The 65,270-nt window shown below is 52.0% G+C and overlaps 3 protein-coding genes, 1 long non-coding RNA gene and 1 pseudogene across 14 annotated transcripts in view; all 5 read left to right on the top strand.

The window, feature by feature from the left end:
- Positions 1 to 3,040, top strand: part of Gm36738 (predicted gene, 36738) — a 7,179-nt gene extending 4,139 nt beyond the window's left edge. Inside the window, exon 2 of the long non-coding RNA NR_155437.1 lies at positions 2,779 to 3,040. This is a non-coding gene — a long non-coding RNA (predicted gene, 36738). The remainder of the gene's footprint in view (positions 1 to 2,778) is intronic.
- A 1,627-nt stretch (positions 3,041 to 4,667) lies between these two features.
- Positions 4,668 to 18,282, top strand: Rac2 (Rac family small GTPase 2). Its single transcript, NM_009008.3, has 7 exons — positions 4,668 to 4,840; positions 6,648 to 6,719; positions 11,420 to 11,537; positions 11,948 to 12,010; positions 12,429 to 12,588; positions 15,413 to 15,545; positions 15,966 to 18,282. Exons 1-6 carry the CDS (start codon positions 4,806 to 4,808, stop codon positions 15,541 to 15,543), a joined length of 579 nt encoding a protein of 192 aa, NP_033034.1. The 5' UTR covers positions 4,668 to 4,805; the 3' UTR covers positions 15,544 to 15,545; positions 15,966 to 18,282.
- On the top strand, positions 22,520 to 23,266 carry Gm6723 (predicted pseudogene 6723; annotated as a pseudogene).
- Positions 28,086 to 40,437, top strand: Sstr3 (somatostatin receptor 3). Of its 4 annotated transcripts, XM_011245531.2 has the most exons (4): positions 28,086 to 28,166; positions 32,257 to 33,315; positions 33,502 to 33,648; positions 36,866 to 40,437. In XM_011245531.2, the coding sequence occupies exon 4, from the start codon at positions 36,906 to 36,908 to the stop codon at positions 38,190 to 38,192; it is 1,287 nt and encodes a 428-aa protein (XP_011243833.1). In that variant the 5' UTR covers positions 28,086 to 28,166; positions 32,257 to 33,315; positions 33,502 to 33,648; positions 36,866 to 36,905; the 3' UTR covers positions 38,193 to 40,437. The 4 variants fall into 4 exon arrangements, with proteins under 4 accessions (XP_011243833.1, NP_033244.2, XP_006520733.1 ...); NM_009218.3 differs by lacking the exon at positions 28,086 to 28,166 and having other exon boundaries at positions 33,106 to 33,315; positions 36,866 to 40,436; XM_006520670.4 differs by lacking the exons at positions 28,086 to 28,166; positions 32,257 to 33,315; positions 33,502 to 33,648 and adding an exon at positions 33,683 to 34,454.
- A 4,843-nt stretch (positions 40,438 to 45,280) lies between these two features.
- On the top strand, positions 45,281 to 54,105 carry C1qtnf6 (C1q and tumor necrosis factor related protein 6). 8 transcript variants are annotated; one of them, XM_006521453.3, is made up of 4 exons: positions 47,794 to 47,933; positions 48,048 to 48,183; positions 49,983 to 50,223; positions 52,053 to 54,105. In XM_006521453.3, the coding sequence occupies exons 3-4, from the start codon at positions 49,989 to 49,991 to the stop codon at positions 52,598 to 52,600; spliced, it is 783 nt and encodes a 260-aa protein (XP_006521516.1). In that variant the 5' UTR covers positions 47,794 to 47,933; positions 48,048 to 48,183; positions 49,983 to 49,988; the 3' UTR covers positions 52,601 to 54,105. The 8 variants fall into 8 exon arrangements, with proteins under 8 accessions (XP_006521518.1, XP_006521517.1, XP_006521515.1 ...); NM_001204152.1 differs by lacking the exon at positions 48,048 to 48,183 and having other exon boundaries at positions 47,800 to 47,933; positions 52,053 to 52,097; positions 52,264 to 54,105; XM_006521455.4 differs by lacking the exons at positions 47,794 to 47,933; positions 48,048 to 48,183 and adding an exon at positions 45,281 to 45,404.
- Positions 54,106 to 65,270: the final 11,165 nt, after the last annotated feature.

Here is a 65,270-nt window from a genome sequence, read left to right as displayed (position 1 = left end):
CTGCCTACTGCTTTTCACCAATTCTTTGGGTTAATCTATCAAGGTAGAGGGCACTTTGACCCATATGCTGCCCACCCTGAACTCTATCCCACACCCACTAGGGTTAGGGTAGAGGCAGCTTTCCATTTAAAAAAAAAAGGTCATTTAAAAAAATTATTCCATTTAAAAGTGTTTTTGGAGCTGGAGAGGTGGCTCAGTGGTTAAGAGCATTGGCTGCTCTTCCAGAGGACCCGGGTTCAATTCCTAGCACGTACTAGCAGCTCATAGCTGTTCAGGTCCAGAAGATCTGAGACTCTCACACAGACTTACATGTAGGCAAAAACATCTATGTACATAAAAAATTAAAAAAAAAAACAAAATTACATGCTTGTTATGCGTGTATGTGCCTGTGCATGCCATGTGCAAGTTTAGAAGTCAAAAGACAACTTTTCTTTGGGGGTCAGGGGGAGGTCACCTTTTTTCTTCTGAGTTCTGGGGATTGCATTCAACTCACCAGGCTTGGCAGTAATCACCTTTATCCCCACTGAGCCAGCTTGCCAGCCCCTAAATCAATCTGTGTGTGTGTGTGTGTGTGTGTGTGTGTGTGTGTGTGTGTGTGTGTGTGTGTGTGTGTGTTTGTTGTGGAGGGTGCACTTTTGCCACGGTGCCTGTGTGGAGGTCACAAGGCCAGCTCAGGACTCAATCCTAGTCATCCCTTTGCTTTGAGGCAAAGGCTAGCCGGCAGTGAGCTTCCGGGGTGTTCCTCCTTCCACCTTCTGTCTCACAGTAGGACTGTCTGTATCACAGAATGGTCCCCACTCTGCCTGTCTTTTATGTGGCTTCTGAAGAAGTTCAGGTTCTCCTGCTGTGTGGCAAGCTTTCTACCCACTGAGCCGCCATCTCCTCTGCCCAAAGGGATGTTTTCAAACCTCTTATTTCCACAACAATTTAAAGAGTCAGCTCTGGGGAGGATCTTGAGATAAAGATCAGCTGGCTGTTTAAGGGGAAAGTGTTTAGGGAGGTATAGCAATTCTAAAGGTATGTGTGGCTGATGATATAGCCTCAGGGTTTAGAAAGCAAAGATTGGATGGGGGTTTGGGCAGAGCTACTGTTGTAGTGGAGATAGGACACCTGGCCTTGGAAGGGAGTTCTAGCCAGATAGTGTCTTCTTTGTGACACTAAAAAAGACTGAGCACTCTCAGCAAGCATTTCTGATGGTAAATAGTTTGCAGCTAACTTACACCCATTCACTAAGAATGCCACAAGCCTGGTACTCAAGTCTGTCATGCCCTCAGGGCTCAGCAGGGCACGGTACATGGTGCGTGGTTCACAGTTCTTTGTAAGAAAAGCATCTTTGGGAGGCATAGGCTTCCCCTGGCCTGTGGACATGAGTGATACACCTTCAAAGGACACACTATGAAAAAGGAGATCACAAGTCAAAAACGGCGTAGCGCTAAAACATAAAACAACGCACACAGAAATATCAAGATTGGTAAATTGTGTGTGAGCATGTGTGCACACGTGTGCAGGTCACCACCCGTGAGCCCACGTGGAGGCAGAGTGAGAGTATTGTGGGGAGGGGACAGCCAAACAGATTGTCAGGACTGTTTAAGCAGGGTGACAGACAGCACATCAGAAAATATTGTTCTCTGTAGCATCTCCGTTCATATGGAAAAGTGTTCGGTGAACAGAATGAAAACTGAAGCCACTGTTAGGAGGAGCAGTGGCAAGCAGAGGTAATGGGCAACAGCTCTCTCATGTTTCATGTTAAGACATCAGAAGCGCCTTGTTCAGGCCAGGACTGAGGCTCCACGCCTAGCACTGTGGGCTTATGCAACCTTCCCGTAAAGAGCCCAAACAAGCCAAGGAATGACTATTATAACATTAAGAGGAAGAACACTGTCACTTAAAAAAAACAAAAAACAAGCAAGCAAACAAACAAAAAAACCAACTAGTGATAAAACTTTCCTCTGTCCACTGTCAGGTTTGTTAGCAAATTTCAAGGTATCTGTAGCAAGAGCCAGCAAGGAGGCTCAGAGGGGAAAGAACTTCCTGCCAAGTCTGATGACCTGAGTCTGATCCCCAGGGTCCCACATGGTGGAAGGAGAGAACCGGCGACTTCCATGGGTGTGTGCGTGGGCACGCACACAAATACATTTTCCATTTTAAAAGCAGCCATGGGTCTCTCTTTGTGCCAGGTTTCCACATACACAAATCCAATATGCAAAGGCTGACATTTCCCCTTCATCCAAGGAGTGGCAAGGAAATTCAATTTGAGAATTATTAGCTACAGTAGTGCTGAGAGTAATAAGGAAGCAAGAAGTGAATCTTTTGAGAAAGGTGCCTGACCTTTCTGGGAGGAAATGGTAAAATTTTATTGAAAGATATAAAGGAGAAGGTGAAGATGCTAACAGGCAGACAGAATGACTATCACAAGGATGTCAGGTCCCTACTCGCTGCTGCAGGTTGAACGCAGGACAGCCCAGGACTCTTATGTCATTTGCTTGAGCTTATTCCACAGTGTAGATGGAAGAGCAGAGATTCATCAAACACTAGAACAATCCTGAAGGAATGTAAGAGAGGCACGTTTCTCCTAGGCTTGGAGCTGGGGTAACTGAAGCAGGCTTGTGTCAGCCCCTGGGTGGATGGGAGGACTAGCAGAGAAAGGGGCCAAGGTTTGGTTTGCAGGTGACAGTCTTGGTCCACGAGGCTTCTTGACTGCCCATTCACTGGGAAAAGATAGGTAGAACTTTGTTTAATAGATGGCACTCTGGGATGATGGTCTGTGTCCATTGTCAGCACGACAGAGTCACCTGGGAGAAAGACATCTGGAGCACATCGATTTGAGGTGGGAAGATCAGCCCACTGTGGGTGGCACCATCCTGTAGGCTGGGAAACTGCATTGTGTTAAATGAAGAAAGGATCTGAGCAGCAATGCGCTCATCGTTGTTTCCTGATTGTGGGCAACCAGCTGCTCCAAGCTCCTGCTACTCTGACGACTTCCCCACTGTGATGGATTCTAACCTTGAACCATGAACCAGAATAAACCCTTTCTCCCTTCTGTCGCTGTGGTCGGAGTATTTTTTTTTCATAGTGATAGGAATAGAAACTAAGAAAGCCCTAGAGAAATCAAATCAACATCTCACAAAACCTACTAGCAGCCCCTTTGTCATCTAAAATCCACTCTGTGTATCAAGGTCACTGTCTGTAGACAGAAACTGTACACACTTTGTAGAATATCTTTGTGAAATTGCATAGGAATGCTTAAGAAAGAATCACTCAAAGAGTATCAATCATTAGGGAAGAAAAATTAAAGTTGACCACATACAAATAAACCTTTATAAATATCACAGCTTCAAAAAAAATAATTCCACATACTGGAAATGAACTATGAAACGGTTATAGCAATTCACACTTGAAAAATCAAACACCGAACTTCTCCAAATAAATATGAGGGGAAAAAATACTCCAGTAGAGAAATGGACAAATACACAAATAGTAACTTGTGTAATAGGAAACCCAAAAGTCCAATAAACAACTAAAAACACAAATGCCCAACAAAACACCTGCAAACACAAACACCCAACCAAACACTTATAAACACAAATGCCCAACACAAGGCGAGTGTAGTTGATATCATCAAAACGGCAAGAAGCCTACGACAGTTTGTAGGTAGGATTTTCGGTTTGGAGTGGTTTCCCAGCTAGGATCTTGCTGTATCGCTCGATGGCTCTGGCTGCCTTGGAACTCTCACTCTGAATCCTGGACTCAAGCTCCCAGCAATCCCTTTGTCTCAGCTTCCTGAAAGCTTAGATTGCACCATGCTGTGAGAAGGTTTGGACTTGCCAAACTTCTACCAGCTTGCTCTACTGCATCTGTCCCTGACTCTTCCTCCTCCTCCTCCTCCTCCTCCTCCTCCTCCTCCTCCTCCTCCTCCTCCTCCTCCTCCTCCTCTCACTCCTCCTCCTCCTCCTCCTCCTCTCACTACTCCTCTTCTTCCTTCTCTTCCAACTCCTTCCCTTTTCCCTATCCTCCCTCCTCTCCTTCCTCCTCCTCCCCCTTTTCCTCCACTTCCTCCCCTCCCAATTTCCCCCCTTCCTCCCCTTCCTCCTTTTCTCCCCTCTCCTCTACCTCTTCCCTTCTCTCTTTCCCTCCCCCTCCTTTGCCTTCTCTCTACACACTGGCCCTTGCTTAGGCAGCACCCCCCCCCCCCGGGCCAACTTTGTTTGACATCACACGTCATAGCCACCAGTTTTCCCTGCTGGTGACTCTGAGGTCACTCTGTAGCTCTCCCTTGGCCCATGTCTCCTGCCTTGCTCACAGCACCTGTGGTGTGGTTTGCCTTCTCTACAGAGCAGGAACTCCAGGACAACCTGGCTTCCTGCATTTTAGAGTCACCAGCTCCCAACACAATGCCTGATACACAGTAGGCACTCAAGTGTTTGCCCATGGGAGTCAGGCCAACTGACTTCTTGGAGGATGCAGATTCTTCGAGAGCAACTTTGTCCCTGCCCTGGCTTAGGAAGTGAATCTTCAATTCTCTAGGGTGCCTGGGTTCCCTTTGGAGCCTAAGTCAAGTGCCCTTGGTGGCCTGGGCCCAACCTAGCACCTGTGGGGCCCCAGGTCCTCTTCCAGACCGCATGCTCCACCCCCTCAAGGCTGTGGGGCAGCAGCTTGGGTAAGTTCCTCTTCCGTTTCCTCCCGCCTCTTGAGCTGGGGTGCTGCTCCTCACTGCCGGGTACCTCCTAGCCACTCCATACCACTGGTGTCCACAGCAACGCTCCTGGCCCCCAACTGTCATCCCTGGCTGCTGGGCCTCAGATGCAATGCAGGCCATCAAGTGTGTGGTGGTGGGTGATGGGTAAGTACCTGGCTGAGTTGTCTCCCACCCCTACCAGGATGCCTCTGAGATCCTCCCTGGTACACCCACAGATTCAGGGCTCCCAGGAGGTTCTGGGGAAAGTCGCTTCCTTTCCTTGTAAGGGCTTACAAGGAACATTTGGGGTGGGTCTGGACTGCTCCCTGTCCTTCAGCCTACCCCACTCCGGAAGCTACTTGGGTGGAGGGCCTGGACTGTGGGTGGGGTGCTGCTATTTGCCTGTACCCTGAGAGCTGGGACAGGGCTCCTACCGGGCCAGCATCAGTTCAGGGTACAGGTACGAGGAGGGAAATCAGCAGCTTGCCCTTCGGACCTTTGTTTCCCAGGCTGGCCCAGGCTCTAGTTGCTGTCTTGCTGGGCCTAGGGGACTTCTGGCAATCTCCAAGCTTTCTGACTCTCAGTCCAGCCTCTGCTCTTAAGGACTCCAGAGGGCAGGCTGGCTGCAGCCCTGCTAAAGTCTGATAGTCATTGTCAGATCTTGGGACCACAGGCTCTCATAACCCAAGGCCTGAGTTTCTTCATGTGTCTCCCATATATTCCGACACATTAGGGTGCAGTCCTCAAGTCTATCTTGGGTCCCGCTAGATCCATCCTCACATGTACTAGACAGCCATCTTCAGTTCGAAACGGGGAGGGGCTGAGGCCTGGAGACCTTTCCTGGCTTAGGTCCCAAGGTCACACACACTTTGGCTCTGCTGGTGGCATAGGCTATCTACCTCCTCAGCTGACTAGGTCCGACTTGGTCGCTGCTGCAGCCGCCACCGCGCTAGGGTGTCAGCCGTTATCTGTGGCAGCTGCTCTGCTCACTTCTGCTTTGTGTCTGATCTGGGGGAGGAGGGGGCGGACACGGAGGGCCGGAAGTCAATGATTCTATGCATTCAAAGTTACCTGGGTGGCAGGCTGGGGCTTGAGGGCAGAGGTTTAGGGGGCAGGGACAGCAGAGCAACCTCCTCGAGTGGGAAGTGACTTAACGGAATTGTACTGGGGAAGGCCCGGAGCTGTCCCTCTGGCCTCTCAGCTTCCTGCTGAATGACCTGGGTGACCTCCCAGCTTGGCAGGGAGATAGCTTAAATGGTGGTCATCTCCATTTATCCCATTTCTCTTTTGTATGTGGTCACCGGGCTGTGGCTCTCTGTATGATCTGTCTTCCACCAACCCTACTTACCATCACAGAGTTCGTTTTACAGGTGGGAAAGACCAAAACTCCGAAAAGTTACATAACCTGCCTTGGAGGCAGAGGATTTGAACCCAGGCCCCTCTGACTTCAAAGAGGGGCGATGGGCAGTCCCTAACAGTCATTAGTTGGTGCCACTTCTATGGCACCGGGTTCAGTGTCTTAGAAGTATCAGTTATTTTACTGGGAAGATGGGCTTGTCCTTGTTGTCTACATGGGGAAACTGAGGTACAAGGTGCTTAGGTGACTTGCAAAGTTGTGTAGATGGCAAATGATGGAGGCAGGATCTGAAGCTTAAGAGAGACACGTGACAGTCTTACCCAGCTCTCCAGGGTCCTCTGTTCGGCCCCATGGTCATCTGTGCCTATCACCTGTATCCCACACACTGGTACATGTACAGTACTGGAGTTCTCCTCAGATGTGTGGCTCACACCCATGGCTAAGACTGAAGTCAGGTTCTTTATGGGCACTGCACGGGGTAGAGCACACTGGTATGGGGTGTCTGGGATTGGGAGACTGGAGCCTGAGTACAGTTCCCGCCTCCCCTTCATCTTGACCTTGGTGAAGGGGAGCTATGACCTTGGTCTCTCCTGCATCTTGTCTCTTGTCTTTCAGAGCCGTGGGCAAGACGTGTCTTCTCATCAGCTACACCACCAACGCCTTCCCTGGAGAATACATCCCCACTGTGTGAGTGGCTTCTTGGGGGCTGTCCCCTGTGGGGGCCTGAGACCAAGTAGGCTGGTAAGGCTAGAGAGACTCTCCATTGTGGGGAAGCTGGCTGGTGATCCGACATGCAACGCAGTGACTTATGCTAAGTCTTAGAATGTATGCTAAGGAGGCAGAGGCTCCAGAAGGCAGAGGGACTGTGGGGTGGGAAGGCGTAAAAGGACAGGAAGGAATATGTCCTTCAAGCCAGCCAGGAGGAGAAAGAGGGGTGGAGATGGGCTATGGAGGTGAGGGAGGAAGAGTACCTCAGAAACTTAGCAGCAGTGTCTGGGGACCCGTGTGCTGGGGTGGGCACAGTGCTAGCTGTGGTCTGTGGGAAGCCTATCTTCTGGTGCAGGATGTAGCCATCCGCTCCCACATGATACACAAGGAGTCCGCAGGTGTCAGAAGAGTCTCAGAGCATCCCCATACTCACAGAGCAGCTCCCCAGCTTCCTGCATAGATTTCAAGCTCTTCAAGTATCCCCCAATCTTCCCTTCTAGAGATGTTACCCACTGTTTTGCTTTATTGGATCAACGATCCTTAGGCAAACCTACCGCAGGACCTTTGCACCAGCTCTTCTCCCTGCCAGAAATGCCCTAGGGTGATTTCCTGTCTCATTCTCATACCTACACCCTCCAGGCCTATCCATGGTGCCCTCCTGGAAGCCTTCAAGGCTAAAGGCCTGTCAATCGCCAGAGGAGCTTGCCAGCTCTCTCTCAAGACCAAGGACCCATATGTTGAGAAGGCCTTGGCTTCTCAAGAAAGTGGTTGATACATTGTGTAATATACATATGTCTCATAAGTGATATCTGTGCCTCGAGGTGACGAGATCCAGAGAAGTCTTCACCACTAGCATCTAGTTAGAATGCCTTTGGGTTGGTGGCCCTGTACAGGATACCACACTAGTGATTGCATTGGGTCCTCAAGGGAAATGGGTGTTACAATATCCTGATGGCCAATAGCCAATAGCAGCTATGAGGCTTGTCCCCCTGGGTCACTCAGCCTGTCTGCCTTCAGTATCTCACCGGGGCCTTCATTTTTATCTTCATGGAAGCCCTGCCTGGAGTAGAAAGCAGAGATATACAGAGGGATAGTATCCTGAGCCCAAAGCTTCCCACACTATCAAAGGAGCCACCACCCAACCAGTGCCAAACCAAGGCTCCGCTCCAAGTCCCTAGTCCGGCTCTATAGGGATCCCTTTCTGGAACAGAGGATTCAGCTGCCTCTAATACCTGGCTAAGCTGAAGGACCCAGCAGGGGGCAGCCAGAGGGGCTGGGCAGGCAGCTGGACACCGATTTCTGCCCAACTGCATCCTGATTTGAATGAAGACTAAAAACTTCCCTGGTACACAAAGCATGAATGACTCCTGCCATTAGGCTTATAAGTCAGAGAGGACTGAGGCTAGACCTGAGCAAGAACAGGATCAAAGGGGATTATGGCTGAAGGTCACTGTCACCAGGTGTGCTGATGCTGTTCTTGTCCCTGAGTCAAGGCCCTAGCCTGCCTTTACCTGCTCAGGCAGCCCCGAGAACCCACTTGCTCAAGGATTTCCAAGCACTCACTCTTCCTCTGAGCCCACGAGCTCAGTTTCCTTTTCTACCAGAGGCAAGCCCTGGACTGGGAGATCCAAGCCTTGGGAAGCAGTGTCCCTGTGAGGAGGTGGGAGGTGGAAGTCAGAGGCTTTCCAGTGTCCTAGCGGCCCATGACAGACCGCACTGCTGGCCAGCCGGTCAGGTGCCGAGGGCCCTCAGGTCTGTCCACGATCAATCACCATGTCCTGTTCAGGTGGTAGCTGGGGCCGGGCTGTCACTGGGACTTCCTCCTCTGAGATGAACTTTCTTCCAATGAGGTTGGCACACATATTCTCAGATGGGGACACCTGCCCGAGAATGGTTCTATGTCAAGTGTTAGGGACACAGAGGCATGTCAGCAGCTCCGTGCTTTCGGGCGCTGTGATGTGGGCTCTCATCCTGTCTCCTACCTGACTCTGTCCAACTGAAGCCCACATAAACTTTAAACTTTTGGTTTTGTTTTTCCCTTTTGTGGTAGGATATATACTCAGGCTGGCCTTGAGCTTGTAGCTATCCTCCTGCCTCAGTCTCCCCTACAGCCAGGTTCCAGGTAAATTTTGTAGGGTTTGTTTGGTTGGTTTGTCGTGTGGTTCAGGGTGGTCTGAAACTCATTGTGTGGATGAGATTGACCTTGAACTCCTGATCCTCCTGCCTCCACCTCTGGAGTGCTGGGATTACAGATGTGTACCGTCACACCTGGCTTTATGGGGTACCGAGCACACACAGGTCCAGTCCCTAGATAAATCTTTTTTTATTTAATTAATGAATTTATTTATTTTCCCCTAGATGAACTTTTAAAAGAAGAACTTAGCTAGAGCCTCAACCTGGCCCAAGCCCTTCATCTGGCCCCCCCTTTATGCTTAAAATCCAGTACAAGGGGTTATCAAAGCTCCCCAAGTTCCACCTCACCTGCCCCATCTCTTCCAGCTGTTCAGTCCTGTCCACAATCTCCTGGGCTCTCTTGGCTCCCTGCTCTCCCTCAGAGAGCCCCAGGAGCACGCCCCCCTTTCTGACAGTGTTCCCTGTCTGCTGCAGCCCACCCCTCCCACTTTATGTCTTCCCCACTGAGAACTCTTCAGGGCTGGGGCAGAGCCGTGCGAGGCCAGGAGGCTGGTATATCTAGCTCACTCCTGATTCTAGAGCAAAATACCAGTTTCTAGACCATCACACAGCAGCTGCTGGCAGTGGGCAGAGCACCCTGGCCGGTGGGTGGAGCCTGTCCAGTGCTTTGCCAACCCTCTGCTGTTCATTGGCTGGCACCCCCCAATGGATATCATAAGAAGAGCAGCCACTTTCCATGCTTCTGAGCCGACCTGGGGCCTCAGTTTCCTCTCTGGTCTCCTGGGTCATGTGAGACTTCAAGGCCTAATACGCGTAGGGAATCCCCTTCCACCTGACCAAGGAAGGCACTTGAAGGGCGCTTTGAAAGGTCCTGACCGTTCCCTACCTTCTCTGGGTGTCCTGAAAGCTCAGAGGAGCCAAAAAGACAGATGCCTTTGCCTCAAGGCATCTTGGGACGATAGAGGGTCCTGATGTCTCCAGCTTGCCAGAACCCCACACAGCTAAGGCACTTGCCTTCTGACCTTGACCACCCTTGTCTCCCAGAAGGTTCTTCTGAGACTCACAAGGATGCTTCCCAGAGTAGGCACACAGCAGCCCTATGTGCCGACCACCTATTCTGGACTAGCTTTAGGGCAGAAAGTAACAAGCTGGGTTCCCCTGTCCCCCCCCCCCACCCCCGCAAGGAATGTAATTAGTGGGGCTGACCTGGCTGAGGCAGAAAAGTCTCCCTGGAGTGATGCAAAGAGTCCTGTTGAGGGTGAGAAGCAAGTTAGGATACGTGGGACTGTCCTACGTAGGTAAGCTGGAATAGGAAGGAGTATTTCTCCAGATGTCAGTGTGGGCAACCTCAGGAGGTGGGTGGTGTGAGCCTGCCGGGTGAAGGAAGAGCAGATAGAGAAGCTAGGAGCTCGAGGTCTTAGTGAACCCTGTCATGAGACAAGGAGTGGGTGCATGTGTAAGCTCAGTGAGGTCGGATGATCTCTAGACCCAGGGGCAGGCAATGGAGGTGTCCCTAAATCACAGCTATGGCAGGGCATAGTGAGCCTGTTGGACACAGCTTGTCCCTTAGGTTGGTCACTCACTGGCTGTGTAACCTCGGGTGAGTCACGAAGCCTCTCTGATCTTGGTTTCGCTCCACCTCCCCCCACCGTACCATGAGGAGCCTGTTCTTTTAACCTAGGTATTCGATTTTACTTTCAAAAGTGCTCTCTCCACTTAGCGTAGACCACTGGGCTGGAACACCCCCATGGCTCAGAGTGTTCCCTGTCCCAACACGAGCTTGCTGGGCTCCTGGTCTAGTGTTTGGCCCACACCAATACAAGGCTCAGACATGTCTATGGGTCTGTCTGTCCCTTGAAACTGGCCCTAGCACAGTCACTTGTCATATGAGTGGAGAGTGGGTCATCTGCTGAGTCCTGCCCCTCCAGGAGGCTCAGGACCTCCCTTCACCTTCCCACAGGCCTGCCAGGAGAACAGCTCACTGGTGCTGGCCTGGCTGTGTTCCGTCTCCTTCCTGTTTCCCCTCTGACAGCTTCCCAAGTACACCTTGCACCTCCTCTCTCACCCAGGATTGGCTTCAGGGAGACCCAGCTTAACTCAGGGACAAGTCGTCACTCAATAGACACCGTGCGACCCACGCTAGGTGTCCAGCATAGGGGGAAGATTAAGTTCACTCTGATCAACCTGGGAAAGAATCTCACACAACCCAGCAATCCCCTTTCCCAGGGACGAGAAAGGGAGGCAGAAAGAAAAAAACAAAACAAACAAACAAACAAAAACAAAAAAAACCAAAACCAAAACCAAAAACAAACAAACAAAACAAAAACCCAACTGATCAAGACGGTCATCCTCTTTGTTTACTTGTACTTAAGGCATTTGTAATAGTATCCATTAGTTGTGGAAACAGCCAGTTGCACGGTGCTGTGTGACTTTGGGCTGGTCACAGTCCCTCTCTGAGTCCTGGCCTCGGGAGAACAACACTGGCCTGGGCTGGAAGTCCGGGCATCTGGGTTCAAGGCTGACCCGTTCCTTTCTGCTCCTTACAGATTTGACAACTACTCAGCCAATGTGATGGTGGACAGTAAGCCGGTGAACCTGGGGCTGTGGGATACCGCAGGTCAGGAGGACTATGACCGCCTCCGGCCACTCTCCTACCCACAGACAGTGCGTACCCGCCCCTGTGCCTCCTTGTGGTCCCTGTCTTGATCCTGTTCCATTTACTGCTGATGGCCTTCAGGCCAGCAGTGTCTGCTCAGCCCTGAGTCTCCCTTTGAGGCCTGGGGGGAGGGAGGGGCAGAGCTAGGGTCCTCCCTCAGCCATGCTGCCCCGAGTATCACCATGCCCCGAGATGCTAGCCTTTCTCAGTGTGTGCCAGGCAGGGGCTAGTGTGCCTGGAGCTGGGGTAGGCAGGTGGCCTGCTGCAGGGGACTCTGTGGCTTCTGGGTCCCTAGAGCTGGGCTCTCTACCCACAAGGGCAAAGGGAGTCGGCAGGTAGATGGTTATGGGAGCCGAGGGATGGTTTCCCAGACAGGACCCTGGCCTCCCTATGCTAACCTGCCCTGTTCTGTATTTAGGATGTATTTCTCATCTGCTTCTCGCTAGTCAGCCCAGCCTCCTATGAGAATGTCCGTGCCAAGGTGAGCCACGAGTGGCCTGGGAAGGGTGCTGAGGAAAGGGGAATGGGCTATCCTGGGTTAGGAGAGGCCAGGGGAGAGAGGGTCACTAGTACCACACAGGACCAATGAGAGGAGAGTCTCCTTGGGCTGTGTGTGTGTTGTGGGGGGAGGGGTGGGACAGTGAGGGTTCCTCCTGCCTCTGAGCCCTGTCCCTTTGTCTATCCAACCTCGTGCCTCTTCTTATCAACACACAAACTCGCTTGACTCTTATCTCCAAAAAAAGTCTTGCCATTTTTTTGTTTTTGCATGCCTGCTCAGATCCTGCTCTGCCTTGTGACCCTCCCGCTAGGGGGGCTCTTACCCCCCTTTTCCTGGTGCCTTGGGCGTCTTTGTCCCACTCCCCACTGCTCCCTCTCACTCTCCACTCCCCCACCTCCAGTGGTTCCCTGAGGTACGGCACCACTGCCCCAGCACCCCCATCATCCTGGTGGGTACCAAGCTGGACCTTCGCGATGACAAGGACACCATCGAGAAGCTGAAGGAGAAGAAGCTGGCTCCCATCACCTACCCGCAGGGCCTGGCACTGGCCAAGGATATTGGTATGGGGCTTGAGCTCAGAGAGAGAGGGTATCTGGGGGTTGGAGGTGCCTGAACACAGCCTTGTCTTAGCGCTATGCTGCATGGTCAAACTCTGTTCTCCCAACCATTGTACCAGCTGTGTGACCTAGGCTGGTCCCTTGGCCTCTCTATGCCTGTGTTTCTCTGTCACAAAGGTATAACAGCAGTGATGGCTTCTGCCATGTCAGTGCCTGGGTAAAATGACTTGGTCCACGGTCCCCAGAACATCACAGCATGGGATGGGAGGCATAGCCTATGATTGCTTGGAGCACAGGTAGCCAAGTCAAATTGGGCTGTTGATGGAAGGCTTTCTGGAGAAGGTATCCCTGCTGGGGACTTCAGGGTAACTCAGTCCTTTGTGCCTGGCCCTCACCTCCCTGTCTTTGCTCATCCTGACTTTCCACCAGTCACTCTTTGTCTCCAGGGACCAGGCAGAGGAAACTTGACCCTTCAAAGTCACCCAGCTGGGGGAAGAGTGGTAGCTGGGATCAAAAGGATAGAGGATGGTTGCTGGCTAGGCCAGTGGGGACACCTGCCCTGCCAAGCACTCCATCGCCAGGAGACCTGACTCTGGGTCTAGCCTCTCCTGTGGTGTCCTTCTTAGGCAGATCTACCAGCTTAGATCTGGCCTCTACCCAGCCCTGTACCTCTTCCTCTGCAGGAAGGGAAGGGAGGGGCTCTTCACAGGAAGAGAAACCGCAGCCTTCTTGTGGCTGTCATGGCCACCTCCCCAGGGGCCTCGCTGTTGCTTCTCCCAGGGCCTCAACTTCACACATGTCAGGGACAGTCCCAGCCTTCTCTTCTTCACCATCCTGTCACCAGAGGGAAGTCTGCATCGATTTGGGGGTGTTAGGGAATAAACCTAGGACTTCGCTCATACTAGACTAGTACTCTACCACTGAGCTACCCTTCCCCTTCCCCTTAGAGTTCTCTCACCTCTCAAGGCACAGCCCATCATGTGGGAATGACACAGCAGCAGGGACGTGAGGCAGCTTGTCACAATTCATGGTCTGGGCGCAGACATAGAGTTAAGATATTTTAATTTACTCTTGGACAATTTCATACATGGTGAACAACCTGTCTTGATTATATCCACCCTGAACCCTCCCCCACTCTCCTCTGGCACCTGACACATGCCCATCTTTCCTTCATGTCCTGGGTATGTGTGTGCTTGTGTGCATGTGTGTGCATGTATGGCATGGTCTAGTATGTGTATGTGAGAGTGTGATGGGTGTGTGTGTATGTGTGTGTGTGTGTGTGTGTGTGGTGACCGTGTGTGCGGGTGGTGTGTGTGTGTGAGTGATGTGCGGTGTGTATGTGGTATGTGTGTGTGATGTGTGGTATGTATGTGATGTATGTGTGTGTATGTGGTGTGTGTGTGTGATGTGTGGTATGTGTGTGATGTATGTGTGTGTATGTGGTATGTGTGTGTGATGTGTGGCATGTGTGTGATGTATGTGTGTGTATGTGTGGTGGTATATGTGGTGTGTATAATGTGTGGTGTATATATGTGGTGTGTGTGTGTGTGTGTATGTGTATGTGTATGTGTATGTGTATGTGTATGTGTATGTGTATGTGTATGTGTGTGTGTGTTCTTCAGCCTGTAGCATTTCTCCCTGAGGCTGTTTCATCCTTTGTGGGGAGCTGAAAGCCCCTCCCTTGCAGCTGCTGTGAGGATGGGCAGGTGAATGGCCAGCTGAATGCCTAGGGACCCAGCTTCAGAGTGCCTCACTGCTGGTCACCACAAGAATGGGGAACCCATGAGCCCCCACCCAGAGTCATCTCTGGAACAAACGGCTGGATGCCAGGGCAGGACCCTGGCTTCATCTTCTCAGTGGGAATATGGAGCCTTGAGAACTTTCCAGGAACAAGAAGCACCTGGTGTGATGCACAGGGTCTGGCTTCCTGAAGCTCCATTTCCTCCTGGCTGCCATGACCCGTTTCCCAAGCCCTGGCTTCAGTGGCTTCCTCTCCAGGGGTGACCGCTCTTTGCAGTTCTGTGGGCCTGTGGCTGCTCTGCGCTGGGCCCACTGAGGCGGGGAGAGCCACCAGTTCCTCACAGCTGTCAGAAGTGCCTGCCCCAGAAAGGAAAGCAGAAGGAGCCAGGGAAGTCACCGGCCTCCCTTTCTTTCCCTTTCCTTCCTCGGACCCTGCATCTCCCAGCCTCTGTGTCAGGGCTCTGGGCTCAGGTTGCAGGGGTGGGTAGCCATGCAGATGCCACCAGGGGCCTGTCCTCTGGAGGGCACAGAAGAGCTCACTATTTTCATCTCCTTACTGAGTTGCCCTGGGGCAGGCAGGTCCCACAGCTGCTGTTATGGTTTGCCCATAAATTGGGGTGTGACTAAATGATAGATATATTGGGGTTTCCTCATACCTGCTCAGAGGTGTCAGCTCTATGAGGAAGGCTGTGGGGAACTTGGTCACTGAAGCAGGTCATCTCCACCTTCCAAACAAAGGGTCTTGTGTCCTGGGGTCTTTCACCATCCCTACTGAGTCTACAAGAAGAAGATGAAGTACAGAGAGGCATATTCCCATTCGGGTGATACTCCCCACTTGAGTGATACTCCCTGTTTGAGTGATACTCCCCACTCAGGTGATACTCCCCACTCAAGTGATACTCCTAGTTGACTGATACTCCCTACTTGGGTGATACTCCCCACTCAAATGATACTCCTAGTTGAGTGATACTCCCTACTTGGGTGATACTCCCACTCAAGTGATACTCCCTACTTGGGCGATACTCCCCTCTCGGGTTGACACAGCTTCTCCATGACTCAGGCCCCTGCTCTCCCTGTCTCTCCTCAGATTCAGTCAAGTACTTGGAATGTTCTGCACTCACCCAGCGAGGCCTGAAGACCGTCTTCGATGAGGCAATCCGCGCAGTCCTCTGCCCACAGCCCACACGACAGCAGAAGCGCCCCTGCAGCCTGCTCTAGGGGTATTACACCTCTCCTCTGCTGCTGGAAGGGCACCCTGCCCCTGGGCCCAGCCCTTAGGTCACTGAGAGTAAAGTTAGACCAGGACAGAGGGCCATGGGTACCTAGGTAGCCTCAGTTTCCCCTCTCTGTCACTACCTGTGAAGAGTCTTCCTTGACGAATACAACCCAAGCAAGCTAGAACCTGCCAATGCCCTAAGCCAAGACACAAGAGCTGCCTGGCTCTCATTAAGCCTGTCCTTGTCACAAAAACCAGAGAACCCCAACCATACCCTGGGCAGGATACATGGGGGGTATGTGGGGAGGAGTGGAAGAGAGTTCTGGGGCAGGCAGAAATTGAAAGCAGCCATGGTCCCGGATGGCCCTGAGCTGGGACCTTCTTGTCTGTCCTCGGCACTGACCCTCTGCTGTCTCCCTTCCAGGTGTCACCCCAGTCCTCCCATCCCAATGGTCCTGACCCTCCAGGGTCCCCACCAAAGCTCAGTGACGTGCTGGTGGAATTGCTGTTTCTCCGTGTGGCGTTCTTTCCCAGTTAGCTGCAGAACTTGCCTCTCTCCTCCACGGAGGTCCCTGGGGATGGGCGGATGTTCATAGGCCACATCCTATTTGGGAGGCTCCTATGTTCCCAGGGGCCATCAGGGACCCCCAAGATGCAGCCATCCATCCTCATACAGAGTCATATGCCCACCTGCTCCAGGCCTTCCTGACACCTCTCTCGAAGCTTCCGGTCTCCATGGCCTGCCACTAGTGTGTTCGCCATGTTGGGATACCTTCTTCCCTGAACCAAAGGGAGAGATGTGGAAATCTGCTCCTCTGTTCTCCTTTTTCAGAAAAGCACAGAACAAATCTACTTCAGTAAATCTCTCATCTGCCCAGCCAAGTGAGGGTCTGAGCTCAGCCAACCCCTACTGTCTCTCGAGACCTCCTACTCTACTTGAAGGGTAGAGCTGTTCCTTCTTGGGACTGTCCACTCCACCTGCCAGTCAGGACCCGATCCATAGCAAATGGAAAATACAGCTCTCTTGCTTACACAGAAAATAAATGTGTTGATTCTTTTGGTGGAAGTGCAGTGAGTTCAGGCACAGCTTGATCAAGGTGGGGCGAAGGGATCAGATGACACCACGGAGCCTGGCTTCCTGCCTGTTTTGGGTCTGCCTGCTGCTGCCAGGCTCATTTTTCTGGCCATTGATTCTTGGGACTTGATCCTCCGAGGTCAAGTTCAGGTGATGTCTGCCCCAGGCAAGCTCTAAGGAAAGGTCACTCTGGTTGAACCAGCTTGTCTTAGGCCCACCTTCAATCACACAAGTGTGTCAGAGAGAGGCTGCACTGTGGCTGGCTGTGAGTTGTGTTAGAGCCAGGAGCAGAGGTGATGCCAGGGAGCTGGGGTATAGAATGGGTGTGTGTGGCGTTGGGGGAATAAATTCTTTAGGGAACAACCTTCTTAAAACTGGGTGGGTATCCAGTAGCTAGGGTTCTATAACCCCCGACTGTCAGAGGTCACGGTAAGTGTCCTTTCTACCATTATCAGGGACAGTTTCTGCCCCAGCTGGCACTAAGAAAAACAGATTTTTTAAATTTGTTTTTTTTTGTTTGTTTGTTTTGTTTTGTTTTGTTTTGTTTTGTTTGAGACAGGGTTTCTCTGTGTAGCTCTGGCTGTCCTGGAACTCACTTTGTAGACCAGGCTGTCCTCGAACTCAGAAATCTGCCTGCCTCTGCCTCCTAAGTGCTGGGATTAAAGGCGTGCACCACCATTGCCCGGCTCATTTGTTTTTGAGATAAGATTTTATTATATAGCCTGGGCTGACCTCAGACCTGCCATCCTCCTGCCTCAGCTTCCTAAATTCTGGGTTTACAGATGTATACTTCCGTGCCTGGATAAGGTTGAAATTCTTACTAGAGAGTTCTATGGAAGTTGATGTGGTGTCCATATCAGGCACCCAGGGCCTGGGCCTGAGACAGTCCTACCTACATCTTCCCTGAATTATCAATCTATGGTCAAGACCGTGGCACTGTCTGAGCTTCCACGTCCTTCTCCCAACACACTTTTGATGGCCTGTCTGTGTCAGGTGCTACCATAGTCTCAGAGATTCAGTGACATATGTGTTGTTCTCCACCCCTCCCCCACCCCCCAGCCCTGAGTCTCCGAGGCTGAGAGAAAATGGCTCCCCCGACATTGGAAAGCTAGCCCTAAGGAGCTCAGCATTTTCTGTCTCCAAGAGTTCCAGAGCTGCCCCCCAACTCCTCCCCCCCAAACTTAAGGGACTCCACCTCTGGAGGGGCTTGGCCCAGTGAGGGAAGCTTCTGTTCTTAGCTTGGCTCACAGGAGGGCAAGATTTCTCTGACACAGAAAGAAAGGTTTTAAGCCCACAGGTGCTGTGTTCTCCAACACGGTTGAGAGGACCTGCACCCCCATCGCTTTGGGGAGTTAAAGACCTGGGGTGCACCCAGAGTCCCTCTTTTAGCTCTCTGCTCCTTTTCTAGTGCATGATACTAAGCAAAACCTTACATGATTCAAAACCGTAGATCTAAGCCCAGAACCTCTCAAACTAAGCCTCTAAGTAGCTAAACCTCCCCCTCCTCCTCCCCCGCCCCCTTCTGTAGGAGGCAAACCCCGGCCTGTTACCTTGAGCCTCTGTGTGAGTTGTGGAGCACACAGCCAGCCCACTGTCACCCTGACAGCTTATTTCACCCAGATCTCAGCTTTCACTTTAATCTGAATAAAGTCCCCGATACTTTTGCAATTTGTGTGGAATTTTATTTCGGTTCCTTGACTAAGAGGCCAAGAACCGAGAAAACCCTGACCGGACTCCCCACCACCACTAGTGACCTTTCTTCTCCTTCTGTTGCCCACCCACCCAGGCCCTGTCCCTGTGTGCCTTAAACTCCCCTGTGTGCTGGGTGGGCTCCTGCTGTGGGTGTTCAGCTCCCCGCCCCAGCTGCCCTGGGGTCTTTGCCTTACCCCAAGAGTAATGACATGAAATACCTGTTCCACCCCCTCACCGCACATGTAACCTCAGTCCTGCATTTGGTCACTTGGGGTGCTGCTAGCCATTGCAGAGGAGGAAACAGGGCCTGGAAAGCCTAGGGGTCAGTGCTCTGATGGACAAAGCAGCCTGACCCCTCCTGCCCCTCCCCGCCCTGCCCCTTCTGCTTGTCTCACCCCTCCTTCTCTCTTCCAACCTCCCTACCTTCTCTTACGGTTGCTACCCCTCCCACTCCTCTCTCCCTCTCCCACCCCTTCCATCCCTCCCACTCCCTCCTATCCTCTCCCATCCCTCCCACCCATCCCTATCCTCTCCCACCCCTCCTGCCCCTCCCCCATTCCTCTCTCCTTGCCTACAGAATCCCAGTTTAGGGCAGGACAGCAGTGTGCTCAGCATTGATGAAATACTTGTTTTCAGTGAGAGGAAAGGCTGTTTAAGTGTGTGTGCTTGTTGCTGTTAGAGCAACCAAGTTTTGTTCCTAATTCCACCTCCCTGGAGGAGGATCTGACACCCTCTTTTGGCTTCTGTGGGCACACACACACACCCCATTAAAAACAAAACTAAACCTTTAAAGTAAATATACGTGTTTTCTCAGCCTTTGGGGCTCCGAGGTCACACTGTTTTCACCAACCACATCCACACAAGGAAAGTCAGTCAGAGATGCTGTTTCTTGGAAGAAAGATAACAAAAGTGGTCTCTTGCTCTGAAAACTGATGGGATGTCCAGAGCAGCCACTGTCACCTGGTGAGCTTGCAGCCTACAGCATCAACAGCAGAAGCCAACGGCTTCAGACAGAGACAGAAAGATAAACCGGGCCGGTGCTGTTAGCCTGCATCAGCCTTGCTTCCAGAATGAATGCTGGAGGACCCAGTTACTCGTTTTTAGCACACTTGGCCAGACTTCCCACCGATGTTCCCTGTTAGTACCTGAGGCCCTAGACCCTGAGCGGCTGAGGATCAGAGGCCTCCTGAGCAGCGAATGACAAGCTGTGAGATGGTTTTGAAACAGGAGGAAGTGCTTGCTGGGTAGGCTCAGAAGTGAGGCTTGCTCCACAGCATTCACCTGGTACCAGAGCACACAGTGTGTGGCCTGGGAGGGGCCGGGGCTCTCTACTCTATGCTCAGCCCTCTTGTCCATGGCATCATGGCCCAGGAGTGAGGTAAGCACCTGCTGGACCAGACCTCCATCTCTTCCAAAGCTCTCAGCCTCCAGCTAGCTGCTTCCTGCTCCTTCTTCCGAAGCAGGGACCTCTTAGCCCCACCATCTCACGTCCACACTCACAAGTCAAGCCTGGATGACTGTCATCCTAGGGTCCCCTAATTCAAGCCCCCAACTGCACTGCCCCTCCTGAGCTGAGCCTTGGCCCTTTCCTCTGGTCAGCAGTGACGTCTTTCCCAGGATGCCTCCTGCTTTCCCTCTCTCAGTCCCCGCTCCAAATGCACCGGGAAGTCTCAGTAGGATCGTGTGTCACAGACTGTGCCACCCCAAGTGTCATCCTAAGATCTGCTGTTCGCTGGAGCCGGGACTCATCTGACAGACTGTCATGGAGTCTGGGGGCTGCACCGTGCCCTCAGGAGCTCACAGGCTATATAGGAGGTCCCCATGTCAGCAGAGAACAGGGAAGTGGTCCCTCTGTGTAGCTGTCCCCTGTGCTTTCAGTCCCATGTGCTCTGTCAACATAGCCACTCAGTCCCTGATTCAGGTTCTCATCCAGAGCTATAATGTCATTTGTTTTGTTTTGTTTTGCTTTCAAGATCAAGGTTTCTTTTTTATAGGCCTGGCTCTTCTGGAACTTGCTCTGTAGATCAGGGTGGCCTTGAACTTGCAGAGATCTGCTTACCTCTGCCTCCTGAGTGATTGACACAAATGAGGGAATGGATAAAAGAATATATAAGAGAGAGAGAGAGAGAGAGAGAGAGAGAGAGAGAGAGAGAGAGAGAGAGAACCAGCCATGCCCATAATCTGCCATCCTGCTGAAGCAGGTTTCTACTGCCCACCAAGGTGTAGCCATGCCCGTGATCCATCTTGTGTGTGCCACATCAGCTGAGTCCCCTCTGACTGCCCCATCTACTACTAATGTGAGTGAGGAGAGCGGCCTGGATGAGCCCAGCCATCCCGGATCATGAGGGGGAGCAGCACAGCTCCTCTGCAGGCTCTGAGTCTGGAGAACCTTGATGTCTGCGGCTTTGCTCTGTCTCCCCACCCCCACCTGCCTCTACACAGGCTTCATGGGATGTCAGTAAAGGACACAATAAAGGGTCCTGCAGATGGCGAGGCAGAGCTAGATGCCATGAGAGGACCCCCAGGAAGGCAAAAGGCCACAAGGCATAGAAGAACACTGGCTTCTATTCACTTCCTGTGTCCCCACTCCTCTGTGCTAAGACTGCACACACAGAGAAGGATGAGGCCCAGTCTTTTCTCACCAGGGGCTCGGAGGTCAGGAGAGACAGACACGTGGATACCTTTGCCCTTGTGATTTGTTCCACACATCAGAATCTTCTGTACAGAAAGGAAGAGCTCTGGTCTGAGGGTCAGTGCATCCAGGGTTGGTATACCATGGGATGGTACATATACCCTAAGTCCTTATACCCTGGCCCTGTGGAAAGGTGGCCACGAACCGAGGACAGAAGAAACAGAAAAAAATCTGTGTGCAGAGAAACTGTGAGACAGCTATGACCTCAAATCCTGGTAGTTGAACTATAGAGCAGAGGGCGGTGAAGGCTAGACCTCAGGGCATGATGGGAAGAGGGAAGGATCGGGGAGGGGTGCAGATCAAAACGACACAGAGAAAGCCCATCTCCTGGAACTGGGGGGTGGGTGTCTGGATCTGGACACTGTAGGCTGTCGATGACAGTGATGGCTTAGGACACTGAAGAGCCTGCTTGAGGAGCAGTTAACCTTCTGAGCCTGCTTCAAGAAAGCCAGGGTGAAGAGCCACACTGGGTTTGGAAGATGTGAATTCGATCTTACTTGGTAATCCCTCCACAGGGACAAGTTAGCCAAGATATAGCATTTAAGGGAAGAAAGATTTGCTTTGGCTTGTTTCCAAGGCTTTGGTTGGTGGTTGGTCAATTCTTCCCTTTTAGGCCAGTAGCGAGGCTGGAACACCATGTAGGAAGGACATGGTGGAGCAGAGCTTGCTCATCTCTGTAATCTGCCAGCAAACGGATAAAGAACAAAGAGCCAGGACCAAGGTTTACCCTTCCGAACCACGGTCTGAGTGACCTGCGCCGTACGTTCCGCAGTTCCACTTCCCAACAGTCTGTCTGAAATTAGACTCTCGGGGGGTTAAATCAGTGGTTAACTCAGAGGCTCCATTATCTAGTCGTTTCTGGAAATGATCACACTCAGGCTGTTCTTTATGAATTTCCTAGGTGTCTCTCAATTCAATCAACTTGATAATTGAGATTCACCTTTGCAGTCCCAGCCCATGTCAGTTTGACACCTAATGCATTTCCTTAGATCACACTTAATCTCCAAATAAAGACGGTTGCAGAAGACGACCAGTCTACTCAACACGGCTGCCCTGTTCATACCCCGGACTGCACTGAGGTTTTCTCCAAACGTCTCAACAATTTTAATATTGATCAAAAGTTCAAACTGAAACTGAGAGTCCAGGCAAATTGACAAACTCAAAAGTATATAACACCACACAGTAAACACTCTTATTCTTTTGGGTTGAACAGGGTGTAGAGAGACTCTTTCGTGCACTGGGTGGGAGCATCACCTGTCAATAAAAAGCTACTGGCCTATTAGCTTAGACAGGAAGTAGGAGGTGGGAGTCTTGGCAGGAAGAGAGGATTCTGGGATAGAGTCTGCTGTGGGAGGATATTTGCCTGAACTCGGAGGAGACAGATTTATGAAACTGAGAAGAGGTAGCCAGCCGTGTGGCACTCATGAAATAGAATAAACAGTTAATTGAGTTACGAGTTAGTCGGGGAACAAGCCCAAGCTTGTGGCTTAGCCATTTATTAATTCAAGAAGTAATTCCGAAGGTGGGTTCTGGGCCGCAGCAATGGCGGAGGCGGCGGGCTGGTAACGTGAAGGTGGGTTGGAAGGAGGAACAGCAGCAGAAATGCAGACAGCACACACAGGTTTAAGCCACACTGCAGATGGCGCCTACGGTCCGACTAGCCGCTGCTGTCCTGGTAATGCAGGCACAAAGGCAGTTATTCCCAGTGGAGCGCACCCTGTTGGAAGAGCACTGGAAGCCTCCCGAAATCCCAGCAAAAGCATCGTGCCTTTAACCCAAAGGCCTGGAAGCCGATATCGTAGATTTGCCCTCTTCGTGCCTTTCCCGACCTCTTTGGAGGCAGAAATCGCCTGTGGGTCCCTAGTTCCAGATGTCGAACCACACCGAGGACTGGTAGGGAAGGAGCTTAAAGTGAGCGGCTGCCTGCTGGAGGTACGCTGGATCGCGGAAGATTCTCGACTCCTCCGAATTTCCATCATCAACTTTCTTGACCAGCTTTCCCTAGTGGTAAACACCATACAGCTTTTTGGGCCCCCGGTTTCCCATTAAGTCTGGCTGGGGACCCATGTCTGACCTTATTTCCATCTCCTCCTAAGCAATATATTTTTCCCTAGGGAAAAGATTCTAGAAATAGTAACTACTGCATAAATGTGGGGGCCTAATATTTTTTTCCTGACTTGATCCTCAGGCACTTAGGGGCCATTTAGTCTGGTGCTTCAATGTTTGTTGCTGAAGAAAATAAAGCTATGCTGCTAATCTGCATTTGGAAAAAAAGAAGAAGAAGAAGTAATTCAGTCTCAGAGTCTATTTCTGGAATTTAGGCACTGGTAGAAAAGCTCATGGTTAAGCAGGAGAACAGAAAGATGTGAGGCCAAAGACCCAACAGGTCAAATGTCAAATCCTGTATATCATGTTTTGCATCTGGGGCACACGGTGTCATGATGTGAACGTCCTGGCACATATCTCACTGCTCTGGCCTTGCTGGCTCTAATGCACACTGCCTCTTTCCTGGGTTGGCTCTGCTCACTGCTCATGGTTTCCCTTGGCAGCTCTTCCAAGTCTCTGGCATCTCCAGCTTGGCCTGGTCTCCACAGCATCTTCACCTTTCTCCCCAGTTTCACACAAGAGGGGACTCTTGGGGCTGACCCAGACACAACCCCGTCCCCAGCCTCCCAGGATTTTCTTTGGAATCTGCGTGGTTGCCTCCGTGATCTTACAACCCTTCCACTCTTTGTGGCTGCAAAACCAGCGTCGTATGAACGACAGAAGGTCTGCCACTGTCTCTGTGGACCATGACTGTGGCTGATGAGCATGGTGAAAGGAATTCTGGGAAAGTCTTTTAGAAGATTACATTAACAGTATAGACACTGCCAATGGCTGAGGTCTGACCAATTCTTGAGATGGCCTTGAAGTACTTTTTCCTACTGGTCAGATACAAGGTCTTGGCTTCTTTTGTTGTTTTTGTTATTGTTGTTGTTGTTTTTTGTTTTCTGAGGCAGGTTCTCACTGCACGGACACAACTGGCCTGGGACTTCCTTTGTAGACCAGGTTGGCCTTGAACTCACAGAGATTCTCTCCTGCCTGTGCCTCTCAGGGTTGGGAATAAAGACGTGTGCCATTACACCAGCTATCCTTTTAATGGTGTGAGTCTCTTTAGCAATCTACTTCTCCTCTTCGAGTTAACTTTAACCATTCCTTTTCTGAGCAATCTGCAAGGTTTTCAAATCCTTCTCTGTTCTCACCATCAACATGGCTAAAAGCAGCTAGCAATAACCACGCTGTAACCTAAATGCTGAAATTCCTTAAAACTTTCTCTGCCAGATTAGTCAGTCAGCCACCTTGAAGCTGAGTCTCACAAAGTCTCATGGTATGGGGAAAACAGAGTTAGGTTCTTGGACAAACATAAGCAAACATAAATGGTGTGTGGTCTAGTTCCTAGAGCATTCATGTTCCCGTCAGAAGCTTCACAGGCACTGACTCTGTCCACATCTGTCTTAGTCAGGGTTTCTATTGCTATGACGAGGCACCGTGACCAAAAATAACTTGGGGAGAAAGGGTTTATGCACTCACAGTTCCATGGAACAGTTCATCATCAAAAACAATAAGAGATAGAACTCAAGCAGGGCAGGAACCAGAGGCAGGAGCTGATTCAGAGGCCATGGGGGCAAGCTGCTTACTGGCTTGCTCAGCCTGATTTGTTATAGAACACAGAGCCCACAATGTGCTGGGCCCTCTCCCAACAACTTCTGAAATCCCCTACAGCCAGATCTTATGGAGGGATTTTTTTGTCCTTTCAAATATCTCTACCTTGTATCAAGTTGACATAAAACTAGCAAGCACAATTGACCTCTTGTTAACTTGACACACAAACCCATCACCATTAAACCATAACCTTTCCTTGATTGTACTTCCCTACAACCACACATTAATATTGACATTACAATATAAACATTCCAAATTTTAGAAGTTCCAGAGTCTTTAAATTTTTTAAACACTTAAAAGTCCAGTCTCTTTAAAATAGCCAGTCTCTTTTAAAATCTGGTCTTTTAAAATTCAAAGTCTCTCGTCTGTGGGCTCCTGTCAAATAAAAAATTAATCAAATGCTTTTCTACTTCAAAAGGGAGGAACCAGGGCATGGTCATAATCTGAACAAAGAAACACCAAACTCCAAAAGTGTGAATAACCTAAACTGTCCAATTACCTGGGATCACTCACAATCTTCTGGGTTCTTCTAAGGGGCTTGGGTCACTGCTTTTCCTCTGCCTTCTGTAGCATGCACAGCTTGTCTTCTAGGCTCCGTCTGGCTACACCCCAGTGCTCTTGCTGCTCTTGGTGATCACCCCATGGTACGTGTGTCTTCAAAAATGCTCGAGTTCTGTCTTAGGGCTTCTATTGCAGTGAAGCGCCATCATGACCATGGTAACCCTTGTTGAGGGAATTATTTAATCGAGGTTGCCTTCCAGTTTCAGAGGTTTAGTTCATTACCTTGACAAGAAGCAAAGTGCATGAAGGTAAGCATGGTGCTGGAAAAGGAGCTGAGATGTCTACATCTTGATCCAAAGGCAGCAGAAGACAGTGTGCCATACTGGGTATAGCTTGAGCATATGAGACCTCAAAACCCACTCCCATAGTGACACAGTTCCTCCGACAAGGCCACACCCACTCCAACAAGGCTACATCTCCTAATAGTGCCACTCCCTATGGGCCAAGATTTCAAACACATGAATCTATGGGGCCATTCCTATCCAGACCACCACAGGTTTCTTGCTGCAACTGAGCTGCAGTTTTACCAATAGCCTCTCCTGGCCTCTCTTCAGGGACTCCAGTCAGGCTACACAGTGCCAAATCTCAGCTGCTCTTCATGACCCATTTGTGTCTTCAAAATCAGGACCACCTGGGGGTACTCTTGCACTATCAAGTTTGGTTGCCAGCATAAGGTACAATCTTGGCTCCTTCTGGAACACAGATTCTGTGTGCTGACTCCCAGAAGACACTTTCCAGAAGATTTCACCTCAATAATGCTGTCTCTTAATCACAGCTAATTCTTTAGCCGAACCTGAGCAGAACCAAAGATTATTCACATAAATAGCCCAGCAATCTGCTTCCCTCTGAACTTCATAAGTTGGGCATCCATTCTCTGCATTGCTTTCAACAGGTTTATCTTCCAAGCTCCTACAGAACGGCTCACTGAGCTCTCAACACTCAACGCCTTTTGCAGCCCAAAGTTCTGAAGCTTTTCCATAATCCTATTCAAAACAACATGGTCAGTTCTGTCACGGCAATTACCCCACTCCTGGTACCAATTTAACTTAGCTAAGTTTTCTATTGCTGAGATAAAACACGGTGATAAAAACCACACAGGGAGGGAAGGCTTTAAGGCTTCATTTACTCATGGTTCCATATAATATCTCCATTGCATTCCAGTTTCCTGAGGTTCAACCAGAATGCCCTAACCAGCTCTGCTTACAACATTCCAGGGATCTACCAGCTCATGTCAAATTTTCAGATTCCTCCCACTAACACGTTCTAAAGCCTTCTGGACCACATAGTCAAGAATTATCATTAGACATCATTTCACTTCTCAGAACCAACCTTCCTGTGTGATTTTTCCCCCCTCTTTTGGTGTGGTAGCAACAAAATATCTGAAGTGCATAATCTAGGGTCAGAACGGTGTTATCTTGGCTTGTGGTTCCAGAAGCTTCCATCCATAATCAGCTGGCTTCACTGCTTTTATATCCATGGCTATGGAGAGAAGGGTGTGGTGGAGGAAAGCTGCTTGCCTCAGAACAGCCAGAGACAAGAAAGAGGAAAACGGAGGGAGGTCTCTTGTAATATGCGTGGACTGTGGACTGGGGATGGGCACAGTGAAGGGAGTCTAAGATCAAAAAGAAAGATGGCGTCCATGAGCTAAGCCAAAGTGACTCAGGGACAGAATGCAACACCCACCCTGCCCGTCCATGACAGCGAGGCATTAACTGTCTCCAGGCACACACACTTTCTGGAGGCTACACGCCTCCTAAGCAAGAGAGCACTGTAGGGTCATGTGGAAATTCTTAGCCCCAGAAAATGAATATGTTTATTTTTTTAAGTAAGCAAGTGAAAGAATGAAGAATGATAGGAGGGAGTAAGAAATCAAGATCTCTGCTGTAGAGGGGGCCGGAGAGATGCCTTGGCTGGTAAGAGCAATGAATGCTCTTTCAGAAGAAAGAAGTCGTTTTGGTTCCCAACACTCTACCCCCCAACACACACACACACACACACACACACACACACACACACACACACACACACACAGCTCATAACAACCATCTGGTCACCTCTTCTGGCCTCCTTTGGCACCAGCTATACATGTGGTACACAGACATATATGCAGGCAAAAACTCAGCCACATAAAGTAAACGGTTTACACTCAGGAGAGTAGGACATACTTCTCCCCAGCGAGGCACACTGAAGCTGGCCCTCGTGACAGGGATGAGGGTGAGCTGGCCCTGAGGGCAGGGGTGTGGGAGAGAGCTGACCCCTCCACTCATCTGCTGGAAGGTAGCCTGGGTGCAGAGGTGGTGCCCTCTCCTGAACTCTCCTCACCACCTCCTGCAGTCAGGAAAGCTGGCCTCAGGACAGGGAGCAGGAGAGTTGGCCCAGCCCCTCTCAGGCTGCAGCATTTGGAAGAGTGCTACCCTCCTCATCCCCAGCTCCACTGTATCACAGTGTATCCCTGTGTATCACAGTGGAGCTCCCTCTGTAGGCATGGCAGAGGGTTTGAGAGCAGGAGAGCTACTTGCATCCTACTGATGGCCTCATTGGGTGGCCTAGCCAGAGCAGTGCTGGAGAGCTCCCCATGATGGTATGGATAAGGGAGAGCAGGTGGGCGGACCAGCTTAGCTCTCACCCAGGCCTAGACCTAGAACTTTGATTTGGTCCACTCCAACATCTACATCATCTGTGAACTGTTGGTGTGTGTGTGAAAGGGCCAGTCCTGCCGATCCAGATCTCCACAACACATGGCAACAACAGGAAAACTGGGAGGAGCCAATATTGATGTCACAGAAGCCAGGGACCTTGAACCAGACCAGTGACTCACTGCAGTGAACATTCCCAAGTGAAGATTCGTGGGTAGGCGGAGGGATAGACTGTGGGACACAGTGTGACACACTGCAGCTTCCATAGTGAGATTTTTTTATGCTTTGTTTTGTGTGTGTGTGTGTGTGTGTGTTTTATTTGGTGTGGGGAGAGGGAAGTTGCTAGGGCAAAGGGTGAATATGAGAGGGTGGGGAGATGAGCCAGACTGGGGTCCATGATGGGAAACTCGCAAAGGATCAAAAAAAAAGGTTGTTGGGTATTTTTAAGGAAAAATTTAAAATGCCTTTTGTATGGGGTGGCCAACACTTAGGAGCTCAGACCTCGGAAGGTTGAGGCAGAAGGATCAACTGTGCAAAATCACTCTAGGCTCCATAATGAGAGCCTTTCTCAAACACACCACGTTTGTGCGTGGGGGTAGGGGTGTAGAGAAGGCAGAAGGATGCTTCGGAAGATGTGTGCACATAAACACAACTAAAGGTCAGAGCTGCCTCTGAGACAAACTAGGGAAGGGCCGTTGGAGGATGGCTGTGCCTTCTTCGTTTAAAACCTTTTTAGCACAAGACGATTCAGAAACATGTTTGCGAATAATGCTTGAAGAACACAAGAGCAAATCAGAAATGAAAAATAATTGCATTGCAGACAGAAAAGGGAGGCCCAGGGGAGGAAGCCTGCCTCAGAGCAGGTGATGTCTAAGCTTGTGGGAAGGGAAGGGGAGATGTGTGTGGGGGCAAAGGGGTAAAGTGCAATGATAGGTCAGTGGGGGAGGGGAAGGGCGACACTAAGAACTGTGGCAGTGTCAGGAGTGACAGGTGGCCATGGGAGAGCCTCAAGCAGTCAGTCTGTGACTCAGCATTTTAATAGAGTCCCTGTGCCTCCTGAGTAGGCTGGTCTCACTGTGCTGTCTAAGGGTCTGGGCTGGGCTAAGAATAAAATTGACACAGAGCAGATTAAAGGGAGAAGGGCGTGTGACTCAATCAACAGCAGGGACAGTACAGGAGAGTTCCCTGATCACTTTCCCCATGGGGGGCGGGGGAGGGGGATGCTCACGTCCTCATGGGCTCTGGCAGCAGCTGTCCTGTGGGAAGAAGAGGGTTAAACAGAAAGCAGGTTCTACAGGCCCAACCTTCCCCAGCCCTGTCTGGTAAGCAGGTGGGTTATGATCCTCCGGGTTCTGGGAGACTCCTCTCATGGCCTTCAGCCCCTGCTTTCAAATTGAGAAGGGAAGGTCACAGTGTCCTTCTTGATTTTCAAGTATCTTTTGTTCAAAAGAGAAAATCAGTGTGATAAAGCAGGGGGTGGGGTTGGCATTCTTAGAATCCTGTGAAGACTGCTGAGGCCTCTGGAGAGTCAGCCAGGTGAGAGAGGGGAGGGGTGTGTGGGCATCCCATGAGCCTCTTCTCTGTCTCCTGCCAACCGAGGTCAGGTGCCTGGCAGCCAAGTGGTTCTGCTGAAGGAGAACACTGAAGTTCCAAGAAGTGGGTTTTACAGTCATGTGGCTGGGGACAGAGCCAGGACAGAGTTCCACTGTCCAACGTTATGGTCCTCGGTTCCCTCACAAGCAGGAGCTCAGAAGTTAGAAGTCACTGGGTCACAAGAGCTGCTGCAGTGTGTGTGGGGTGAGAGTGGGGGTAGGATGGCTCATTCTGTTATCTGCATAACCCTATGAAGTAGGAGCTGGCAATGAGGTTCAGAGAGGCTCAGACACATATTTGAGGTCACACAGTCAGTACAAAGCACAAAGCAGACCTGAGACTCAGCTCCAGAAGGAGCCAGCAGAGGGTGACAAACCCCAAGATATCCTTAATGGGGACATTAGTGAGAAAGTTTGAGAGTTGGTCAGAAAGTCATCTCATGTTTTAGAAGACAGACTTGTTTCAGTAGCTAGGTCCTTCCCTGGCCCCATGGTGATACTCCTGGCTTCCAGTTGTGTCTGGGCTCCTGAAAAACTATTTGTCTCATGGCACCATTGCTGGCCATGGGAGCCCTCTATTGTGAGGGTGGAGACACCATCATGGTTTTGCCAAGGCCAAGATCACATGGGAAAGCCAGCCAAGTAGCCTTTGCAGGACCCCAGCAGATCTGACAGCCCTGGGGGCCAGGCCCAGCCGGAAGTCAGGGATTTGGGATTTTGAGCCACAGGCTTCTAGACCCTCAGATTTCCAGGGCAGGGCCATCTCGATGGGGTCCCTCTGGATCTGCATTGTCCCTTGCTCCCAGAACTCTAGGTGTGGACCTATACCTTCCCCTCTCTGTTCTGGATTACCAGAGAAAGGGCTCAACAGGAGCTTTGGGTCACTTTTGCTGGCAGAATTGGTCCAATACAATAATACACCTTCCACTCACTCGCTAACTTCTAGCATGCCCTCAGGAACCAGGTGTCCCTTCTTGTCCCTCTGCTACTCCTGATTCATCAGGCCATCACCCACGAACTCCATGAGTTCAGTCATCTCTCATCCATCCATCCATTTGCCCATTTATCCATCATCCATCCATCATCCATCCATCCATCCATCCATCCATCCATCCATTTGCCCATTTATCCATCATCCATCCATCCATCCATCCACCCATCCATCCATCCATCCTTCCATCCATCCATCCATCCATCCATCCATCCATCCATCCATCCATCCATCCATTCACCCATCCATCCATCCATCCATCCATCCATCTGTCCATCCATCCATCCATCTACCTATCCATCAATCCATCTGCCTATCTGTCCATCCATCCATCCATCCATCCATCCATCCATCCATCCATCCATCCATCTGGCCGTCCATGCATCTATCCATTTATCCATCTACCCATCCATCCATTCATCTATCTATCGATTCATCTGTCTATCCATTTGTCTGACCATCCATCCATCCAACCATCCATGTGTCCACCCTTTTATGCACCCATTTATCCATATTCCATCCTTTTTCATTTGTAATGGGGTCGAATGCCTACTATGTGCTAGGCTGGTGCCAACCCAGGGCCTCCTTGGGAACCATGTCTAGAGCTTGACCTTGGGGGACTGACAGTCTAATACAGAAAATCCATGCCCAGCTTCAGATGAGTCACCAGGAAGTAAATCACAGCTGCGAGGACAGACTCTGGACATCTGAGGGTGAGACTCCCTGTCCTGGGGTCAACCAGATAATCGTTTGCCCCCCACATGGGGATGGTGTAAAATCAGTATTCTAGCTGCAGGTAAAGCCTGTGCGAAGACCCTGAGGCTCCTGCCTGGCCTCCTGCTCCTGTCCTTGCCCTGGGTGTGACTCCTGCAGCAGTGAAAGAACCTTGAAAACCTAAATTAAGGTCCAGACCCCTGCCCCATTCTCAGGAGCTCCCTGCTCACCCAGATTGAGAGGACCAGATCCCAAGATGACCATAAGTACCCCGAGGCTTAGTTGTGATTGCCCTACCTAGATCCTTGCTTGATGAGAAGCCAGCTCCTCACCCAGCCTCATGGTTACCAGCTCCATCCCTGTACCCAATTCCTTTTTGTCCCAGCTAAGGTTGGACTCTCTTTAGTGATATGGTGTGGATTGTCTGCCCGGGGTAAACTCCATTCCTTTTATCCCTAGAACCTGGACCCAGGCTGGAGGCAATGGTGTCAGAGAATGAATGGACAAATGAATGAATGAATGAGTGAGTGAGTGAATGAATGAATGAAATTGATAAGCTCAGAGCTTAGAGAGCCAAAGGGAATCTGTGGGTAGGGGGCAACAGGGATAGTGGACAGCAGGTGACTGGGAAGCATCACGCAGGGCTGAGAGCAGAGAAACACAGCACCAAGAAGTCCCCCCCCCACCACCACCTTGGACCCTTAGGGCTGCTCAGAGCTCATGTCTGTTTTAGACCAACAGCAGCCACAGATGGCCACAGTTTACTACTTAGTCTGTGCAGTTTACAAGCCAAGAAAGAATGGCTTATATAGGTAGGCACCTGTGAGGAATCTGATGCTGGGGACCACCACCTTCATGCACCAATGAAGCAACATATTCCCCCTCCCAGGGAGCGCATCAGCTGATGTGTTATGAACAATTGTCTTCAAGGGCAGTTGTTATTATTCAAAGTGTATCAGTTAAGAGTGAGAATTTGTTTCCTCGGTGTATACCTTTGACTTTCGGCTCTCAAAGCCTAAAATACTTACTTTCTAAACCATCTCTCTGCTCCTCTGTCCAGATCCAACTGACCCCAGCATCACAGTCTCCTGGACCCGTCCTGCTGCTCCTAGAATCCTCCACAAGGGATATGTGGGCTCGGAGCCCACATCTCGGAGCCCACCCTGCCCTCTCCTCCTCATTCCGCTGAGCAGCCCCCTCCCTTATGGGTAACTACGTCCCAGGGATCTGGTGCTGTCCTGCCTCTGGCAGGCAGCTCCCTCTCTCTGCTGCTCCCCTCTTTTTTTCCAAGTCCCCGCAGGAGCCAAGGCCAGCGTGGGTGGCTGAAATCTCCCCGGTAACGAGATCTGCCTCTCCCTCTCCCGGCCTGGCCTCCGCCCCTAACCTGCGGCCCCTCAGTCTGGCACCTGCTGTCCGGTGCTCAGTTCCTCTTCCCGGCCCCTCCCGCACCCTCCTGCTCCCCCCACCCCCCGCGTCTGCTGGCTCTCTATGTCACCATCTGTGGCACAATCCTTCTCTGTCACTGTCCCCACCACCCCCTCTTTCTCCTTCCTCCTGCCTCCCTCTGTCCCTGCCTTTTTCTGCATCTCTCCCTGCTCCTCAGTCCATCTATTCTCGCCTCTCCTCTTCGCTCCTCTGTCCCTGCTCCTTGCTAGGCATCTCTCCTTACTCCCCCTCATTCTGCCTTTCCACCCACACACTGTCTCCTCTCCCTCTCCTTTCTCTCTCTCCACCTCCGACCCTCCCCCTCCTTTCCTTATTTTCCTCTGGCTTCTTATGTCCCCTGCTATCTCACATTTCTGTCATCTTGAGAAGTGTCTCTTGCCACCCCCAACTGGGTGCCATCCGAAGACCCCCCATCCCGTGTCCGGCACCCTCCACGTGTCCTGGAGATGGGGGGTGACGTACCAGGTGCGGGTGACAAGTCAGGGCCGAGGACCAGATGGGAGAGGCGACGTGGGCTGACGTGGCCCCCAAGGACCTAGGAAGGGTCCACGCCCACGAACGCTGGACGAGTGTGCACCGTGTGGCACCCCAGCTGGCTGTGCTCTGGTGGTACCTGGCTGCAGAATGCTAACCAGCCTGGCAACTACAAAGGGAGTTCTTGCCCAGTGGGCAGGTAAGAGAGCTGAGGTCATGGGAACTTGGAGGGTGGGATACCTGGGAATCTCTAACCAGATTGAATTTGGGGCTAAGTCTGGGGCTGGCAAAGGGTAGGGAGTTCCAGAAAGCAATGAGGCTTCTGGTGTGTGGGCTGGAAGGCAGGAAGGACTATTAATCTCAGCATCTTGTGCCATCATTCCAGAGTCTTGGAGCCTCTGTGCAGCAGCATGTCAGAACTGGACCAAACCAGACGCAAGCTACCATCTGGCCTCCCGGGCCTCGAGCATCCCTTGAAGCTGGCAGTGGTGCCTCTGAAGAGCCCCCTCCACCTCTGCAGCAACCCTGTAAGGTAGGAATGAACGTCTCCATTAAAGTAGGAGGAGTCTAGTCTGGAACCAGAGAGAAGTGACTTGTCCAAGGTCACACAGCATAGCATCAGCAGAGGCTAAGTTCTCAGCTCAGGGCTTGAGGGGGTGGCTCTGAGGGTCAGGCTCCGGGCCTATGGCTCATGTCAGTCACTGCTGGCTAATAAAATCCCAGCCCCTTGCCGGGAGGGGGCGGGGAAGGTCCAGGGGTGCAGAGCACAGGTGCGTTGCAGAGCCAGCCAGGGGTCCTCAGTTTACATTGTCCCTGGATGTCCTGACTCTTGACAACTCCAACCAGAGGCCTTTAAGGAAGCCAGCATGGTCCAGGAGACAGACAGGATTTCTCACTCACCGGGTGGGTGACCCTGTAGAAGTCACTTAACTTCTCTGAGCTTCAACTTTCCTTCCTCATCACCTGCCCCAGCCTTGCTCCTTTGACTTCTCCCTGCTTAGCTTGCTTGTTTCCATTAGTACTTACTAAGTTCATGGTGCTAGGCTAGGTGCTGAAGGAAAGCACTTCGGAAAGGGTAGGTGCTGAGTGAGAGGAGTACCTGGCATGACCGAGGGGCCATCCTTAATTGCTGTGGTGCTTGGGAGTACTCACTCACCCTCTCTGTGTGTCTCTCCCCTCCTGAACAGTTCTGAGGAGATTCCACCCCCAGTTTTCAGGCAAGCTCATGCCAAAGATAAACCAGACAGGGAGGCAAAGTCCCTCCCTCCCTCCCAAGGAGGAATTAGATCAGGCATAGGATCGCAGAACCTTAAAGAAAAGACGGCATCGAAATTGCAGGTCTGTTTCCCCCCTCAGTGACAAGCTGTGATTTCTCTGTTCTGGCACCTGCCTGGCCCATCAACTTTGACTGCAAGGAGGGTGTCTTGGAGGGGAGCCAGGGTACCAGGAGGGATGTTCCACCTCCGAGTCTGAGGAGGGTCTGGCTGGGTAGCTGTGTTCCTGTGAGTGTGTGTGCATGCATGTGTGTGTACGTGTGTGTGTGTGTGTGTGTGTGTGTGTGTGTGTTTGTGTGTGTGTGTACATGCTTTTGCAGGCTATGAATGTGCTTATGTGAGCCTGGAGGGGCCATCCTTGGAGCACACTCTGGGCTTCCCTGAGGGCATCTGTGTCTCAAGCCAGGAAATGAGGTTTGCCTGGCTCTCCACTCTCCCTTCTCCTGCCATCCTGGGCACCTGTGATTGGCCACCCCATGGGAAAGCTATAAAGAGGCACTGTGTAAAGCAAGTGGGTTGAGTGGCCAGGTGACGTAGGGGTGCCCCACCCCCACCCCGGGAGCAGAACCGTAAGGTCCTAGATCCCAAAGTTCCTCACCTAGGATGGTTTGACTCCAGCTGTCTGGAGTTGGAGTATTCCCTGATTCAAGTTATGGGGCTTGAAAACCCTGAGACTCTGAGATTCATGGCTTTGTTCCAGGAATTTAAATGCTCATCTCTAGGCTCCTGTGGGGCTGAGGCTTTGGGCCCATGGTCCAGAGTTCAAGAGCACAAGCAGCCAGACAAATTCTGCTTAAGCCAGCAGGGTAGTGAAACCATCACAATACTGAGTCAGGGACCTGCACTAGCCTGGCCTCAGTTTGGCAGTCTGTAAACTAGGATGATTGGTCACAGGTCCTCCTATAAGTGCTTCTTCCTGTCTATGTCCCAGATTGTGATACTCCTCTTAGTTCCTGGACAGTTGGTGAGGACAACAGGAAAGCCACACACTGTAGGCACAGGGGTTGTGTCAGTTCTGAGACACCAGCTTTTCCTGAAGTCTTCTGGGGTCAGGGTTCAACAAGAAGCTGCCAGCTCTGTGAGGACACTACAGAATCCCACAGCCCACTGGCCAGATTCGCTAGACCCAGCTCAAGAGAGCTGAGGGGGCAGTGGGCTGAGGAACACATTCTGGAGCTCACAGAGCCAGGAGCTTGGAGGCTGCCAGAAACCTGGGCAACCTGGAGTGTATCAGGGAGACACCTTGGCACTCAGCCAAGGGTCTGTTGCCACTCTTGGCATCGCCAGCCTGTCGCCAGCCTGGTGCTCAGAACTGTCACATATGCTCCTCCTCAGGAGCATGCTGGGAGCTAGGTGCTTCCCCTTCCCAGGAGCCTCCTACATCCAGAGGCTCTGTAGGAAACCTAAAGCACTCTCAGCTTCTAGTGGAGGGGTCCAGACCCAGAGTGAGTTAAATACAGGAGTGAGAAGGGCAGTTTCTTAGCCTGGAGACTTCCCCTTCAGCCCACTCTGCAGCGGATCCAGGATCCAAGGGCACCAACCAGTGGGGTGGGAAGAGGGGTTTATTGGCTGGGGAAGAGATGGGGCAGAGGGTCAGGCCCATGGGAGGGACTGCTCTTAGCCTTGTACCTGGATGTTCTAGGAGCAGTAACCTGCTGAGGAGGAGGCCAGAGGGCTTCCATTTCCCAGGTCCCCAGGGTGCAGCCTACATCTTCACAAGTCTGCCCACTCTGGGTCCTTCTGACTCATTTGATGCCTCACTCATTGGTGAACGATGTGATTGAGTGAGAGAGAGAGGTGGGAGTAGTGGCAACGGTCCAGTGTTGGCAGATCTGCGGTGATTCAGGAGATTTTGAGTCCAGCAGGGGAGCCCAGAAGGGTCCCCTAGGCCCAGGCACACAGGACCTCACCAAGTGCCAGAAAATGGCTGCTCCTGCTGCATCCTCCTGCTGCATCCAGTGTTCAGCTGCAGGGCCCTGCATGCAGCCCTGCACCTGGGAGATGTGGCTTCAGATGCAGATTTCTCATCACCAGTCTGTCCCGGAGGAGGAGGAGTGGTCCAGGCACCCACTCACATTCACACTCACCCCTTCAGGTAGGGCTGTAGGTAGGGGACCCCATGGGATGGCCAGAGTTTGGGAGATGTCAAGGGCTCTGACTCCCAGGAGAGGAGATGCCAACAACTCACTGCCATTCTGTTTGGAATTGGAAGTCTGAGGGAAGTTCTGGGCTCTGCTAGAAAAGACACAACTATATCAACTTTTCCCTGGAGTTTGGGTGTGTGTGTGTTGAGGGTCTCACCCGAGAACTAAGAATAGCACCCCTCACCTTCCTGGGCTGTGCAGAGAACACAAGATGCTCATCGGGCTCTGAGTTGGCACATAGTAGGTCTCTAAGTTCAAAGTGGCAGTGGTGTCCAGTGTAGCACAGAGAAAGCATCTCTGTCACAACTAAACTCTGTTCTTCCTTCTGTAGGTTAGGGCTGGTTGGCTGCTGACTGATCCTCATCTCAGCCATGGCCACTGTTACCTATCCTTCATCTGAGCCTACGACCTTGGACCCTGGGAACGCATCCTCGACCTGGCCCCTGGATACCACCCTGGGGAACACATCCGCTGGCGCTAGCCTGACAGGCCTGGCTGTCAGTGGCATCTTGATCTCTCTGGTGTACCTGGTGGTGTGCGTGGTGGGTTTGCTGGGCAACTCGCTGGTGATCTACGTGGTCCTGCGGCACACGTCCAGCCCATCAGTGACCAGTGTCTATATCCTCAACCTGGCTCTGGCTGATGAGCTCTTCATGCTAGGGCTACCCTTCCTGGCTGCTCAGAACGCCCTGTCCTACTGGCCCTTCGGATCTCTCATGTGCCGTCTGGTCATGGCCGTGGATGGCATCAACCAGTTCACCAGCATCTTCTGCCTCACCGTCATGAGTGTGGACCGCTATCTGGCTGTGGTGCACCCCACACGCTCAGCCCGCTGGCGCACGGCACCAGTGGCTCGCACGGTCAGTGCAGCTGTCTGGGTGGCCTCGGCTGTGGTGGTGCTGCCTGTGGTTGTGTTCTCAGGAGTGCCCCGGGGCATGAGCACGTGCCACATGCAGTGGCCAGAGCCAGCGGCTGCCTGGCGAACAGCCTTCATCATCTACACGGCCGCACTGGGCTTCTTTGGGCCCCTGCTGGTCATCTGCTTGTGCTACTTGCTCATTGTGGTAAAGGTGCGGTCGACCACCCGGCGGGTGCGGGCGCCCTCGTGTCAGTGGGTACAGGCACCCGCATGCCAGCGGCGACGCCGCTCTGAGCGCAGGGTCACACGCATGGTGGTGGCCGTGGTGGCACTCTTCGTCCTCTGCTGGATGCCTTTCTATCTGCTCAACATCGTCAATGTGGTGTGCCCGCTGCCGGAGGAGCCCGCCTTCTTCGGCCTCTACTTCCTGGTGGTGGCGCTGCCCTACGCCAACAGCTGCGCAAACCCCATCCTCTACGGCTTCCTCTCCTACCGCTTCAAGCAGGGCTTTCGCAGGATCCTGCTAAGACCATCACGTCGCATTCGGAGCCAGGAGCCAGGGTCGGGACCTCCAGAGAAGACTGAAGAGGAGGAGGATGAAGAAGAAGAAGAGAGAAGGGAAGAGGAGGAGCGGAGGATGCAGAGAGGGCAGGAGATGAACGGGAGGCTCAGTCAGATCGCACAGGCTGGCACTAGTGGACAACAGCCACGGCCCTGCACAGGGACTGCTAAGGAGCAGCAGCTTCTGCCCCAGGAGGCCACAGCTGGGGACAAGGCCAGCACACTGAGCCATCTGTAAGGACCTTCAAAGAACCAGCGTGGTTCAGAAAAGAGCAGAAGCTGGGCTTGACCTCGGGGCTCGAACACCCACATGCAGTGATCTGAGCAGCAGCGAGAATGACCTTATGTACATGGCTGTCCTGGTCCTCTCTGGACCGCTGTGGTACCAGGGTCCAGTGATGGAATGTTTATAGGCTTGAACTCTGTGCCACTGTGCCAGGACTTGCTGTGTGTCCTTTGGCCGGTCATTTACCCTTTCTGGGCCTTGTTTTCTTCTTTTGACTCAGGGATGGGTAAACTGAGCCTGGATGGGCCCTGTCAGAAGAGGGGTCTGGAATCCTTACCAGGATCACTCTCCTTTCAGATCAGGGCCCAAGTTAAGAGAATTTGGGCCATCTGGCCAAGAAACAAGATATCTTGGTGATCAGTCTGTGTCTTGGCCCTCAAGGAGATATACCAGGACTTGGGAAATCAGAGATGCGGGTGAGCCAGGGGCTTACTTGGCTGAAACCTAAAGGAAGTGTTAGTTGGCGCTGTGGGATGCCACAGCTTAGGACCCAGGTGAGCCCTCCCCATGCTGCTGTGTGGTCTCGGCCAATCTGTTCATGCCCAGGCCTCCTACCTCTTCTGCAGGACAGTCCAGTGTCCTACAGACCCTCACCCCAGCCTCTGAGCACTGGGCCTTCTATGCTCCTGGACATGAGGGGAAGAATTTTCCAGAAGGCAAATGAAACCAAGTTTCAGGGGTTCTTACTGCTTGGGCCCCTCTGGGGCCTACAGCTGACTCGTCTTCTAATTTTGTATTCCTTCTCTGGTGGTGGTGATGGGGTTGAGGGGACTGCACACCACACAGGCTCAGGCCACCGGAGATCTGACTCACCCTATTAAGGCTATTCAGGTCAGCTACCTGGTCCCCAGGGCAGACACCATGCAGCAGCCTGAGGCAAGAAGAGGGAGAAAGAAGGAGAGGGAGATGAGGTAGTAGGAAGAGGGTGGGGGATGGGAGAGGAGGGAGGAGAGAACAGAACTTGGTGGTGATCCTGAGCCAACCTCCTGCTCCCCTTAGGCTAAGCTCAGTTGCAGTGTTGATGGCTTCAGGCAGAATCTGAAGAAGACACGTGGCCAGGATCCCCTGGAGGGTGCATGGGGCTGGTGAGAGGGGCACAGGCCATGATAGAGTCCTGGGAATGGGCTTGGCTCCTCAAGACACTTGGGAGGGATGATAAGCCCTTTGGGTGGGTCAGACCTCCCATCCTCTGTATTCCCAAGGCTCCAGCTGATGTGAAGACTAAAGGGCTGTTGTCAGGGAGTAGCCACTGTTCCAGCTGGTTCAGGACTTCATCCTCCCCTTCCCAGAGATGGTCCTTCTGGGTCCAGCAAGGCTGGCCCTGGAGAGGTTGGAGCTTCTGCCCAAACCCCCGCCCTACCCTGCAGAGAGGCAGGGCTCTCAGGGAACCCACAAATCCAGACATTGAGAAAGCTGGATCTTCTAGTCACCTCAAGCCACTTGGCCACACCCTCTGTCTCTGCACCTCAGTATCCTCATCATAACGAGAATGGGGTTCCTCAGTTCGCCAGTCTGCTGGAATTTGGGAGGGAATTGAGTCTTGCTGGGGAAGCTACTGCTGGCCACAACAGGGCTGCCTCGGGATACAAAGTGGCAAGGATACATAGTGGCAAGGATACAAAGTGGCAAGGTTACAAAGTGGCTAGGACACAACATAGCAAGAGTACAAAGTAGCAAGGTTGCAAATGTGGCAAGGATACAAAGTAGCAAGGTTACAAAGTAGCAAGGATGCAAAGTAGCAAGGATGCAAAGTGGCAAGGATGCATCATGTCAAGGATACAAAGTGGCAAGGGTAGCAAGGATAGAAAGTAGCAAGGATGCAAGGTGGCAAGGATGCAAAGTGGCAAGGATACAAAGAGGAGGTGACCCTACCTCAGGTTCAGCCCATACCCTGCCCCTTCAGTGGGTGGTTTCTGTGTCAGCTACTGGAGGTGAAGGTATTCATGAAAAATGGGGGCCAAGAGGTCCGAAGCCAAGGGCCAGGGAGAATGCAAAGCACCCCAGAAGGAGGAAGTTTGCAAACGTAGGCATGTGTGGGGCCTGAGGCCAGTCCAGGGCTTCCTCTGAGAAGGAATGGGATCAGGAAGTGAGCAGGCCAGCCTTCCTGGATGGGGCAGGTAAGGGAGGAGGATGGTCAGTTGAGAAATTCTTCGCTGCTTCTGACCTGAGCGCCTATCAATAAAGACAGTGACTAAGACCTTTTTCTCTGTGTTTCCAATGGCTGAGCGTGCAGCTGGGTGGCTTCTTTCTCTATAAGGCTTCCCAGTCCTTCAAGGGTTACACAGATGTGCTTGAAAGTCTGAGCCCACACCCTTGAAGATTTGCAACCCCCCCAAAAGATACCTCTTCTTACTATCATGTAAACAGCAAGTCTCAAAGCAGGAAGATAAGTGAGTACAGCTAAGCCACCAAAGACAAGGCCATGGAGGTGATGACTGGTGAACCTCTGCCTTTCTAGACAGCATGAGGTGTGGCAGTGTGACGGACAATAGAGTCTGGTCAATGGTGTGTGGTGGGAGGGGCAGGGTCATGGATGGACAATATAATCTGGCCAATGGTGTAGTGGGAGGGGCAAAGTGGTGGGGGAAGGGCCAGAGAGTAGCAGTAGGATGAGTGTGCCTATGTGGCCTGTGGCTACTGTATCTAGGTACAGTCGTACAGGTGTGTGTATGTGTGTGTGTGTGTATACGTGTAACTTTGTTCAGTGCATGTTGTGTAGAAGTTGCTCATGCCATAAACATGTGTCCAATGTGTTCTATGAGGCAGGTGCCTGCAGCCACTGCCTGTGCTACCTGGCAGTGTCCAACATGGGCCGGGTTTCTCTTCTGCTCCCATGGTTCTGAACTTACCAACACTGGGAGCCACTGCTGGGCCACTCTGCAGTGTGTGTGTGTGTGTGTGTGTGTGTGTGTGTGTGTGCCCACATGTATCTGAAAACCTTGACCTTTGCAGGGCAGGGATGATACAGCTGTGTCTCCAGGGCCCCGGCAGCGCAGCTCTGGACCTTCCTGTGAGTCTCTGGGATGAATACGTGAAAGAGTTAGGCCCTTGGGGTCAGACTCATGCTGTGATGAGCCGGCAGTAGAGCAGGGATTGGAAATAAGTCAGGGTGTGCTGGGCAGGAAGGGGAAACTGGAGGAGCTGGTTTTGGGTTTGGCAATTAGAATCTGTGATTTAGTCCTGAGCAGAGACAGAAAGGCAGTGACAGCCAAGCCTGCCTCAGTCCTCTTCAGCTATGGAAGCTGCTGACTTACCTTGATCTTGTCGCTCAGGGGCGGTTGCCAGGCAACGGCCCATGGCCACAAGCTTGTGGCTCAGGACTTTGTGCATTGGTAACAGTATGATGGGAGAAGAGCTCGGAGCCTTCAGGGTCTGAGGCTGGGGAGGACAAGGCTAAGGGTCGTTGGGATCCTCTTTATCTGAAGATGATGTGGGCCACTGTTCCAGAGGGAGCTGACAGCTGGGCTCCATGGAACCCCATGTAGAAAAGTTGTAGATCCCATCTTGAGTAGTAGACCCCAGGCTGTCCTGGAGATGAGCAAGGGGTGGTCTCAACAGAGTCAGGGGACTGCCTGTCACTGACAACCCTCAGGCCCTTGGGGAGTTCACTGTAAAGCTGTGGGAGGACACATCTCTGAAAGTCATGAGAGGGGTTGGAGAGATGGCTCAGAGGCTAGAAGCGTACTTGCTTCTTTTGCAGAGGATTGGAGCATGTGACTGGCAATTTACATCACCTGTGAGCAGTCCCAGGGATGGATCCCCTCTTCTGGCCTCCAAGGGTCCTGGGAGGGAACTGACTGCGAGTTGCCCTAAGACCTCCACATGTCAGCCATAGTGTACACACACGCACACACACACACACACACACACACACACACACACACACACACAGAGAGAGAGAGAGAGAGAGAGAGAGAGAGAGAGAGAGAGAGAGAGAGAGAGAGAGAAATAAAAATAAATCTTAAATATATATACATAAAATGAGACCCAAAGTTAGGTGTCTCAGGCCTTAGACTCCATTTTACTGTGAATCTGCTGTGTGACATTTTTTACTTCTCTGGGCATAGTTCACTTAGCTAGCAGAGACTTTTCTGAGGCCTAGCTGTGTGATAGCACCCTCCCTCATACTGGGTTGTCCTAGAGACAAAGTGATTGGGTAGGTCAGGGCATGGCTCCTGCATCTGGACGTTCCCAGGTCAGCCCCTTGTGCATTGCTCCTTTTTGGACACAGTGCGAAAGGTGAGTATATACCTGTACTGGGAGAACGTAGTGGGTGTGCACAGAGGCAGGTGCTGGTGCCTGAGTGTGCCAGGGTTGGTGTGTGCTGACACTCTACAGTTAAGACACTGCAGCCAGGAAGGTCATGGGAGGCTAAAGTCCCATGCTGAGGCACAGGCTGTAAAGTCACGGTGCCCTGGAGAGTTAGCGCCTGTGAGGGGCTGGATTGCGTTCCCCCCAGTTCCTGTATTGAAATCTTAACCTGTTTCTCTTTCTTTTGGAAACAAGGTCATTGCAGATATAAGTAGGGAAGGAAGTCCACATTCATATAGGGTAGACTCACTACAGTGTGTGTCCCCAGGAAAAGAGATTTGGACAGATACAAACAAGAGCAACATAGAGGTAAGGACAAGGTGGTGGGGTGGCACACACCTGTGATTCCAGGACTACCTGTACTCAAGGCCAGTTTGTACTATGTAGTGAGACCCTGCCTTAAAAACCCAGTATTCCCCTCCCCCCAACAAAGACCAAGCTGATGATTCTTCCTCCAAGCCCAGGGATGCTGAGGGTGCTGGTAACCTTCCAAATGACAGAGGGAGCCTTAAAACAGACCCATGGTGCTCAGAAAAGCTACAAGGGAGATGCCTTGCTCCTGGAGTTTGGACTCCAGCATGGTCACAATAAATTCACGTGCGTGCTTGGGTGTGTGTCTGTGTGTAGTGGGTATTTGTGTATCAGTGTGTGTGTCAGTGTGTGTGGTATGTGTGTGTCAATGTGTGTATGTCTATGTCTCTCTGTGTGGTATGTGTGTCTGTATGTGTGGCTTGTGTCCATCCATGTGTGTATCAGTGTGTGTGTGTCAGTGTGTGTGGTGTGTGTGTGCATGTGTGTGTGTATGTGTGTGCTAAGGCATGCATATATGCAGGCCTGTGTTGGGTGTCTTCCCCAATCTCTCTCAGTTTATCTTTCAGACAGGATCTCTCACTAAGCCCAATGCCAGACTAGAGATACAGGTGACCATGAGCTGCTTTTTAATGTAGGCTACTGGGCATCCGAACTCAGGGCCTCACTCTTGCAAGGCAAGCAGGCACTTTCCCAACTAAGTCATCTCTCCAGCCCTTGTTTTCTCTTTCATGGCAGAGTCTTACTCTGTAGACTGGCCTCCCAAGTGCCACTCCCCCACCCCCAACCCCCCACCCCCGGCATGAACCACTGCTCCTGGCGACACAATAATCTTTGTTTCTGAAGCTCTGGCTGTGTCTCTCACTAAGACCACTGCCTACATGCCATAGGGTGTTAGTGGCTCCTCCGGCTCGGTTCCCGAGATCTGACCGACCAACCTGCTCATCCGTCATGCAACACATGGTGAATGGGTGCCATTAGCTGCCAAAGGCTGAACCCAGAGGCCAGATGGCTTCTCTAGGAGCCAAGGAAGGGACGGCAGAATGTCACTCTGTAGACACTATAGACTCAGACTCCTTATGGTTTAGTCCCAACCCATCCGTTTACTAACCTCCTGACTTTGAGTCCATAGATCAACCTCTCCCTGCCTTGGCTTCTTCCTCACTGGGTCAAGGAAGTGCTCAGGTTGTAAGTGAGCCAACGTTTGCTGCCCACAGGTGCTGCTTAAGCATTTTTAGAAGTGTCTACAGGACAGACGTGTAAGACCTCCTGGGGTAATCTGGGCTGTTACAGTCGTTGCCCAATATCAGGACCAGAAAGACAACTAAGAACAAGAAAGATGACTAAGAACATTATTTTCCCAGCTCTGGTTTAGGGCCATCCTCCTGCCTCAGCCTCCTCCTAGGTGGATAGGGTGATGCTGGGGGGTTGGGTGCTCTGAGATTACCAGTGTCAGCTCCTTCAATGCCCCTGGAAGTATATACAGTCAGACCACATGGCCTCAGTTGCTTCCTGGAGGCCTAAGGTCCCAAGCCCTGCAGCCCTGGACAGGCACTTCAGGGCACTGTACAGTGTGGGTGAATCTGGAGTATGTACACACATACAGACAGCTTCCCATTCTCACTCATTCCAAGGAGTGCCCAGCCACACCTCATGCCCCATAGGGACCCAGAGACCTGGGATCCCGGCCACATCCTTTGTTACCATCCTGTTTCAGGTGAGGAGACTAAGACCTGGGGTGGAAGCAGGAGGCTTCAAAGCTTTACAGAGAAGGGACAGAATGTCCTCTTTCAGTCGGACTTTCTGCTTTAATGATCAGGAAATGTGTCAATATTTGCTCATGGGAACTGCCGCTCCGCCGCCCTCGGTCAACACTTGCAGAGCCTGCTTGGTTTCTCCATCTGTGAGGCTATGGTTATGTCTGAGTTCTGTCTACTCTCTAAAAGGGAGTTCTCTGTAGGCTCTGGCTGTAACAAATGGACAAACACGACCTGACTTATGTGTGGGCAGTGGCACGGGTGTTCTTGGCCACACGCAATCAGGGGAACCCCAGATCATTCACTTCCTAGCTCAGAGTGCCCATGAGCCAACCTCAGGTCCTGGTGGAGCCTCGGTTTTCTCATTCCTGAAGTGCACTTCACAACTCCATCAGACAGCAAGGTGATACAATGACTCCCATTCAGGTCAACCCAGTTCTTTCTGTGTCCGCCAGGGGGCGCCGCTGGACCTCAGAGCACCAGCTCCTCCTCTTTGCTCAGATTCGGCTTTATTCGGCCACAATCGGAACTACCCGGCTGGACCCGACTGTTCTTTAAGGCTCGGAAAAAATCGTCTCCATTCGGTTCTTCTCGGCCGTACTCGGCTGGATTCAATTCTGTTCGGTTTGCTCGGCTGGAATAGATTCTAGCGCTTTTCGGATATGCTCGGCTCCTCCCCTTACTAGGCTTCCACGGTTTGGGCCCTGGAACTCTGCCTACTTTCTGGGGTGCTGAGGATTGGAGGAATACACTCTGCTCCCCAGCCAGGCTTGGACTGCCTGCTGAGGTACTGGTGCTGGGTGCTGGGGCGCGCGCTGACTCCCTCCAGGAGATGGCGACCTCCTACCTATCTGTTTAGACCTTAACTCGGTAATGACCTTGAACTCCAACTGTGATTTACCATTCACAGTTTACACAGGGCTGCCTTCTGGCGTCAGTAAGTCATTGTCCTGCCTCCTGGGAGAAAGGGCAGGAATGAGCAGAGAAACAAACACTTATATTGTAGGACTCTGGCCTTAGACCTGGTTCTGGCTTTTTGTGTCCGGGTATACATTTACTGGCAAAGGCTGTGAAAGAGTATAAGAAGGTATCCACTGGTGGGTGTGCGGAGAAAAGTGGGTGCACACCTCTGCATACTGGGCTTAACCAAAGTAGCAAGATACCCTTTGGTTGGCTGTTCCCAGACACTCATACAATCCTGGACTCTTCAAGATCGTTCGGCCCAGGGTTATTAAGACCCAGAGAAATGTCAAGCACACCTTTAATCCCACCACTGGGGAAGCCGAGGTGGTCAGAACTCTATGAGTTCATGGCCAGCCTGGTCTAGAGAGTGAGTTCCAGGACAGCCAGGACTACACAGAGAAACCTTCATATCAGCCCCGCCCCTGCTTCCCCTCCAAAGACTCGGGGAATTAGGGACTTACCCAATGTCATGAAGTTAGAAAGAAGACATGGGACAGAGCCATAGTCTGTCTGTTACTCCAGAGCTGGACTTCATGTCTCAAGTCTACCTGATGTGCCTGGACGCCCTCGTGTCTGAGGTCAGTAGCCGGCAGCCTCTGGTTTGCTAGGGCCGGATGAGCAGCCTTGTCCCTGTATAGTTCGGTGCGGAGTGTAGTGGGGTGCACAGTGCTAGGCACACAGCCTTCTGCACTACTGTGCCCTTCGCCTGCTTCTCCCTGACCGTCCATCTTTTCTTTCATCCATCTTCCCGGCCTTCTTCCCAGAGATCTGAGACTGCCTGGTGCTGTTCCCACCCCCGGGGCCGCTGACTCAGCCCTTTGCTCTGGTGGCTGCAGCTTGAAGCGGGTAGCCTCTCTGCAGGTCTGGCTCTGTGCCTCAAGAATGCTGCTCCGGCAGGGCCACACAGAGCCATGCCAGTGTGAGCTTTGTGGTGGCCCTTATAGGGCTATCATCCCCCTCTCTGCTTTCTTCTGCCAATGTATTCCTGACTGGACCTGAGAACTCCAAGTCATTTTGGGAGGCAGCACCAGACTAGAAGAATCTGGCGTCCTCTCAACTTGGATTTCGCTCTGCTATGTGACCTTGTACCAAAGGCTTGATCTCCCTGGGCCACAATGTCCCTGATTAAGGGATGGGATTAGATCATCTCTGAGGCTCGTTCCAGGCCTAGTCTTGCTGTTGGATTGTCTGCCTAAATGCCCAGGAAGCCTGAACCCAGAGACAGCCCTGTCAAGGACCCTAAGAAATAGGGCTGGTATACTTTTTTATTTTTTATTGAAGTCCCAGACCTAAATCTATCCCCTAAGCAGTGGGCTAGAGAGTAATACCACTGCCAAGACCCTCTAGCTGCTAACCTGGAGAGAGGCTGGAGGTGGGGCTAGGAATAATAAATCTAAATACTTTTGAGGACCAAGGTTCCCCAGAGAGGTGAAACCTAGCTCAGGCAAGGAGGTATCCAGCAAAACTGAAATAACAGGTCGCCAAGGGTGAGGGACATTTTACAGGAATTGCACAGGGTTTCCGACCTCCAGGAAACCAGGGCTAGGAGCCAGGGCGGTGGTCTTTGCTAAACATTCCCCAGTTTGCCCAGGAGGAAACTGAGGCAGGGTTTTGCCTAGTCCCAGGGCACACAGGCTGCCTCCCCCAGCTCCACCTTGAACATGTTGGGGGTTATACTTCTGTAAGGGAGCTGGCTTTAGGAGAGTCAGTGAAGGCAGGATTCCAGGTGGGGAAGAAGGAATAAGCCATCTTTGGTCCAGCATGAATGGTAGGGGCAGAATCCCTGAACACCTCCGGCAGGAGAGGCAATGCTCGACCATGTTGCTGGGTGTTAGGACCAGGATTTATACCTATGGAGGATGGGTACCAGTGGCTCATGCCACTCAGTCTCTGTAGCTCTTGGCAGATGGCTCTTGGGCTCAGACTAGATCCGGGCTGCCTCCCTTTTCCTGAGTAATGCAGAGCCCCGCCCCCTCTCGTGCAGCCTCCAATTTCCAGGCGGAGTCTTTCTAGGCTCTTGATGCTCGTCCTGTCTAACTCCCAGGGCATTTGACTCAAACAGGTCCCCAGCGCTGGGCCAGGGCCACAGATGCCCAAGGATGTTAAAGATCCAAGTCTCCCAGTACCTCCGAGGCAGAGCCCCAGGCTGGAGGGGCGGGAGCAGGAGGAGGGGACTGGGAAGCCAGCTCAGCGTGCTCCCTCCTCCCTCCCTCCCTCCCTCCATCCCTCCGCCCTCCTAGCTCAGTCGTAGGCCTAGGGGTCGGGCCTGCAACAAGTTATCATCACAGACATGGGCCAAGGAGCCAGAGGCCGTCCGGGGTCTGTGAGTTGAGCTTGAGGCCGCAGGATGAGGGTGAGTGGCTGGTGGCCTCTCTTCTTCTGACTGGGATGGGGGTTGGGGTCACAGTCTGAGATTCCTCTGTTCCCCTCTTTCTGGCAAGCACATAGCTCTTTCCCTCTCGCCTAGCCAGCTCATTTGGAAGATCTGCCACCCTGCACTGCTGGCCACCCTGCACTGCTTCTGGTGTTTACCTGCCCCTGCAGGGACTTCCTCACCACCCACCCACCCCCAGCCACTAAGCCCCGCCCATCTGGATGATAAGGTCGGTAGCCCAGCCTCCCACCAAGAGGCTCTGGCATTTTAGGTGAGGTGGTGGGGACCGGCAAGACCCCTCTATGGTTGGTGTGACCCCCACACTTGGTACTGCCTGGCCCCTCTCCTAGCACCCAGCCAGGGATCCCAGCTGCAGTTAGTCCTGTTTCTAGGGAGAGGGCCCTGCTTCCTGCTTCCTGCCCCAAAGCTCCAGTTCTGTGTCTCTGAGCATCTGACTCCCAAGGGACCAGACCGGTAGGAAACAAAAATGTCTCCAAACCATGCTGACTCTCCGGAAGTTCTTTGCCTTTCAAGCCATAGACTCTAGAGTGAGGTCTATACAGGAAGAGGAAGGAATGGGCACTTTGAAGTCTTTGACAAACTGGGCAGTTTCCCCCGAGTGTAAGTCGCCCATATTGCCTGGCAAGGAAGACATGTTGGCGGCTTGTGTGAATGAAAGAGGGGCTAAGCTGCAATCACTAGGTCACATGACCACCAGGTCACGTGTTTGTGAGTTATTCGGATTTCCTTCACAGGGTGGGCACATCTATGGTCAGAATAAAGTATGTGTGTGTGTGTGTGGGGGGGGGGTGTTGCTGCGACCTGTAGTTGAGAATAGGCGTGGAGTTGGTCTCTGAGGGAATTCCCTGCCTGTGGAGCAGAACTAGCAGGCCCCAGCAGTATGATCATTCCAGAAAGGGGGTGTCTATGAAGACACCTCCTGTTGTCACCCCAATCCCTAGAGAGAAGGCTCTGAGCTTCTGTCCCTTTAAAACATAGTCCCTCTTCATAGCCTTTCAAGAAGTAATCATTTTACCTTCTCAGCCTGTATTAACCACAGAAAAATATTTTTGAATTTGTACTAAATGTTAAGAGGAACAAAAAGGAAATAAACAAAGAGACGCCAAGAGGTGTAAAAACCAGTCTGGTTTCAATAGCAGTTTCTGATCTGTGATCATCGGGTAGTGCCAGCCCCCGAGCCTGTCACCACCTCAAAGGGCCCACTGCAGGCTTCCGGCCCACCGAGCCAGCTCCTCTGGTGTCCGGCCTACTTCCTGCCCTAGTCTGGAAACTGGAGACCTCATCATATTCAAGGCCCGAGATGGAACATTCCCATTTCTGATTCCTTTCAATGTCCAGGTGCTTTCTGTTCACCCCCCTTAATTTCAATTTACCACCTCAGTGGCTGATTGGTAGGCCTGTCATGATTGACACAACCACCTTCGAATCACTTGGCCCCTGGGCAAGAGTGGGTTGTTAACAACACAGAGATGCCAGAAGGATGAGCCCTGCTAATAAGCCTTATGCTGTACTAAAGGGGACACCTTGTTCTTCAAGAGGGAGACCTCTTGCTTCTGTGCAGAAGTGGCCTGCAGGATCTACAATGCTCTCAGGGACCCTAGCTCCTGACATCTCCTATGGTGCTTGCCAGAGGTGGTGGGAGCCGAGGTCAGCAAACAGCCTTTAGAGATGAGAGGGTCAAAGAGTCATTCTCCATTTCCCTGGCTAGCCATGTGGATATCTGACATCTTCCTTGGTGCCCCAATGAAGGCCTGGGAACCTGGTTTGTGCCATCTGAGGGTCTCCACGGGGCCTTCATCCTTCCCAGGCCATGTGGCAGTGGCCACAGTAGACAGATACCAGGAGGCTCGATGGCCAGTCTAATGCCCTCCCCCAGGCTTGCTTCCCAGATGGCCCCAGACTCTGTTACCAGAGGTCCTTCCCTACTCCCCTAGAAACACTGGGTCTGCCATGGCAGTGTTATCTGGGGGTGCTGAGACAAATGTATCTATCTGTCTCTCCTTCCAGGTCATCATGGGGATAGCCAGCCTGGGGTTCCTCTGGGCAGTATTCCTGCTTCCTCTTGTGTTTGGGGTCCCCACAGAGGAGACTACCTTTGGAGAATCTGTGGCCTCCCATCTCCCCAAAGGCTGTCGACGATGCTGTGACCCCGAGGACCTGATGTCCTCTGATGATACGGTCCAGGCCCCTGTTTCCCCTTATGTCCTGCCTGAAGTCAGGCCGTACATCAACATTACTATCCTAAAGGGTGAGTTACCACACTGGGCAGGGTGTGGGCCAAATTGGGAGGGAAGAAAGGACGAAGGGAGGGAGGGAGCAAGGGAGGGAGAGGGGGGAGGGAGGGACAGAAGAAAACAGGGCAGGTCTTGCCTAGGCCCTGTCTGCCTTCCATCTGCATGTACACAGGACCTAGGGTGTATAAGGAGCTAAGGAATAGATGATGTGCAGCCAACCGATTCCCCAGGTTAATGGGGTGGGTAGTGGGAAAGGCCCTGGAATCCAAAATGTGGGCAGAGGGTATTGGGGTGAAGTGTGGGGCACAGTCGACAGACTGAGCATGGCAGGTACACAGGGCTCCTGGAAGGTGAAGTGCAAACTTATGTTCACAGCGTAAGGGGCTCCCCAGCAGGAGTGTGAAGAGAGATGTCATGGGAGAAAGACGTGGGCTCACAGGGTCACCAGCCACCACCAGGATAGAGGTTTCTCTCAGCGGCATCAGAGAGAGGACCTGGCCCCAGCTCCTGGGAGAGCTCAATGACCGGTGGTTCCTTGATATATAGCATCGGATGTGACAGAATTAGTGCCACCTCTGCGAGGGGACCCATAAATGCCAGGGCCACACCACTGACATCCTGGCTCCATCTTTGCTCACTGTGTCCCCACCCAATGTGAGGACACGAGTTAGTGTCCAATAGAAGAGAGGGACTTTCCTGGAGTCACTTCGATGTCAGAGACAGAGCAGGGCATTCCCCTCTGATAGCCAGCTGGCCCCTGAGACTCCTGCACACTCTACTTGCCTGGGTGAGGATACTTCATGGCTTCACTCCATGCAACTTCAGGCAGCTTAGCTTCTGGAGGTGGGAGGGCCTGGGCCTGGATGTCCTTCCTGTGACTGTCCATCCCAAGCTCTGTGTTGCCTTGGATCAGGCTGTCAAAAGTGGATGGTTCCCTGTAGCACAAGGCCATACCTTGCAGGTCAAGATGGCCTCTTTCTAAACCTCCTGCTAGCTTGAATGTAGAAGGAAAGCACTCTCCTCCCCACTGCCACGGTGGCCGGAGGCTGGGCAGAGAGGGTGCTCAAGTGCTCTGTACCCAGTGAGGTACCTCTCCCAGGACATGGCACCCCACCCCACTTTCGTTTGGCCTGTCTTCAAAGACCTGGGCCCCCCATTTTCTCTCTACCATCCGCTGACCTCACCATTATGGTCAAGGAGACCTGAGGAGGTGTACCTCATCAGGGAAATACGTGCAGTCAGGTCTCTTTAGTACACACTAGGTGTGTTTGTTGGGGGTTGGGGTGGTGGGGGGCGTCGTCGGTGTCATATCTATGCTCACATCTGGCCTGCAGCCAGGGCTGGGAAAGTGACTAGGAGATCACCAGTTCCAGGGAGGGTAGAGATGGGCTGGGCCATGCTGAGTGGATATCTTGTCCTCTCCTTGCCAAGGAAGGACTCACGTGTAACCTTGAAGTAGGCATTGCCCTTTTAGGTACACCCTAAACACCCAAGACCCAAAGGCAATTTTCTTCTCTAACCAAAAGTACAAAGTATGTCTTACCTTACCCCACCCCCTGGCTGGCCTAGGCGGGTCAACCTCCCGGAAGCTTGCCACCCTTTTCTTGCTAGGAAGGGGTCCCAGGCTGAGCTGGATAGGACACACTTTAGGTCTTGGAAATGGCCTCAGTTTCACTTCTGCAGAATGGGATGTTTGGGGTGGTGATGCCCAGCATGCAGTTAGGTGCTCAATAAACACCAACTCCTTTGTCTGGACCCAGGTAAGGGCAGACACTTCCAAAATTGAGTGCTTAGCACACGGGTGGGTCCCTGTCCTGATTTCTTCCCCTTCATGTCCTCACAGGTGACAAAGGGGACAGAGGTCCTACAGGAACACCAGGGAAGCCAGGCAAGAATGGTACCCGAGGGGACCGTGGCTCTCAGGGTGTCAAAGGTGACAAGGGGCAGGCAGGTAGCCCTGGCAGCTCGTGCCAGACACATTACTCAGCCTTCTCTGTGGGCCGCAAGACTGGCTTGCACAGCAGCGAGAACTTCCTCTCACTGCTGTTCGACAGGGTCTTTGTGAACACGGATGGCCACTTTGACATGGCCACTGGCAGCTTTGTGGCTCCCCTGCGCGGCCTCTACTTCTTCAGCCTCAACGTACACAGCTGGAACTACAAGGAGACCTACGTGCACATCGTGCACAATGAGCAGGCAGTGGTGATCCTGTACGCGCAGCCCAGCGAACGCAGCATCATGCAGAGCCAGAGTGTGATGCTGCCACTGGTGCCGGGTGACCGTGTGTGGGTGCGGCTCTTCAAGCGGGAGCGGGAAAACGGCATCTACAGTGATGACGTGGACACGTACATCACCTTCAGTGGCCACCTGATCAAGGCAGAGGACAACTGAGCTCCGCCCCTCTCCCCCCTCCCCCCTTCTCCCCTCCCTCCCCGCCACTTTCACAGCTGGGCAGCTGGTGGCTAGGGCAGGTCCTAGGGCTGGGTCTGCTGCTCTCCATTCCTTGTCTCCACAGTTACTGCAGTCTGTCTCCATCCCTCTCCTCTTAGCTTCGTTTTTCTGATACTTTGGGGCTTACATATTTCAGACTTTGCCAGCCTCTAGAGTGGCTATCCTGACACTCCACCACTCTATTCATCCCTGGGGTCTTTATTATCTGGTAGATGCTGGCTTTGCATTTGGGGTAGACCCAGGATTCTTCATTTCTAGTGATTTCCTCCATGACATTGACGCTACAGGTCTGTGGATCACACTTGAGGAGTTGTGCTCTCTCTAAAGTGTTCCCAGCATTCTAGGGACTTCAGGAACACTCTGGAATTGCTCCCCTACCCCCAAACTCTAGCATTCTTTCCACATCCTCTAGCTTCCTCCTCCTCCTCCTGGCCCTCCCTCATGCCTGACCTTTCCCCTCCTCCCCTTTTCCAGCCATTGTTCATTTGTGCACTTGTCTAATGCTGAGCGCTCACATGGTCTCAGGCCTTAGGAAAGCCCAGAAGTGGGTACTAAGACTTGAGCACATACTGGGTGCTCCTCTAGACTGGGTCCGCGGGCACCGTGGTTCCTTCTCCACTGCTTCCATGGTCTGACAGGTCCCGGAGATGGGATGATAACCTTTCCCATGCTCCACGTTCTTGCCCTGTGCCCAGCAATAAAGCAAATATAGGTATAATCTTAGCTGGGAGGAGACCCAGGAGTTTAGATGTATCTGGGATGAAGGGGCATCTGGGAACTGGAGCCTGTTCTCTTCCCTGATGTTAGAAGACTCCTCCTGCCCCCTTCTTTCCCCCAGACATTAGCCATGGTCAGACCATGCACTAGTGCTCTCTGGCCCTCCTGGCTCCTCCAAGGCCCAGGCTCACCCTGGGTTTATGAAGGTGCTTAAGCCCCTGTCCCCCTGGAGGTGGCTCCCATTTCAGAGCTTCTCCTGCCTGTATTGCCCTTGCAGACATCGTGGGCAAGTCAGGCAGGACAGAGGTGGCAGGTTTCAGCCCAAAGCAGGTCTAGGGACTGAAGCCAGTGACATTCAGGTTACCTGGGGGCCTTCTCTGAGCCATGCTGCCAAGACAGGCCCTGGGGGAGGTTGTGAAAAAAGCAAGACCTCCACGTCTTTCCCAGGGTGTGTAGCCTGGTGGCCCTCCAACCTTCCCCTCTCCCACTGTAGCCTGCCCAAGCTTCTCAGGGGAAGGTGGCCTCCGTCCATTGGTGCTTCTGCAGATCCAAGGCAGGGCTGGCCCTGAGAGGGCATCTCTGGTGCTTACAACCAAGCGAGCCATGGCAGGGTAACAGAGGCAAGGCCCGCCATGTGCTGTGAGGGCTGGCTCTACGAAACCACCCTCAGCCCGACTGTCCTTGCCTGCTTGGCCAGTGTGAATAAAGATATTGGATTCTCTTGGCAATTCAGCCTGGTACTTTTTGCCCTACAGCCATCTCCTGCCTCGGGAGATAGACACTCTGTCCCGCCAGTCATTCACAGCCAGACTCCTGGAGTCTCACTGAGAGTCAGCTAAGATCTATCTGGGCAAGTCCCCATGTCTCTGAGCCTCAATTTCACTGCCTGCAAAGTGGAGCTGACAATGGTTTGCTTCACGGTGGCGGGGGCATGGAGGCTTCAGGATTAGATGGCGTGTCACCCGCCAGGCAAGTGTACCTCCGTGCAGCAGAAGCACGGTGGTGATTTTCCTCAGAGAACATTCCAGAGTCTCACGATCCAGCCGGGTACTCCAAAGCGCCTCACCAACTCTATTTATTAGCTACTGTCTTGTTACTGAGACAAAAGCAACTCAGGGCAGAAAGGGTTCTTTTTGGATTGAGGGTACGTCTACCTAACGTGGTGTGGATGGCATAGCAGCCGGGTTGTCAGGCGCTGGTCCCACTGCATCTGCAGTCAGGAGGCAGAGAGATGAGTGTGGGTGATCAGCTTGCTGTCTCTCTCCCTTTTATTCTGACCTGGACCCTGACTACGGAATGGCACCTCCCACCTTTACTGACCTAGCCTGGAAACAACTTCATAGGCATGCCCAGACACTTGTCTTAGGTGGCTCTGGATCCTGCCAAGCTGACAATATTCACTTGTGTGAGGGACCACAGAGTCCCGTACCTCTGTCTCATGAAATACCCATCGTGCCTCCCAGAGAATTGTCTATTGGGGGTGGCCATATTGACCAAGCACAGTCCCTTGCCTGTACTGTTAAACAGACCCCTGTCTCCACTCTCTGCCTGCTGCTGTGGGAGGGACAGCAGGAGTTTGTGCCCTGCTCTGTGTAGCCATCAATATTTGGTGGCTCTCTGTGTTCCAAGTGGAAGACGAATACTTGAAAGAACATACCTTTTGTACCTGCTTGGAAATCCAAGCCTGTTCAGTAGCAGAGTCAGTAGCTCTATGTCCTTGGGGTCCGTTGAGGGCTTGAGAGAGATGCGGCCCATTTGTGCCTGTCCAATGGCCTGACAAGTGTGCTCTTGCTTGTTAAATACGCTCTAACATGAAGAAGGCCCAGATCTGTCTAGCATGTCAGTGGAATGAGTGATCAGCTGGTTGGCTGCCCTGGAAACTTCATGCCAGGCACTCGTAGAATTTGCACACTGATGTGCACACCAAAGCCACAGGCATTTCCAGGCGGTGCTGGTTCAGGCTATTCAGACCAGCACCCACCTCCCCTTCCTGTCTCACTACCGTCCACGCTTCCTCCCAGCCTCAGTTCAGCAGTGGCCATGAAATAGCCTCCGACAGTTCACACTCAGTGTTCTGACTCAGTGGCATAGCCCCAGTGGGTATAGGAACCCTAGATCTTGGTGACAGGAACTTTGCAATACAGGCAAAGCATGGAAGAGCTTGGGCAGGGGCTTCCTAAAATTGGAGGCCACCAAGGCAGGGTTGCAGAGAGAAGATCTGAGTAAAGTGGAGAGAGCTGGACATGGTGGCTTATGCCTTTAACTCCAGTGCTTGGCAAAGGCAGGGGAATCTCTGTGGTTAAAGGGCTAGCCTGGTCTCTATATAGCATTCAAGGCTAGTCAGAGTTATATAGATACGGTCTCAATGAGATAAACTAAAAGCAGAGAGAGGCAGAGAAGCAGTAAACAGAATGGAATTGGACACAGTAGAGGTTCCGTGTGTGAAGCTTGCCCTGGGGTTGACCTCGGGCCGAGGCCTTTTAGAGGCGGCTCACTGGGGCCAGGTGGTGCAGACAGATCCAGACAGAGGGAGGAGGCCTGCACTGTGGTCCAGGGTGGACATGAGCCTCGGGAACTGGGAGGATGCCACGCACCATGAGGACAGCAAGTTCCCACTGGACTTTTGAAGGAGGTGGGAGATTTGGATGCAGAGAGTGAAAAGTAGGCTGGTGCTGGACTAGCCAAGTCAAAGACCCTGCCCATCAGGCTCCTCCATCCCTAAAGACGTGTCTAAGAGACCTGGTGGCTTTCTGTTCTGCCTTTGTACAAGGCAGGCTTTTGTTTAGCTGGAGGGATGGAGGATGCTGGGTAAGTTAACCTCTTTGGACCCTATGCAGTCTTTGTAACATATGACCCCAAATCTTTCTTACCCTACTGAGGACTTTGACTCAAAGTACACGTGGGAATGGCAGCAGAACCCCACTTTAGACCTAACGAGGGCTCACAGTAGTGTAGAATCCTGACAAGAGGGATAATTGTTCCAAGAAATGCAAAGTAGGCACGAGTAGTTTGAGAGATGAGCTTGGGTCCCAACTCCCATAGGCTCTGCAGCCAGGCTGGGGGCCTCTGAGAGGGACTACTTTCCCTTCAGATCCACTTGGTCAGGGCCCATCACCTCACTGTCCCCTGTCATGGGCCCTAGGCACTGGGCCGTTTCTTCTGACTGTGTGAACCTTGGCTTCACTCCCTTTGTGCCCATACAATAGTGTGTGTGTGTGTGTGTGTGTGTGTGTGCGTGCATGCATCTCTGTGTGTCTCTGTGTATCTCTCTTGTGTCTCTCTGTGTGTGTCTGTATGTGTGTCTATATGTGTGTTTGTGTCTGTGAGAATGGGGAAGGGGCAACACTGCTTTGGCTGAAAAGCATATGCCTATTGGATGACCAACTTCTCCGAATCTCCTCGGCACTGCAGGGGCAGCGCTGCCACGTGTACAGCTACAGGGCAGGGAGAGCCGGAGACACTCACCAGGAACAGAAGCAGATGGCGAAGACATTATGGGTGGGGCAACACAGAGGGAGCCAGAGAGGAAAGAGGGATTTCCAGGACACGAGTCAAGAGTTCACAGGACTGGGCAGGGAGGCAGGAAGGCCTTAGGTGAAGGCCACAGTCACACTGAGGAAGGTCAGAGGCAGGATGAGGTGGGGACAGATGACCAGGCCAAGGGAGAGAACTAACAGAACCGATTCTCACGTAGACAGAACAAGGCTGGTTTCCTCTGACTGACCTTCATTTTACAGACAGCTTTTATCGCTGAAATTGAGGAACTTGGCGGTGTCGTCTATGTTGCTGAACTGTCTTCCCCACTGCCTCTCTCTGGTCCCCCAAGCAGCAGCTTAGTGCCTCAGTGTCCCAATGTCACCAGCCAGGACTGTCCTTACATTGTTCAGTGTCCTACAAACATCTGCTCTAGGCTGCAGTCACTCCCCCACCTCCCATACAGCTGCGCATGGCTTCTGGTCCACCTTGGTCTTCCCTGTACACACACCAATTCTTGAAAGGCGGTCTGGACCTGGCCTCACCAGCCTGGGACACTGCTGCTATTACTTTCCTATGTTCTAGCTGCCTCCTCCCTGGGGTGTTGATTGGGAAGAGGAATACTGCCTCTGTGGCTCAGAAGCAAGGCATATGCATGCATGCATGCAGGCATGCATCTGTACATGTGTGTGTGTGTGTGTGTGTGTGTGTGTGTGTGTGTGTATGTGTGTGTGTTCTCTGTGAACCCCCACTGGGCTCAACCTAGTTGAGCACAGAGGACAGGATCGCTTTGGCAGGAGCCCCCATTGATATGCCCTCCTTCTCCTCTGCCCCACCTCAGGGCTTTTAGAGCTCACTGAACTAACTCTCTCTCTCTCTCTCTCTCTCTCTCTCTCTCTCTCTCTCTCTCTCTCTCATCCCGAGTGGAGGGGTACCCATTGCATCTTTCCTTCTAAGCCTTGGGCCCAGCTTGAATTAAAATCTGAGCATAAGCGAAGCCCTCCCTTTCCTCTGCTCTTTGTGTTTGTTGGGTTACCGCAAGCCCAGAACAAAGCAGAGAAAACATAAATAACCTTGATTTGAGGGATAGGCCAGTTCCATGGCCACACCAAGGGTCAGGCATCACCCACTGTGTGCCTCTCCTTAACTTTGGTGCCAGGGAGACAAGAGGTGAAAGTCAGCCAGCAGCAGCTCTTCAATTCTCAGTGGCCAGAGTTGGCCACGTGACTTAACCCACCGCAGTGATAGAGACTAGGATTATAGACAGGGTTTAAGTCTGAGCTCCAAGGGGCTAGGGTGCCCATCCCAACCAAATCAGCCTCGCCAAAGGGTGGGGACCTGAGAGACGTTATCCCGAGTTTAGCTTCAAATAGCAGCAATGCCCCAGCTTCAGAGTAGTCCCTGATCTTTTCCAGCAGTGCAGTTAATGCCCCCCACAACACACACTCACTCACACACACACATATTCACACACACACTCTCACACACTCATACACATACACATTCACACATACACACTCTCTCACAATACACACACACTCACACATACACACACATACTCACATTATACACACACACATACTCTCTCTCTCTCTCTCTCTCTCTCTCTCTCTCACACACACACACATACTCACATCATACACACACACACATACACACTCACACACACATACTCTCTCTCTCACACACACACACACACACACACTCATACATACACACACATACTCACATCATACACACACACACATACACACTCACACACACATACTCTCTCTCTCTCTCTCACACACACACACACACACACACACACACACACACACACACCTCTGGTTAAGATGGTGTTATTGAGGCTTTGCCTCTGTTTAAGTCTGAGTACTTGAGAGCAGCTCCTGAACTCTCTGTGCCTCAGTTTCTCCATCTGTACAACAGGATGCATACAGGAACTATTGCAGGTGTTAAAGTCAAGCAAAAACCTGGGACACCCTCTGTGGCACTTTATTCTGAGGCACATGTGTCTTTATAGCCGTCTCCCAGAGGAAGCCACCATGAAGCCACAGACTGCTCTCTTCCCTCCCCTCTGCCCACTGGGTTTGCAGCCACAGTCTACACCTGTGACGTCACAGGGCCCATCTGTGTGCAAAACACAAGGTATTTTCTCTGGTGGCCTCTGGTCTGCAGTGGGGAGATGCTATGTAGGTCCCTGCAGCAGCCTTCCTGGGCGAACAAGGGCTAAAGATAGAAGCTCGTGTGGAGGGGCTGGCATACAGGCAGGGGAAATGGCAGATTACTTCCAGGGCATTTGGGGTCAAGACAGGGAGCAGAGAATCGGAAGGACCCGGAAGTGGGGGCGAATGTGGTTGGCAGCTGTTAAGGTTTGAATCCAAGTCAGCCCTCATGGCTCAAGTTTTATAAGCTCATTCCCCACAGCGTGGTGCTATTTTTTGAGGCTGTGGGGCCTCTAGGAGGGGTGCTGAGCGGGCAGAAGCAGGTCATTAAGGATGGACCTTTGAAGGTCCATAGGACCTGTGTTTCGAGTCATATTCTCCATTGTTTCTCTGTGATGTGAGCAGCCTCTTCCACCCACTCCTGTCACCACGACCGACCCGAGGCCCTCCACCACAGCGACCTAACCTTGATGGACATAGGTCCTCTGCAACCATTCCCTGAGAGGGGCCCTTCCTCCTTTGAACTGCAGCAGCCTCTGGGCACATATCTTGCGCTGGGCAGTGTTAGAGGAATTATAAACCACCGGGAAGAGGCACATGGCTGGGCGTCCCCACAGGCCTCTCAGCCACGCATCCAGGATCCGAGTTGTCCTTTCTTAGAGGATGGACATCTGGATGAGGTGACTACCAGAGGTCAGGGTAAGGTTCTAAAGGAGGCCTCGAGGCTAAAAGGCCAGCTGGAAATTTTGCTTGGACACTTAGGCTGAGCGCAAGGACTGACACATGTGGGCAGGAAGGGAGGGCAGGGGCTGCTGCTTGTGCAAAGGCCCTGGGGCTGTCCCTTTGGCCGCCATTTCCAACAAGACTTTTTTTTTTCTCCCCTTGAGCTAAGAGGAGTTAACTGCTTTCCCTCACAGCCACAGCTGGGATAACCTTCATTAATATACTGTGGTCCACCCTCCCCCACAAACGTGATGCTGCTTGACAGGTGGCATCGGACAGACAACAGGTCATTTCTTCTCTGCTACCATAGCTTCTTCAGTCGTGTGCTTCCTGTTCCCCAGACAGTATTCTCTTTTCCTCCATGGCATTGGCCTTCTCCTGGCATCCCTCAGACCCTCACATCTGGCATCTCCTTCTTACTTCATCCCTACCAGACCACATGCCAGACCTGCCATGGCAGGTGTCTGTTTGGCCCATGGCCTCTTCCTTCTCCCCTGCCCCCCTTCTTTCCCTTTCTTCCTCATTTTCTTTCATGGGTCTGGGGAATCAAACTCAGGACCTCAGATTACTTCCAGGGCATTTGGGGTCAAGACAGGGAGCAGAGAATCGGAAGGACCCGGAAGTGGGGGCGAATATGGTTGGCAGCTGTTAAGGTTTGAATCCAAGTCATGACCTGAGCCCTGAACCGTATAAGGGTGAAGAAAGTGAACCCTAGCATAAACAACACAAGCAAACAGGCAGCACTGGCTGTCCGTTTCACTCTGCTCTTGGCTGTGGGTATGATAGGAGGCAGCTGTGAGCTCCTGCTTTGATGTTCCCGGTGATGACAGACTGTAACCTGGAAATTATAAGTTTAGTAAACCCCTTTCTCCTCCAAGTTGGGGGTGTTTTATCACAACAACAGACATGAGATTAGACCCCTAGGGGAGCCCTCCCCACTGAGCTACACCCAGCCTAGTTCATTCTATAACTGTAGCCCCTTTAGTAGCGATATGTCAGACACCTTTGTACCTAATCTAACACCCTTGTATCTATCAGGTAAAGCTTAGAATGTATGGACTTTAAAAGACCACTGGCTTCCACCGGCCTCAAAGTTGACAATGCCATCTGACGACTCTTAAAGCCCACAGTAATGGCCACCCCCACACCCTTTGCTGTAACCTGCGGCCCCATGCCCTGCAATCGAGATGTGTTCTAAGGGTCTTGAGTTATGACCCTTTCCTTTGTTCTGTGACTTATAAGTGCTCATGTACCCAAATGGAACATGTCAGTTGGGGCAAAGTGACTCAGTGTCCTGGGGCCTGGGGCCACTCATACTTTGTTCAGAATATACTCTGTCTTCTTCTCTTTGAGGTGGGACCTGTTTTTGCTTAACGTTAGTAAACACATGCAGAATGACCCAGGAGGAGTCCTGGCATTGAGGAGGGAAGCCAGAGGATGTGTGCGTAGTCCAATCCAGCCTCAGAAAGCGCCCTCCTCTCCCAAGATCATATAGATAAAGGCTACATTATATGGGCTAAGCAGACTAGTCTGTATGTTTAGGAATGTGAGCCTCTTTGTGTAACAATAAAGAAAAACTGGTAAAAGCCATCCAGCCTGCATGCTGTCCAACATCCTCCTGACCAACAGGAAGGATGCTTCCAGACTATGCAGGACTTCCTTGGGTGCGTGGTAGGCACGTCAACCACTGTGGTCACTTCCTCTTCAAGGAGACCATAGTGAGGGCTGGAAAGCCACAGGCTTCTTATGCAGAGGATCAGAGGGCGTGGTCCAGCCTGTGGCGGGGGTGGGGTGGGGTGCATTGGTGGGGGTGTAGGGGTGTGGGGGTGGGTGGGCTGGAAGGCTTTACATCAGCAGCCTCCCCTTGAAAGACAAGATGAGAAGGAGGGCTCAGATGTGGTCCCTTAGAGGAGCCACACCCACAGAGTCCTGTCAGCATGACGGCGTAAGCATGATCTAAACAAGGAACACACCAGAGAACATTTTCTAAGGACAAAATTGTAGCCCCCCCCCAAAATGATTTTTTTCCCTGTCGGTTTAGCTTATTAAAGTCTTGAGAGGTTTAGAATCAAGTCATATGGATTTAATATTTCTTTCTACCAGGGCTGTCACAAAAATCTAGGCCAAGGGACGCTGCACCGATGCTGCGATGCTGCCGCCTTCATTATAATTTCCATATGTTTCCCCCCAGTGCTAAGAGAACTCCTTGGTTAGCATGCAAATTCTTCACACCCCAGTTGTTCCACGGGACTCGGTGTGGAGCTGCCTGAGAGACCATCAGATTCTTTCTGGGACAAGGGAAGGATCAATAGATTCCTCTTCAGCTTGTAGTCAGCTCATCTGTTCATCTGTCCACTCATCCATCCATCTGTCCATCCATTGATCTGTCTGTCCATCCATCCATCCGTCTGTCCATCCATCCATCTGTCCATCTGCCTGCCCATCTTTCCATCTGTTCATCTATTTACCTCTTTCCTCTTTCTTTTTATCTTCCTTTCTCATTCCTTCCTTCTTTCCTTTGTTCTTTTCCTCCTCCCTCCCTTTCAGCAGGGATAGCGGGAGCATCTATGCCTGGCTTTAGGTTCTTGAAAAGATGTGGGGCCCATAGACCTTAACCTATGAACTTGAGGCACACCGAGCAGGTCCACCTACTAGCACCAGATCCATTAGATGCTGGAGTGAAAGGCAAGTGAGATCAAGCAGGAAGTTGTTGGTGTTAATAAGGTTGGGAGGAACCAGGGCCAGGGTGAGGATGGATGCCAGATGTAGACAGGAAGGCTTCACGGACAGGGTGTTTGGAAGGTCAGAGTTCACATCCTGCCCTGCTGTGTGAACTAAGAATGATAGCTGCCCTCTCTGAGCCCAGGTCTATCATCTAGGTCCCCAGCAGGCTGGCTTTTTGTCGTTCTGGTCACTTCTTGCTGATTGGTACTGCCTGGAAACCAGGATGGAGCTCACACTGCCCTCTGGTGGCAACTACAGGTATCGGCCTGTGTGTTTTATCTCATTTTCTCTTAAAGGAGTTAGATTACCTTTAGTGTACAAAGTCCTCAGGCAGAAGTGTCACAGGTGAGCGTTTGGGGTAAGAAGGGACAGAAGAATGTAAAGAGCATGTGTTAGCCTCACTGCCCAGGCAGGAAGCACAGGTTCTGTTATAACACACCGGGTTCACTGCAGGTGCCTGGAACACACTGCTCTACATGTGTGCATGGTAACCGCAGCCTTCTTCCCAGCAGGAGCAGTCAGGAGTCAAGAGACCCTTCCAGTTCAGTACAGAGAAGGGTCCCTCATCAGCTATGGCAGCACTCCAAGAAACCAGAACTCCAGAAATCTGAGAGCGTGGGGACCCTCTGCTGTCCCAGAGGACCTCTGACTCCTGCTGGAAAGAGTTCCCCAGCCTTCTGGACACACATGCTGCAAAGAACACACACACACACACACACACACACACACACACACACACACACACACACACACACACACCATGAACTCCTCACAGCAGCGTGGTCCTTCCAGGAAAGGTGGGGGCTGGATCAGGGCTGGACTTGGGAAAGAAGGAAGCTCCAGGTGTCATCTTTAGTCAGCGAGGCTTGCCTGCTGTGTTGCTTTGCCTCTTTCTGTCTCTTTTCCAGCTGAGGCTGTGCTCCCTGGCTCTCTCTGAGCCAGGCCTCCTCTTTTGGGGACATACAAACTCCAGGTATAGCCATTTGATGCTATATCTGTTGTCTCTCCCTACAAGTGGTGGACCCCTAGATGATGGGGTGGCCTCCTGTGACCCATTACTCTCAGATCAGGAGTTTAATGAATGGTTCGCCATTGACAACAGGCAAGTTTTCCTTTAGTGCCCAGGAAAAGCAAAATTCAAACAGCAATGCAGTATTACGAAAATATCTCTTACATACTGAGAGACTGGGGCTTTTGCTGGACCCCATGGCCAGGGTTAACCATACACCCTGAGATCACTTAAGTCGGCCTGCCTACAGTGTGTGCACATTCAGCCTGTTTGTTTAACCTGCCTCTAAGAGAACTAAGAAGCAGCCAGCCTTACTTAACTCGGATTTCCATGTAACCAACTTCTATAACCTAAGCTAATATATAACTGTGACCTTACGTTATATACTCTTCCAGGCCCCCCGGCCCAGAATGATGCATACATGTCATTTGCTAAAAGCAGTAAATACGCTCATTGAAAGGAGCCTTCTATGATCTACCACAAAGGTTGAAAGCATCTGTTTATGACTGTTAGTCGGGACACAGTGATGTTTGGTAGCAGTGTTTGTTGTCTGGGTTGGCTGGGATCAGTTGGAGCCAGAGACTTCAATCCGTTGTAGTTACTGTTAAAGATTTCTGTAAAGGGCCCCGTTCTTTTTTCCACGTGATGCTTTCTGTGCTGTTCAATAAATGCAGAGCAAAGTCCTTTGTGAGGGACAGACGCACGACAGACACACAGACAGAACATAAAGCTGACCAAGTCGCACATGACAGACACATGAGAACGACACACAGGAACAAACAGATTCACGAGACAGCCTTCGGGCAGGCATAGACTCAGCCAACAGGAGACCGACGGCACGGAAGACACAGGAAGCATGAAGCAGAAAGTTTCAATTTGGATTCGCTCTCTGTTCAACAGCTCCAAGAAGTATGCTGCTTGCTTTCTTTAACGTGATGCATTATTGTTAATCTAGTTAATCACTAATGCATATAACCTGGCCTATCAGATGCTCGCTTGATAAGCAGGGGCCAAAGAAACAGTGAGAAGGCCACAGGCAGCTTTGCAAAATCAGGGCAACACAGCCTGGCCAGACCCAACACGGCCAGCGGTACCTCAAGTATCCTTTGGCTTTCTTGTTCCAAAGGTGCAGTGGCCCAGAAGAGATGATGTGTTTTGAAGCCAGGAAGTCCTGGTTCTAACTCCAGCCCTGACACTTCTCACCTATGGGGCATTTTTTAGGCTAGTGATTTAGCCTCTCTCTGTCTCAGTTTCCTCATCCAAGGAACAGCGTGAGAAGCGCTATCTGCAAGGTTGTCAGAACTAAAGGACTGAGTATCTGTGTAGATATCAGCTCAGCTCTCACTAAGTTATGGGTTTGACCCAGTAGGACTGGGTGGGGCCTGACACGCTCTAGGTGTGAGCACTTGGTACAGTTAGGATGTCTTGGACGAGCTGTTAATTATTCTCTGGGGGAGGTTACAGCTTCTAGAACATTCTGGGGGTGGGGGTGGGGGTGGGGCATCTGTCCATCTTCTCAGTACTCTGCTTGGGTCATCAACACGGCTTCTCTTGTGTCTTTGAGGGGATTGATCTGAGACCCTGGGTGAGCCTAGGTTCTAGGCCTGGAGGTGGGTTAGGCACCGGACAGAAGAGAGCTGAGACCCAGGAAGAAGGCCTAGCAGTGAGCGCTCGTGGAGCACCCCCTCAAGTGACCATGCTTGGTGAGCCCCACAGCCCAAACCACAGACCACCCAGCCTCTCCAGCCCTGCCCACTCTCTTGCTCCTTTACACCTGCCGCCCCCTGCTTCCTGCCTG

This window comes from Mus musculus, chromosome 15, assembly GCF_000001635.26.
Source record: "Mus musculus strain C57BL/6J chromosome 15, GRCm38.p6 C57BL/6J".
Lineage (NCBI taxonomy): Eukaryota > Metazoa > Chordata > Mammalia > Rodentia > Muridae > Mus > Mus musculus.
The sequence above is the reverse complement of the archived record's forward strand: the minus strand, read 5'-3'. Positions and strand labels throughout refer to the sequence as shown.

What these genes read in the sequence shown, in the direction of transcription:
- C1qtnf6 (XM_006521452.4), top strand. Translation starts at nt 46,069, where the DNA reads ATGGGACAGAGCCATAGTCTGTCTGTTACTCCAGAGCTGGACTTCATG. An exon ending in TGGACGCCCTCGTGTCTGAG is followed by an intron (nt 46,159 to 49,982) that starts GTCAGTAGCCGG and finishes CTCTCCTTCCAG; the next exon opens with GTCATCATGGGGATAGCCAG. An exon ending in CAACATTACTATCCTAAAGG is followed by an intron (nt 50,224 to 52,052) that starts GTGAGTTACCAC and finishes ATGTCCTCACAG; the next exon opens with GTGACAAAGGGGACAGAGGT.
- Rac2 (NM_009008.3), top strand. Translation starts at nt 4,806, where the DNA reads ATGCAGGCCATCAAGTGTGTGGTGGTGGGTGATGG. An exon ending in ATGAGAATGTCCGTGCCAAG is followed by an intron (nt 12,011 to 12,428) that starts GTGAGCCACGAG and finishes CCCCACCTCCAG; the next exon opens with TGGTTCCCTGAGGTACGGCA. An exon ending in GGCACTGGCCAAGGATATTG is followed by an intron (nt 12,589 to 15,412) that starts GTATGGGGCTTG and finishes GTCTCTCCTCAG; the next exon opens with ATTCAGTCAAGTACTTGGAA.
- Sstr3 (XM_011245531.2), top strand. Translation starts at nt 36,906, where the DNA reads ATGGCCACTGTTACCTATCCTTCATCTGAGCCTACGACCTTGGACCCT.